Source organism: Cibotium barometz, chromosome 17 (assembly GCF_041138505.1).
Source record: "Cibotium barometz isolate CiBa-2024 chromosome 17, ASM4113850v1, whole genome shotgun sequence".
Taxonomy (NCBI): domain Eukaryota; kingdom Viridiplantae; phylum Streptophyta; class Polypodiopsida; order Cyatheales; family Cibotiaceae; genus Cibotium; species Cibotium barometz.
In genome coordinates, this window is record NC_141062.1 from 52397586 (window position 1) to 52469674 (window position 72089).

The following is a 72089-nucleotide window of genomic DNA, read 5'->3' on the forward strand; positions in this document are numbered from 1 at the left end:
CGCACGAGGGGGAAGAAGGAAGAAATACAATGGTCATTGCACCTTTAGCCATTCAAGATTGAACAATCGTCTCTTGTGGAGAAGCTAGGGTCCTCAACGTTACCTCTAATGGTATCACCCAAATGTGCTATGGTCATTGCCGCCGTTGAGAAAAGCAATGTGTGAGGGTGCAACACGAGTAGATCAAGGGGAGGAGTATGCACATTAGAAAAGGAATAGACTAAGGGTACATTGGCAAAGGTTGATTTGTATGGTCATTTGTAAAAGATGAAGTCTAAAGGTAAAAAAGGTAGCACATGGAAAGTGCAAGGGAGTACATGTAGTGTGAGCTTTTATGGACACATGGTTGGCACAAGGGTATATACATCTTGTGAGTTGGGAGCTCCATGAGAGCTATAAAAGGATGTACTTAGATCAACTCTAATGCAATGAGATTATGTGGGTTTGTGATTAATCACTTGCCATTATCTTGTTATTAACTTAATCACATTTTGTATTATCTTAATCAATATGCTTAATCATATTTCTCATATGCTTTGATCCACCTTGAGCTCAATCAAGCTTGATTTCTCAACATGGTATCAAAGCCATGGCTCTTCACTCATCCTATCTCAAGCAAGTAGCTAAAATAGGATCCATTAATCTTGATTAAGCTCACTAATCCCACATTATCTCTCTTTCTCCTTTGTGCCAAATTTCAAGTGGCTTGTGCCTCCAATTCTCTCCATCATTGAGGGAGATCCTCTAGCCGCATCTTCATCATCACTAGGCGAATCCATGACATGGACAAATTGATCGAATTCGACATCGGCTACCCGATTTTTGCGCTGGTTCGCTGACTGGTTTTTAGCGTCGTTCTCTATGTACGCTCCAAATTGAGACAAGCCCTCGTGTGAGTGTCTTGCCCATACCCTAAGGACCCCACATCTCGAATCTCATCGTATTTCATCAAGAAATCGCTCCATAGCAAGTGGAAGAATAGTCGTTGATTTGCAGCCCATTAGTGCCGATTTTTGAAAACTTGAGGTATAATTACTTGATTGCCTAATCTCATCAAGCTCTTCCAATGTATGAAAAAACCCCCAAGAAGTGCTCCTACAACCTCCTCAATTGAAGCCTCAAAGCTCACTAGCTAACTAATCACAAGTTTTGGACACTAATCCTATCATTAAGATATAATTAACAGCAATTGGGAATAATTGAAGATAAAATTAGAAAATTGGAATTAATTCTTGCATCAAGAAGTGGTTACTTGCATTCAAATCTCTTTTGTATTGATATTAGACACTGACCTTGAGTAGTACTTAAGTGTTAAGACCTTCTCAAATCCTAAAATGACTACTTCATTTGTGCTTGAAAAGTTCAAAGGGGATTCCTTCCACATATGGCAAGTTAAAATAAAATTTATGCTAATGAAGGATGGGCTATGGGGCATTGTAAATGGGAGTGTCTTGGACATTAAGGATAGTGAATCGCTTTCAGCGCACCTTAACAAAATGAAGAGTATAACTCAACAATTGCCTGGCATTGGGGCACCAATAGAAGACGAGGATGCCATAGCCATATTGTTAAAAATCATGATACTTGAGGAGTATGGGCCCTTAGTGGCTACCTTGAAGAACCTCCCAGATCCAATCATTGCATGACTGGAAGCAGCACTCATAGAAGAAGAGAAGTGGATTTGAGGGAAGACAGTTCAAGCTACATCAACTGAGGAGAAAGCATTATTCTCAAGAGAGGACCAAAGAAGGACCTAAGACAAAGTCTTAACCTGTCCATCATTGTGGAAAAATTGGTCACATAGCAAAGGATTGCTGGCATAAAAAGAGAGCCGAAGAAGCCAATGTAACATCAAAGAAGGAAGATAATGATGAGGCCTCGCAGGATGGAGGTAACACCGATCATCTCTTCTAGATGATATGAGGAGCATGGCTCCTAACCCTTGGTTGTAACCCCACTCTCCCAGTGTGTAAAGTGTCAAGACAAAGCCAACATTGTACCTCATAGAGCAACCTAGATGGACCGCTCCAACCATATGAGTATGGAGTGTAGGTCAGATCAATACATATTAGGTGTTAGACCCTCATCACATTGAGGGGAGGCATTGAGAAAAGCAATGTGTGAGGGTGCAACATGAGTAGAGCAAGGGGAGGAGTATGCACATTAGAAAAGCAATAGACTAAGGGTACATTCACAAAGGTTGATTTGTATGGTCATTTGTAAAAGGTGAAGTCAAAGGTCGAAAAGGTAGCACATGGAAAGTTCAAGGGAGCACATGTACTGTGAGCATTTATGGACATATGATTGGCACAAGGGTGCACACATCTTGTGAGTTGGGAGCTCCATGAGAGCTATAAAAGGATGTACTTGGATCAACTCTAATGTAATGAGATTATGTGGCTTTGTGATTAATCACTTGTCATTATCTTGTTATTAGCTTAATCATAATTTGTATTATCTTAATTAATATGATTAATCATATTTCTTATATGCTTTGATCCACCTTGAGCTTAATCAAGGTGGATTTCTCAACAATTGCTAGTTTGCACCTCTAGCCCTTCTAGATTGAACAACCCTCTTGTGGAGAAGCTAGGGTCAAAAATAACTTATATACAATATTCTACCCAAGGAATCCTCTTGGGGCCTAAAAGCTAAGGTGAGCTAAAGTCTTATGCTATGTATCGACGATCACCAAAGTTATGCAAGTCATAAGCTCAATAATCAATGGCTAATTGGCGACATGCTAAAATCTATTACAATAAGTGCTTTGCACAATTATAAAGATGGAATAGATGATATGTGATCGCACATCCAAAGTCATGTTAACCAATGTGGTTAGTGCGCTCTCTCTCTCTCTCTCTCTCTCTCTCTCTCTCTCTCTCTCTCTCTCTCTCTCTCTCTCTCTCTCTCTCTCTCTCTCGTGCACTCACAAAATTTACACCTCTTCTTTTGGTCTTTTGGGAATGCAATTACAAGGCCACAACCTTCTTGCTATGCTTGCACTTAGTTATGTACATGTGCCTCCACATGTTATCTTTCATTAGGCCTAAGATTGCTCTTAAGCTTTATTGTTTAAGGCTCCAAACTTTGGTTGAAGCATGCCTCCTCCGGCTTTGTAGTTCACATAGTTCAATGCCAATAGTAACATGATCTTTCTATTGATGATGGAATGACATGGAAGAGGGATTTGCTCATGATTTCCCACCACAAAGACAATACTCCTTGATTCTCCTCACACACTATTATCTTCAATACGGTATTTTCCCTACAACAAGGGGACGAGGCACAATTCCAAATACCTACCGCTAACCATAAGCCTTTCACATTACAACTTTTACCATAGGTAGGCTTTCCATTGACTGGTCTCAACGTCCCCAATGGTTTGCATCCATCCACAAGAGCATAGGCATGCCACATAGCCATGCCCCATGGAGCTCATGGGCTAACACGGCACTATATATATTTTGTGATGCTTTTTTAAATTAACAAGCTAGGAGTGGACACCCTAATATGAACATTTAAGAAAGATATGAGACCCAAAGATAGTTCCATAAATAAACTAAAATCAAAATCAAAACTTGAAGAAAAAAGGAACCTACACCTACTTTTGAAATCTATATGTACGAAAAGGGAGCCGGAGTTGAAGATGAGCGACTGAACGTGTGAATGTATGGAAGCTATTAGCTAGGGTTTTCTCAATTTTTTCTCCTTCTTATCACATCTAATCTGGTCTGGTTACAAGCTTAGATGCGGGGAGGAGCCTTCTCATGCCGCCATGGCCGCACGGCCAGAGGGACCTCAGTCGCGGTTCTATTGGGAACCCCGAAACTGAGGTCTAGCTCGAAACCATCTTCCTTGAGAACCGTCCTCTTCGCTTTGCGACCGTCAACAAGCATAACCAGCCAGCTGCACCGTTGGAGCTCCAACGCAGCCATGGAGCATCACGATGGCCCCAGCCAAAGCCCCAAAAAGAAGAAATCTATGGAGAACACCACATGCTGCTCTTTGTATCTGATGGCGGAGAGATAGACCAGAGAGCTTTCATTGGTGTATGCTATGGTCCAAGACCTCCAGCAGAGGAGTCCGAGATTAGGAAGAACAACTAGTCCACCCGAGGCCTCATTGTCGATCACACACAATATTTGCCGAATAATTACTTCTGTTTTTTGTTTAGAGAGCAAGGGATAGCTCTTAATGCTCTAGGGGCCAGACAATGGGTCCTTAGAAATTCTCCTCTATCCCTCTTCCTATGATCTCCTGACTTTTCCCTTGTCGGCCCTAAACCAACACTTTGCCTTGTTTGGTTAGAGCTTCCCAACCTGCCAATGCACCTACATCCATTAATCAAATTGTTCCTTGAACCATGTGGTAGGCTCTTGGGGGCTAGGGCTAATGTAGAGCTAAACCCTAGATGGCACCCTCAAGCCTTGGTAGAGATTGACCTGAGTAAGGAGCTCTCTGACTCTATTGTCATGACATTGGCACAGACGGCGCCTTAGACCAACCTCTTGTTTTCAAAAATGTGCCTAATACTTGCTTTTACTGTGGTTCGAAGGACCATTTCATTAGAAATTGTTCGGTCAAATTTCCACCCACCACCTCAAGCCGCCCCATTCCATCAAGAGGACCCTAAAGAGGATAGCCAAGGGTTCCACCTTGTGGGTAGGAGCGGAAAAGGGCAGGGTCGCCCACAATCCTTCCAAAACCAACCAAGAAGGACTAACCTTAATCAAGTCAATATTAGATAATTTGGAAAAAATCCCATATTTTGGGAATCACTCACTCCATTTAATTTGGGAATCACTCACTCCATTTAATTTTGGATATATCTTAAACATGCCAATCCCAAATTTGTCGGAGAGTAGATGTAGAGTCTACTCTTTAAGATATTTCCAATGATATGTCACATGAGGAGGTTTCGACACAATTTTGGACAAGTTCACCATGATCCCATTTTTCAAGTGGAGATGGGATTTTTCCCAAATTATCTAATATGGTGTTAATTGGTTCTCCCCTCTTCAAGTTGATATTTCCGACCCCACGCAGATAACTAAAGATTCCTCAAGTGACGAGGAGGACAAGGAAGTCCCTACTAACACCCAGATCCAGGATAGCAATTTGAAAAAGGAGGTTGAGGAAATGGACTTCCAGGATGCATCCATAATTAATGTTGACCCAGGAACCTCCCAAGCTGAAGAAGAATCCCTTCCACTGGGAACCAAAAAATCATCATCTCTGGCTATGGTAAAACAGAACATGAGAAATGTTGGCCAAAATAAAGCGGACTCGATAGCCCTAAAAAGAAGACAATCCCAGGTTAGAGGGATGGCTTCCCTCCTCCCCACAAAAAAAAAGATCACAAGAGTCGACTAAGCCCCCTCCTAAAAATCAAAAGTTATCACAGATTTCAATATTATATGTTATAACACTAAAGGCTTAATAGATGGGACTAGAGCCAGAATAATAAAAAATTGGATGTAACAAACCAACATCCAAGCTGTCATAATCTATCTGCAAGAAGTTAAGGCTGCCGGACATCTCCTTCAAAAAAACCTGGAATTGTTGTCAAGTGGTTCAACTCTAACCACGAACATGGTGGTGGAGGTACTTCTGTAGGTATACACAATTCTTGGATACCTTTTTATAAACATCATGAAATAGATTCTCAAAATTGATGGGTTGCAATATGTCTGGAACATCATGAGCTAAAGTTTATCCTTGTCCCTGTCTATGCAACTAGACCGAGCTGCCTCCAAGCAGAACTATGGGAATCTCTAATGTATTTCATGGAACCCATCATCCTTGTAGGGGATTTCAATATGGTTGAATCCCCGCATGATAGACTCTTAAACTTGGGTCAAATAATTACAGGATCAGAAAGGACTAGTTGGTTGGATTTGAAAGGAATCCATACCCTACATGACATGGCATGTGACCATGAATTAACCTAGGGAAATGGGAGACAAGGCAATCAGCTGAGAAAAGAAAAACTGGGTCAGTGCTATTCATCGTCAACCAATCAGTAATAGCTATTTAAACACCAAAGTGAAAGTCCAACATAATATAGCTTTATCAGACCACTATCCAATTTTGTGCTTTTTCTCTCAAGGAACCCAAAAAGTCAGATTAGGTGGTTCCATACGGACCCCAAACTGTTCCAACTCCCGACTGCACGCACTAATCTTGAATTAATATGAACAACTCACTTCAAAACATTCACATCCCCTACCAAGGCCTGGGGACATGCTATGAAAGACTCTCAAAAAATGCTTGTAGGCATAAAAAAGGAAGTTACAAAAATTAGAGCTTAGAGAAGGGATCAGAAATGCCTCAAGGCCACCTTCAAGGAAGTTTGAACAAAGTAAGAGAGGGTTTAAGAAAGAAGATGAAATTCATTGCCAACACATCAAACTATTCTTTAGAGAGTGGTGGGCAGGTAAGATAGATAGACCCTCAAAGGAGATGTTCTCCACCCTCAAAAAGAAGGTAGCAGTGGTGGACCACATCCCTATGCTTAAAAATAGAATGGAATCTGTGTAGAGTTAGTAGGCTTAGAATTTGGATATTATAAAGTATCACTTTTCTGCTATCTTCAATGTCAAAAAAGTTCCCACAAAAGAAAGACAATCAGCTATGCAAGCCATAGCAGAATGCATGCAAAAACAATTTCTCACAGTCTTGCAAGAACTCTTGCAGGAACTCTTGAAACTGATCTTACTTGTGGAGAGCTAGTGGAAGCAATTATGGCCATGAAAAATGGTAAGAGCCCTGGCTTAGATGGCCTTCCGGAAGAGTTCTTCAAACTTATAAGTACTTCCTACTTAACCCCCTTCTTGAGGTGTGAAAAGAGTCAATAAGGTTTGGTGCCCTACCCTTGTCCATAAATGAAGGGGTTATCAAACTCATCCACAAGAGAGTTTTGAAAGAGGAGATCTCTAATCGGAAACCAATAAGTATGCTTTCCAACAGCCTACAAAATATATCAAACTCATCCATAAGAGAGTATCTAAAGAGGAGATCTCTAATCGAAAACCAATAAGTATGCTTTCCAACAGCCTACAAAATATATACCAAAGCTCTAGCCAGATGGCTTTCTGGTCACCTGAAGCACTGGACAAGACCTGAGTAAAAAGGTTTCTTCAAAGGAAGATATATTCTTGATGCCATTATAGCCCTATGGGATGGAGTGGAACATGCCCAACAGGATTTTATTTTCTTTTGCATCTATCGAGGGACATATGTGCTTTCCATTTTACAAGGAACTCGCGAAGAGTATGATTTTGCAATGGTCTTTCTTTTCATTCCAGAATCTATTCTGGTCCATGATCTTCTTAATCAAGTTCCTACAAAGCAATCATACCAACTAAATTATCATCGTCATGAAGAGAATGCTTTAATCGACTTACATAAAATACTCAGTGGACACGATAGTCTTGTGGTAAGTCTAACTTATAAGCCACATCTCTGACTTGTTTCAAAATCACCCATGGCCCACAATATCTAGGTGTGTCCCAAATATTCAACTTCCTCTTGACATAGAAAAGTCTTTTATTCAAAATAGACTTTGACAAAGCATATGATAGGTTAGAATGGGATTTTGTCTTACAATCCCTTAAGGACATGGGGATGGGTCCCAACTTCATAAAAATGGTGAAAGTACTTTTTGGGAACAGCATGGCCAAGGTTATAGTCAATGGTAACCTCACTGAACCTTTTGAGTTGAGCAAATCTATTAGACAGGGTTGTCCATTAGCTCCCCTGCTCTTTGTTATTGTTGCCGATGCACTTGGTTGGTTGGTCCACAATGCTACGAAAAAGAGGCACATGCAGGGCATTCATCTACTGAACAACAGCCAAACTTGTCTTCAACAGTTTGTAGATGATATTGATGGCCTTATACACAATGATTCTACATCAATCTGTACCTTCTTGGAATGCCTTCACCTATTTTGTCTGGCATCAGGATCTACCATCAATCACTCTAAAATTGGAATCAGAACAATGTTGTCTGAGTCGTTGCAGTGCCTGCTGGACCAAGGATGCAAAATCTTGAAAGAAGGTCAAATCTTCAGACTTCTAGGAATCCCAATGGGATTTGGGGTGTTTATGCATCAACGATGGCTATGGGTCCTTGATAAAGTGCACAGCAAATTTAGATGTTGGGCCGGCATGTAGCACAGTCTTGCTGGTAAAACTATGGTGCTACAACATATCCTCTTCCCGACTGCCATCTACCTTTTGTCATGCTAGCGCTCTTCAAATTCTGACCTAAAGTAGCTATCCTCTTCCCAACTGCCATCTACCTTTTGTCATGCTAGCGCTCTTCAAATTCTGACCTAAAGTAGCTAGAGAAAATATGCATGAATTTTCTATGGTCGGGAAACGTAGATGGATCGAAAATTCCCAAAGTGGCATGGAATATATGTGCAAGACCTAAAAAGCATGGTGGCATGGGAATACCAAACATAATTGACTTTGCAAATTGCATGGCTGCCAAATGGATAGTCAGAAGCTTCACAACGCCTCAAGAAGATTGGGCAATTCTTCTTAACCGCAACCTGGGAAACTACAATCTTCCAGACTTCCCTCAATGGAAAACTTCCAAGTGTTGACCCTTCAACTCGATAAAAATCAGACCACAGGACAATGCTCTGGTCAAAGCTATATGGCAAGCGTGGAACAGATGCAAGCCTGAAATCAGGTTGCATTGCAAAATAAGAAAACATGCACATATCTTACATCTAGACTGTCAATAATATCTCCGCAGAGATATATAAACATGCATTTAAACTCCATAAAAGGGTATTCAAACCTCGGATGATGTATGGTACAAGGAGAATTACAGGTGGAGATATGAAAAAGAGCTTTAGAACAATGTACACATTGTCTACTAATGACCTTCAACTCATCCGCAACAGGATGCAATCATTGTCTACTAATGACCTTCAACTCATCCGCAATAGCATTCTCATAGAAATCTAAACGTAACCCCTCGCCAATTCCTCCCCCCCTCTCTTCAAGACCCCCCCGCTACACTAAAAACTGAATAATAGGTGGAACCTGCTTTGGGACAAAAAACAGTGAGGATTTAAATCCTCAAAAATATGGTCGCACCCAAGGACTTGGAGCGCACACTCATTCCCACAGCTCGGAGCACACACTCATTCCCACAGCTCAAAGTTTTGAAAACTACTACTAAAGAACGAAGGATCCCCAGAGCATCTGGATAATTAGGGACTGCACCATCTAATGAATGTGTCTCAACTCATGTCTAGATGCATGTTCTTGTGTACATTGCGTGGGACTTTGAGAATTTTCTGAGTACAAGTTCACAACGAGACCAGCATGTACAAGTTCACAACGAGACCAGCATGTACATGTTTGCCTGGGCACAAGACATAACAAGAGCAATGGGGTGCAATAGCACCTAGATATTTATCATAAGCCCGGTCGTTACAATTCAAAATGCATTTTTTAAATAGTAATGTTTCACCCATAATAAGGTTTATACACCTTAAATGCTTAAGAGCTGATTCATATAGTGAAAAGAAGGCAAAGTTGGATTTCATGGCCTGTTGTTTTGGCAAAGGTTTAATTAGCAAAGCTTTGACAACGGTGGCCACCGAGGGAGTTGTAATCTTGAGAGGATGGCGACCAAGGTGCCAGCGTCAATTCGAGGAGAGTTGACAGAGATTTATGAAGTGTTGCGAAACCTTGGTATGCAGCACTTGAAGCAAAGACTAACGCCTTCAAATCCAAGGCAAAGCTGCAAGTCGACCAAAGCAACCAAAGAGTTACAATGGCAAGAACACGAAGTACAGAGATCTTGTGCAAGCCAGATTATGGTTTGTTGACATGGCAAGTGCTGAGTTTGCATAACCATGCTTTTTTAAGGGAGGAAGGGAGGGAGGCGGGGGTTTGGTAGAATTCCCTTGCTCTAGTGCAGCATTAAGTTGAAAGTGTTGACAGAACACCAAGTGCCACACCGTTACAAGAGGAACACCAATCACTCTGGTAGGCATGTTCAATCTTGTTGTATATGCAACCTTGCCAGTGATTATCAAGACTACACCCTAATATGCATACCTTGAAAACTAAACCTATTATATGAACAATAATTGTATGGATGGATGATGCATGGAAAATTTTACTTGTGTAGATGGCTGGTGCATGACAATCCTGGTTCTGTGGATGACTTATCTACAGTCTGACACAAATACCATAAAGAGAGTTTTAAAAATGGGAAATCAAGCTGAATTGGTCAAATAGGCAATCATGTCAAGTCCATACAGTTTTCCATAACATGGTCCTCTTCATGTAAGTCATCTCAAATGCTTGTTTTAAGGTATTCTTTCCGCAGGCCAAAAAATAAGAATTGTGTAACAGAGAGCACTATCCATCTGCTTAGCAGACCTGGACAAGTTCTTGATCATCAAGCCACACTGATAAACATGTCATTGCAAGTTGCCTCCAGAAGAGCGATCACTACTCTAACAAGATGACGCTCAGCATCTCTATGGGTGCCACCACTCGCCCATCTCCCCAAGATTTTGTGAAAAGCCTCACGAACTTGCAGCAGTACAGATCCACACCTCCTATCAATCAAAAACTTCAGCCAACCCTCCACCTCCAACAGCATCCAGTCACCACTTATCTCAGGCGGAGTAGGGTCCGGGCTGAGGTTCACATTCCACCCCATGAGGACAACTGGAAGAGGGGGCAACAACGTACACCCACGTACAAAAACCTGGCTTGTCAGCACCTTCTCTTGGAACACTAGGTAGTAGTGTGATTCCGGGTTTAGTTGCTTCTCCGATATAACAGAAGTCGGATGGATCAGAACTCGGCCGTTACGGACTTTGAACCCCAATCTCCACCGATATGCATGTTTTGTCGCGTTCTTCATACCTCTCGACTCACGGCAAAACTCCGAACTGGCAAGATTGGGATACAGACCAGCAACCAAAAGGGACCTGGCCACATGTATAGAAGCCTGGGTACTTGGCCTAATCCATTGCTCTTGAATCCCTGCTTCTGTCAATGTCCTCTTCAATTGCTGTCTCATCCCTGCTATAAGCCTCATGGTTATAGGTGCCAGAAAATTCTCCTCACAGAAGGTGTTACCCTCCCCACGTGAACAGGCTGCAAACCATTGCTCGAATGCATTAACCAGAGCCAACTGATCACTTCCATATGATGACCCAACGGAAAAACTTTCCCGCATCCGGTCTGCTTCAACCCGTTTGTTAACAGGAGCCACAAATGGATCCCTAAAACATGCCGCTGCTGCTATAGTCAAAAGAGGTTCCAAGCAGCCCAGTAAGGCCCCATAAACTAGCATCTTCCCAAACCTAGGAGGGACAGCCAGCTTGGCGAGAATCGCTCCCAAGGCTGTTAAATTCTCGTGCTGATCAATGGCGCCAAGGTCTTGAAGCACCTCAACAGCAGCATGGACTGCATGGATTTTGGGAGGTTGCAATGCTCTTGAAAGAAATAATCCAATATCCGAACGCCTTAAGGAATCCGCAGTCAATGTAGCCTCTGCAGCCTGAATACATGACAAAAAAAATTTAATAACAAGAATGGTTTTAAGTCAAGAGGTGATGGGAGACAAGGGCGTGGAGAACTGTAAACAGGTGCAAAACCATACTGCAGTTGGAGTTGCAATTGCTTTGATCTGAAGGCATAGCTCCTCAAGGGGGACACGCTGCATTTCAGGGACTTGATGCTCTCGCATAGAAGCAAATACCTATGACATCTCAAGAGAGTTATTGTTGGAGACAAACTTGACAAAAATGCCCTAGAAAATGGCCGAATGGATACACTATGATTGGACACACGTCAATCACGGGGAGCTAAGATGCTTTGAGGGTGAGTATGCACCTTATTTGTATACAACCTAAAGCAGAAGCCAGCTCTCACACGCCCAGCCCTTCCTTGGCGCTGACGTGCACTTGCTTGAGAAGTCCACTGCACATGAAATTACAAGATCAAGATAAAAGATCATAATATGGCTGACTAAGCTCAACAATACATTGACCCATGAAGCACCTGCACCCGGAGTGTATTCATGCTCCGAGAAGGATCAAACTGCTTTTCTTTGATCTTTCCACTGTCTACAACATAAACCACATCATCAATGGTAACACTCGTTTCTGCTATATTTGTTGCCAAGACCACCTGCTAGTTAGGAGAAACAAGGTCAGAGAGAACATGGCAGTTGTTTACTCATATAACAAAGAAACTGTCCACACTAGCCATGGGAATAAAAACTTAACACATCTCTAGCTTGCTCATTAGACAAGGGAGAAGAAAGAGGGAAGAGAGGCCACAGGAAGGAAGGTGTGTGCGTGTGTTGTGGGGGGGCGGGGGCAGGGGCGGTTTTTTTTTTTTTTTTGGGGGGGGGAGGGTGTTGTTAGACCTTGCGTAGGCCTGGTGGAGCTCGTGCAAATGCGGCTCTTTGCTCCCCAGCTGGAAGTTGTGAATGCAAGGGTAGAACCATCATACTCCTGCTAGAAGGCATTTTCTGGAGCCGATCCCTTACCATAATGATATGGTCCAAGCCCTACATTCCATGGCCTCATCAGCACATATCAAAAAGCATGAAGTGAATCAACATATGACTGCAATACACAAAGCATCCAGTCTTACAGGTAGAAAACATAGAATTGCACCATCAGTCTGTGCAAACACCTCAACAGTCCATGATATCACATTTGCCACAAGGTCCACATCAACCTCCTCATCATCTGAATTGCTTGGCTTTGGAAATCTTGGCACAATGAAGCTATACTGCCCCATCAAGTTTGGTAGATCCTCCAGATAATAAACATGTACAGGATGCATCATGCCTGGAACACTAATAGTAGGACAGTTGTTGAAATAGCTGCATGATACAGCAAAGATGATCAGAATATGCAGCAAATAAAGGGTGAAAAGTATGAAGTGGAGTGACTAATTTTTCTTTAGACAGAAAACCATGGGCAAAAATTGGAAGAGACAATCAGGAGCAAGACCAACACCAAGATCTCCTTGCCTCCAGCTACACACTTCCAAGTCTTTTGCAAAAGGGCTAAGACGGTGCTTTGCAATGAGGTCAAGCACGTGTTAGTAGATGGTGAGATCAATGTCAATATATTATAGAAGCATAAATTGATGACAAGGCTGACCCACATGTACTTCCAAAATGGGGCTTCATTAGTTGCCTTTAAAAAACATGCTAGCAATTGTTTAGGGCACCAAAAAAAGAAAATCAGAGTGAGAAATGCAAAGCTCAATGAATCTTTCTCTGGATGATACATGGGTTGTGAAAGATGTGTGATTAAGGCATGCAGTTAACTTTTTTGTTGTGTTAAATTTATTGCTGAGGAGAGAGGGAGAGCCCACCAGACACCTGATTGGGTCCCAATTGTCAGAATACGCAGCGGAGATGATGACCAGATCTGGGAACACGAGCAAAAAACGCATGCAGAAAAACAGCACAAGAGAGAGAGAGAGATGTAGGCGTGTAACTCTGCTCTGATATACACAAGAAGATCCCGATATGATACACTGAGTGGTATGGGGGTGGGGGCCTATTTATATGCCCCCACATGTGCAGTCGGCCTGCTGAAAAAGGCTCCACGACTGCATATGCAGTCGGCCAGCAGCATGCAGCCAGTCGGCCAGCTCTGAGGGTCCACGACTGCATCAGATACAGTCGGCCAGCTCCAATACACACATCTGATGTAGTCGGCCAGCAAATGGATCCTCCTGCCAACTCAGGGCTGCCTCCCAAGCCACAGAAAAATGGGAAAAATAGGGGAAAAATGCGGGGAGTGAGGAAAAATGATAAAACACCTGATAAGGGCGGGCACACCCACAACAAAGGCCCTGGTGTATAAATCTAGACAGGAGATGACTTCTAACACCCCCTCTCAGCTCCTGGCTGTGAAACCAACCACATGGAGCTGGGGTGCCGCCTGAGCAAATCCTGAGAGAGCGACTTCGTGAAGAGGTCCACCGTACTGTCCTCTGTCGAACAGAACTCTAGCAAGATGTCATCAGCAACGATCTGTTCACGAACAAAGTGCCTCTGGATGACCATGGGTTCCTCCAGTGGAAGCCCAAACCTGCAATGCAACCTCTGCATCCTCACCACCTCACAAGTAGCATCACAAACAGCCCGGTACTCTGCCTCTGTTTGCGACAAGGCAAAAGATGATTGTCTCCTACTGCTCCGTAAAACTGCTCCTGGGCCTGAAGTAGATCTCCTCGTGTCCGGATCTCCTCCCCAAACCGAGTCACTCCAACCGTGGAGTCGGACTCCATCCAACAATCCCCCTCCTGTGTACAAGAGTCCATGATCCTTCGCATGCCGCAGAAACCACAGGAAACGCAATCCTGCCTCCCAAAGAGATATCCGCAACCATGAGCTCAACTGCCTCATCAAGAAGCTCCCGTCCAATCTGGTGTCCATCAACCAGATCAATGAACCATACAGCTTCTGAGTCACAGAGACATCACACTGCTCACAAGGATCAGCACCTGTTACGGTGCACAAACAAGTCCTGGAAACCTGATGAAACCTGTCAACCACCCCCTCTGAATCCGGAACCACAAAGCCTGGAGAAACCACCTCCTTCTGCAAGTAAGCACCTGCCACCTGCCTGGCTTTCCGAAAGGTCCTCGTGGGGAAAGAACATCCACATCTACTGGAGGTTCTATGTCCCGAACACTACGAGACATCAGAGCATAAGTGACCTGTCAGCTTCCTCTGACTCACAAACATAAGAACTACCAACATCAGTACTAGAAAGTTCCTGCCAACTGCTGCCATCTACTGGCAAGCTATCCACCATCTGGTCCCGGAAAGCCCGCACCTGCAGCGTATCCACACTTGAGTGGCCATTACCAGACCGCCACTCATCACAAACCTGAGGACCTGGGAGAGAGAGTGCTGAAAGCCTGTAAACTCCATTCTCCACTCCGCCTTCCCACACCACTTGGCCTGTTGCTTTGTCCCGGAGAGCAACAAAATGCTCATCAAACTCCACCCGTACGCCAGTCTTGCAAACCTGATGCACTGACAACAGATGAAAACCAAGTGCCGGAACATACAACACCTGGGAGGAATGCTTCCCCCCTCTGCCATTGGGAACTATCTCCATCCTGCCCTCACTGTGAACTGGGATAGTGGACGTATCCCCAGTAAGAATGTGACCAGAACACTTGCAGAGATCCTGTAAACCGGAACGGGAAGGAGTCATGTGCCTGGAAGCACCACTATCGAGAATCCACTCCCGAGTATCCGTTGCGGAGAGTCCTCCAATCTCCTCCCTGCCTAAAGAAAATGAAGCATCGGTGTCCATCACCTCCAGGTGCACAAAAGCCGGAATCTTCATGATTGCTGCTGAGGAGTCTTCACCCTTCTCGGTCTTCCGCTTGGGACACTGCCTCCAATAGTGGCCTTTCTCGCCACAATCATTACAGGTCCTCTCTGCCTTCAGTTTCTCGCGGTCAGCGTTGGACTTCTTCTCAGAAGACTTCTCCGATGAAGCCTTCCCTTTGCCCGAGTTACGGCCTTTCGACCGTTGGCCAGTTAAGGCCTCCGAACCTCCACCCTGAGGAGGGTTCCTGAATCGTTCCTCCTGGTCCAGGACCATGGACACAAGCTCCTCCCACGTGATGGTGCTGAGCCTGCCACTGGTAATCAAAGACGAGTAAAATGCCGAGTACGAAGAGGGCAAATGTGACAGCAACGTTATGGCCATGTCCTCTGACGATATCTCCTTCCCAGCCTGAAGAACTTCCTGCTGAAGAGCCTACAGCTTGTTAATATGCTCCCGCATCGTCGTCGACTCTGCAGGGCTCATAACCCGCATCTGTACTTCCAAGGAAATCCTCTTCATGGGCGATACCCTGTTGTAAAGAGAGGCCAAATGCTGCCATATACCTCTGGCCAACGTCATATGCTTTACATGATTGATTACCTGTGGTGTGCAGTTGAGGAAAATAAACAAACGGACCCTGGCGTTGACACGATCTCACATCTGTGTCTGGGCCTCCCAGTCCTTTCGGGTTGACGGTAACTCCCCTTCCTCAACTTCCGGCCGTGGAACACCAACAACGACGAAATCAACGAGGTCGTAAGACTCCAGAACAGATTCCATCATAACCTTACAAATGCCGTAGTTGCTCCCGTCCAACTGACGGTCCACCGGGATTGTGGGGAGTGTCGGGATCTTCACATGCCTCTCGGCCATCTCATACAGATCTGCCATTGCGGGGATGTACTCTGAAAAGGGTGGGTGGGTGGGAACAAAGAAGAACTAATACCTGCAAGTGGCTGTCCAGCAAATCAGCCCGCCTTCCTCTTGCTTCTCCTCTTCCCGAACAGTCCAAAACAGTCCACCAATCAACCACAAAACAGTCCCCCTCTTGCTCACACAAATCCCAAGACCTATCTAGAGCCTAGGGCTCTGATACCATGTCAGAATACGCAGCGGAGATGATGACCAGATCTAGGAACACGAGAGCAAAAAACGCATGCAGAAAAACAGCACAAGAGAGAGAGAGATGTAGGCGTGTGACTCTGCTCTGATATACACAAGAAGATCCCGATATGATACACTGAGTGGTATGGGGGTGGGGGCCTATTTATATGCCCCCACATGTGCAGTCGGCCTGCTGAAAAAGGCTCCACGACTGCATATGCAGTCGGCCAGCTCTGAGGGTCCACGACTGCATCAGATACAGTCGGCCAGCTCCAATACACACATCTGATGTAGTCGGCCAGCAAATGGATCCTCCTGCCAACTCAGGGCTGCCTCCCAAGCCACAGAAAAATGGGAAAAATAGGGGAAAAATGCGGGAAGTGAGGAAAAATGATAAAACACTTGAGAAGGGCGGGCACACCCACAACAAAGGCCCTGGTATATAAATCTAGACAGGAGATGACTTCTAACACCAATAACCCACTTAAGTGCCCCCACCTTAAGGTGTGTCTGCTTTATTATGATGTTGAATTAAGTATAATGCAGATTTTGTCCTTGACCTGAAAATAGCCTCTTCCTTGCTGGGCTAAGCAATGGCCTAAAAATCCAGGCTAAACAACAGGTGGGGGCTTGAGAATCCAGGCATAAACTGTGCTGGAGTAGACTGCCTTCTGAGTGATAAATATCTGCGTGCCTGTTTTGCAAGGCTGAAGCAAATTTCTGATTTGCTTGGGCTCCACTGCGGAAGAAGATTGCTGATTTTGCTTGGAATTGTCCTGGATGATTGAGTGGGGAAGTACACAAAAAAAAGCACCTGCTTTATCATAGAAATGCAGCGATTCAAAGAGCACCCCCAAGCATACCTCCCCAGCCGCCTTCTCCGCTCACATATGACTCTCCGACTTAATACCAGCAGGTATACAAGTTAGCCCATTGGTTTTGTGGTGCCTTGCGGAAGGCATTGTATGGTCTCAAACAAGCTCCTCAAGCTTGGTATGAGAAAATCCATGCATACTTACTTGGTCAACCAAGGCTTTCAGCATAGTCCGATAGAGAGTACCCTCTATGTCAAGAATGACAAGGAGGTTTTGATTGTGATCATCCTTTATGTGGATGACATGTTTCTTACAGGGACAAGTAAAGACAAAATTGCAGCATTCATGGCTGATTTAGAGTCTCCATTTGAGATGTCAAATCTCCGTCAAGAGAGAATTATTAACCATCAGCTTTCTTTTGGGAAAGTTGATGGACCCAGTACCCCACCACATTATATTTTCCCAACACCACCTTAGCATATGGTGATCAAACAGAGAAGAACTGTTATGGGCAATCCACCTAGCTTTCTCCCCAATATATACCATGTCTAATCTAGATGAGATGTTGGTATATTGCATGCTAAAATAGGTATGACCCTTCTCTCAGCACCAGTCTCCCAAACCCCAACCATCAACCATATCCCTTTTGCTTTCATTAACAAGGGGTTTTTACAAAAGGGTACGAGAAGTACCTAAAAAGTTTGCACCATGACTCGGGATCTCTAGAGTCAATCGTATGATGCATTTGTAACTATTTGGCCCTCCTAGCTCTTTTTCACATGATGGAACACATGCCCGGACACATGGACAGATTGATGAAAGCATGGAAACAGGGTTCATGAAGTCGGCACAAGAAGAAGCACCAGTTTTGGTCAAAAGCTGGGAAAAGCAAAAAAGTCATACTGAGTTGACCACAAGCCAAGGGCACCATTGGAAACAAGAGACTTAGCCAAACCACAAAGCTAAAGGCCGCTTTCCCAAAAGCAGTCCCAAGGCCAAAAAGCATGGCCCTAAAGCTAAAAGCATAAATCAAGAACTTTGGCAAAAGATGAGCAATATTTTATTATTACTAAAATATTAAAGCAAAAGGAGAAAAGCAAAGCATAAAGTATTGCTTTTGGCAAAAAGCAAGGCCCTCCTTAAGTATAAAAGAAGCTAGCGTCCTCTTGTTTTGAGCATCAAGCTTGTGGAGAACAACGACACCCTCACCTTCATTCACTCGCTACGGCCACCACCCATCTTTGAGATTCGAGATTTGGATTTAGACTTGGAGCTTGGACTTGGAACTTGGACTTGGAGCTTGGACTTGGAACTTGGAGCTTGGACCTGGAACTTGGACTTGGATTTGGATATTGGATCTGGTACTAGCCTAGTGAGAGATGCTTGTGGTTCATCCCCGTGGTGTGCTCGGCATCACAGACTTGTGCCTCGACATCGACATTGACTTGGATATCCTACATCGGCATATCTGTATGTTTTGTATTCATTGACTGTATTGATCCTAGCCAGCGTGCTCGTGGATTGTTCCTTAATAAATTCCTGAAAGGGAGCGGAGCCTGTTCCCCACTCAGTGTGGTGTTTTATGCAAGATCCCTATTCCCTTCTCTTTCTCCCCTCTCTCTCTATATTATTATCTCTTGGACACGTGGTTGAGTCTGTCACTGCACACCCCGATGGACTTACACTGGTATCAAAGAAGGATTTCTCTTGAAGAAATTTTCTTGGGGTGACAGAGCCATGTCGAGAGAAGAGGGAGACCAAGGGCCTCATGAAGGGAACAACTATGAGGCCGATACTGAACTTCTAGACAAGAACCAAGGCCGTCGATCTATTTCTCATGAAACCACGGCCATAACATCAATAGAGTATCAAGATTTTCAACAGTTTAGACAGTTTCTCCAAGATGAAGAATTCCTTGCTTAGAGAGCCAAGTAGGAACAGGACCAAAGAAGAGCTTGAATGTTTGAAGATTTCATCAAGGACCAAGCCACCGAAGCTAGAGGGGTCGAAGCCACCAAAGCTTATCTTCAAGCCAAAGGAGTCACCATTTTGGAAGGATCAAAAGCCACCAGGTTTGCTCTTCATGGAGGAAACAAGGAGGCTATCCCTAGGCCCGTTCTCTTGAATGCAACTTCTTCGAGACAAGTAAAAGGAAGGCAAAGAAGCCTTCATCAACCGGCAAGATGGACTTCAAACCAAGAGAGAAGAGTGTCAAGTTTGATGCTTTTCATGGAAAGCAGGGTACACAAAAAGCATTATCTTTTGTTGAGCAGTTTGATGCCGCTTTTGGAGGAGATGACTGCTCCGAAAAGTCAAAACTTTGCATTGTTCGCATGCACTTGAAAGATGCCGCCTTGAATTTGTGGCTAAAAGTAGTACAAGAAGGGACCGAGCCGAAGACGTGGACCAACTTCAAGACTATATATATACCTAGATGAATCCAAGAACATGCCCAAATTCACCTTTTAGGAACGTGCATGTTATATACTCATGGTAGTCAACCCACAAGACTATATAACTATCAACTCCATTATGCATAGTATGGACTAGATACTACACACATAAGAGCATACATTCACACAAAGCCCTTCGTACTGAGTTTCTATCAAACCTCCGGAGATGCAGGGCAGACTCAGCCATGATGAAGCCTAGCACTAAGAGAAGTAGCAAATAGAAAGAATTAGTACAACAAATAAGTAGTTGATAAGGCAAATGCACCGCTAAAGATAGAAAGAATTAGCACAATATCAACTGGCCACAACTCGGACGAAAACTTCACAATGTTCAACAAGAAGTTTCTACCTGCAAACTTTGAAGCAAATGTGCAGAAGGAATGGGATAAGGTAAAGCAGAAAGTTGGTGAGAATGTGGCATCTTACCTTAACAATTTCTTTTAAGTTTACTTTATATACTCCCATTCCACCACTAACAGAGATGCGTAAGTTTGTGAATGGATTGCAACCTAAACTTATGCATGCAAGTTATATCGCTGGACCGAAAACGTTGGAAGAAGCCCAAGACAAGGCTTTACAAGCCGAGGCCTTGTGCATGCCTTGGATGGACGGCAAGACAGAACGACAACCGGAATCCACCTGAAAGGAAGAAGTTTAAGGATCGATCCCCATCAAGAGCCGAGTCTCAAGAGAAGAAGGAGCAGAGTGAGGACAAACCTCCACTCTTTCGAAGAAGATTGTCCCTCGAACAACGTGAAGAATATGCCAAAGAAGGGAAGTGTTTTCAATGTGGAAAGAAGGGACACTTGGCTACAAATTGGCCTGACAAGCCAAAGCAAGAAGCTAGACAAATCAAAAGATCAATAGAGACATTCTGCCAAGAAATTTGTCAAGAGGAGATTGCATTGGAGCAGTCTTGTACCATGAGAGCCATGTTGTGGCCTATGAAAGTCTTAGATGAGGATTTCCAGGATTGTATTGGAACAGATTTCAGAATAGAAATTTTGTGACTTTTCTTGCCATCAAGAAAGATTCTTTTATGAAGTAAACCCGTTTATGTGAAACAAAGTTTGAGGCCAAAAGTGAACAAAGAAAAGCCATGCTCCACCTTACGTAGGGCAAAGAAGCATATTGCTACAATTCAAGCTTTGGAAAGCTACTTTATTAGGCCTTGTATGAGAAAGAATATTGAGTAATATATTCAAGAATGTTTGGTTTTGTCAGACGATCAAGTTTCATCGACAAAAGCTGGCAAGATTACTGCACCCATTGAATGTTCTATGGGAGTTTTACGTGTATTGCTATGGATTTTATCTCTGGATTGCCAAAGTCAAGAAATGATGGTGTATGGACCTTTCTCAGGATACCAAGATGGTTGGACCATTCAGATCACTGGAGGATATATAATGCCTTCCATGACATTTATGGAAACCATGTACAGGTTACCCCAAGAGGAGCTGGTTTTGGAGGATCCACCAGGGGTGGAAGAGCCAGAATAGACTGTGCTCCATTCTTTGAGAAAAAGAGGAAAGATAGTGGTTAGAAAATTCCTCTTGGAAATGGATGCGAAATGGATGCCAGAGAAGTGATATGGACGTCATGCGATCAAGACAGGTTCAAGAGGGGGGGATCGTGCATCTAGCCCCCTTCATTGTAGATATATTGGACTGGAATTGATCATTATTATGCTTATACAATGATTATTTGGACATGCTCTAGTTTGGGTGGCAACGATGCCCGATAGCCCAAGGAGCGAGATTTGTATATGGGAGGCAACAATGCCAAATGACCCATTGGACGGCAATGATTCTAGAATGAGATTTGTATATGGGAGGCGACGATGCCAGATATCTTGGACTTCACAGTCGGGCAGTCATTGCGACCAGATGGCCTAGATGGCTGTATTGGATTTCATAGTCGGGCGGTCAATGCGACCAAATGGCTCAGGTGACTATTAATGAACTCTCGAACGGTCATAGCGACCAAATGACCTTGAGCGAATTCTTAGGCGGTCCTAGTGACCAGATGGCCTTGAACAAACTCTCAGGCGGTATTAATGACCAGATGGCCTTCAGTGATAGTCTGAGCGGTATCCCTCGGGAGCCAGATAGCTCAGCACGATTTCCGATGAAACCAGACAAGACAATCTATGAACAGGAGGATCATTACTTGTGCATTGCATACTGATGTATGTTTGAATTTCTTGGACTTTGTGTGCTGTTTTTGATGTGTGGACAATGCTTGGATTTACGGCATGTGATAGTCCATTGGGCTCTAGACTACCTGGCAGTACCTCGAGTAACTAATAGACACGAATGATGCATACTTGTTTGTTGACTAAATTTTGTCTAGTTTTTGCAGAAGGCATAGTTGTCATGGTACGAAAATACAATACCGGGGGGGGGGGGGGGGGGGGGGGTAGGAGTCTATAGTGCTTGAGGAACCAGAACATGGAGAATGTCACTCCTAATTGGATCTCCCAATTGTTTCCAAAAAAGAGCCTTCATGGATAAAAGGTCTCCCAGTGGAGCGTTTATGACTAAGGGACCGTCCTTGCACAAATATGAGGAGTGCATCTAGGGTGATAGGTTTAGGGACTCCTCTCTAGATCAAAATGACCCTGTCCAAATCTTCTCCCCTGTACATAACTTGAGGATCTGACTGTCTAGCCTACCTATACCAGGGATCTCCAAGTGATGTAGCAAGATTCTCTTCATCCTACTGATCAAGTGTACACTACCAGTCTACCTTGCCAGATTTTTTAGGTCTCTGAGCAACCCCATATGGAATATTGAGTGGACACAAAAGTTGCAAAGTATTGCGGGCATTTGGGATCTTCGTCGAGCAGGATTTTTTTTATTTTTTTTTTTAGCATTTGAAAATTTCTTTCTCAAGGTCGCGCGGGGGGGGGGGGGGGGGGATAATAATAATCGTACCGTACGAACCGTACGATACGAATAGGTTCGTAGCGGTACGAGAAACAACCATGGCATAAGGTAAGTATGTATTTATTATATCTTACACATGTGACAGACTCTGAAGAAGTATCATCAAGAACAAAGACATTGGTTAAAGATAAGGCGTGGAGATGATGTCACATGAGTAGATAACACCACAGATATAGGAAAGACCAGATGCACAAGCTCACCTGATAGGGCTAGTACTAGGAAATATTCCAAACATATGGTTGTACTTGATGTACTTGGGACACATGGATATACATGGAACATATGGATGTGCTTGGAACACTTGCAGTCCGCAGTTGAGGACAATTGTGATATAAGAGGGAGGGATGTAACTATTTGGCCCTCCTAGCTCTTTTTCACATGATGAAACACATGCCCGAACACATGGACAAATTGATGAAAGCATGGAAACACGGTTCATGAAGTTGGCGTAGGAAAAGGCACCAGTTTTGGTCAAAAGCAAAGAAAAGCAAAAAGTCAAACTGAGTTGACCGCAAGCCAAGGGCACCATTGGAAAGAGGAGCCTAAGCCGAACCAAAAAGCTAAAGGCCGCTTTTCCAAAAAGCAACTCCAAGGCCAAAAAGCAAGGCCTTGAAGCTAGAAAAGCATAAATCAAGAACTTTGGCAAGAGATGAGCAATATTTTATTATTACTAAACTATTAAAGCAAAGCATAAATTATTGCTTTTGGCAAAAAGCAAGGCCCTCCCCAAGTATAAAAGAAGCTAGAGACCTCTTGTTTTGGGCATCAAGCTTGTGGAGAGCAAGGACACCCTCATCTTCATCCACTCGCTACGGGCCGCCGCCCATCTTTGAGATTCGGGATTTGGATTTAGACTTGGAGCTTGGACTTGGAACTTGGACTTGGGATATGGACTTGGACTTGGACTTGGAACTTGGAACTTGGAGCTTGGACTTGGAGCTTGGACTTGGGATTTGGACTTGGACTTGGACTTGGATTTGGATATTGGATCTGGTACTAGCCCGGTGAGAGATACTTGTGGGTAATCCCCATGGTGTGCTCGGCATCAGAGATCTCGTGCCTCGACATCGACATCGACATCAACATCGACTTGGATATCCTACATCGGCATATCTGTTTGTTTTGTATTGATCCTAGCCAGCGTGCCCGTGGATTGTTCCTAAATAAATTCCTAAAAGGGGGTGGGACCTGTTCCCCACTCAGTGTGGTGTATTGTGCAAGATCCCTATTCCCTTCTCTCTCCCCCCTCTCTCCCCTATATCTTTATCTCTTGGACACGTGGTTGAGCCTGTCACCGCACACCCCGCTGGGCTTACACCATTGTTGGACCCACCAACAGGTGCGCAGATTCTTACTTGAATCCCACATCCTAAAAGCCTCCTGACACCACATGACAACTTGATGGTCATCGGTTGGTGAAGGCAGAGAGTATCCGTTAACCTCGGGTTCAACATGATCCTATGTGCTCCCAATCATCTACCAGCATTGCCACTCGTGCCAGGTAAAATCCAAACGTAGTGGCTTTTCGTGCTCAATGCCGTTATTGTCAATCGACATGTGCTCAATGTCGTTACTATCAACCAACCCCACAACATTGTTCCCTACCAACTCCATAATTTTCCACGGCACACTAGACTTGCATGCTTACTTGGAAAGGAGTGGTAGCAAAAAGGTTACGGGATGAGGGGAAGTGAAAGGTTAGAGAAAAGATTATAGGATAGATGAGAGTTGATGTCGAGGATACGGCATGCTGGCATGGGGAAAAGGTTACGGGATGAGGGGAAGTGAAAGGTTAGAGAAAAGATTATAGGATAGATGAGAGTTGATGTCGAGGATACGGCATGCTGGCATGGGGAAAAGTGTTGGAAGTTGGAGTCATCCTTGCACGGTGAGAGTCAAAAAGCTTGAGTAGTGAGGGGCATGAATCTTTTTATAAGAGGGGCTAGACTTGAAAAGCCAATCTTGCTTTTCCTTTTTTATAATAGGTACCTTAATAGGGTGTTTTGAATAAAACCAAAGCTAAAAATGTCCCAACCCATTGTTTTTTTTTAACTCTCTCGCGATGCTTTTTCTCTCTTCTGTCTCTGCCCGACTTGCAGAGATGTGTTTTTTCTCTCCCCTTTGTCCCTCCCCCCGACTTGCGGAGATCCACTTAGCTTTTAGCTATAACTAGCCTCTTGCTATTATTTATTGACCCGCAGCCAATCAAGACCTCATCTTGCTAGCGTTCCTTGCTTGTGCCCTTAGCCTACGTGTAAACCCTCCAAGTCCCACGCCCTCTTAATCCTTAACCCTAACCTGGGTTAACACATGCCCCTCACTTTGGGTAAACGTAACCCTAGGCTAATTGGGATGTATCACACTCCCTCCAGCTTACCAATCATTGCAAAGCGGTATAAGGCACCATATCCACCTCATCTCCTTGAAAGCCTTGATGCTCCCCAGACCGTCAGGGTTATTTTCCAAACTTAACAAAAACAAGTGCAATCTTGACTCCTTGAGAGTCTCCTCACAAAGCTTCAAACTGTCAACTCCATCATGCATAGCATAGACTACGTGCTATAACATCCCACTCATATCATCAATGCCAAGGAGTGGGTGCAGGTTTAAGCATAAATTCTTCATGGATAAAACACCTTACTGTATGATTTCGGTGAAGAGCAGACTCAGTCAGGATGAACGGTAGCAGTAAAGAGAACTCACGTGGTACATGGAACAATGGGGAGCAAGTTTACCTAGTGTAAATAGATGAATCGAGGGTTGCACTCATTATTATCACACGCAAAGATGTGTGACACTGAAGGAGCTCTCGAACGATGACAAGTAAGAAGTCAGTCTCCAGGTCCCGTTCATGAACTTCATCAATCACAATATGGGTAATTCCAGCCACACCATCGCTTCTCTGTTAGATAATTCATGCACACCAATCAGTTCGATTCCTCATCAAAGGGAATGATCATGAGATTTTATGGGACTTTTGTGAATCAAATTTCAACAGAGAAAATAAAATTGATTATATTGAGAGTATGTGCAGCATGCACATATTCATTTATGAAGTGTGTGCACACATACATTTGTGGAAATAAAAAAGCTAAATAGTATGTGCACACATACATTTACGACCCGTTGATTACACACCTGAAGCCTCCTTAATAAGATGCCAGTTGTGCAATATAGGATACTGCCTCGCGGTCTTGGTGCAACACTCTCTAACCTGATGGAATAGCCTACACTCTTTCCAACCAACTCACCTCGTTCCCATGCAACACGTTCAGCAACACTGCATACAAGAGTTAAAACACTGCTCTAAGAATCCCAAACAAGGATGAGAAAAATTATAGAAGGGTTCACTGAGAAAAACATTCTCACTTCCTTTGTACCTGCCAAAATCCCCACAACTTCCTAACAACCAACAGGAGGCTTGGACCACTTACATTTCAAAGCCAGGCCAAATAAATATGCGGTGAAATGACTTGGTCAGAAGCTTGTAGCTACATTTATACTCTTTAGAAGGGGAGGGGGACACAGCATTTGAAAGAAAAAGGTCTATACTAAGGTCAAGAGGTGCAAGGTATTATGAACACAATCAACTGAAGGAATTGTTTGACAGAATTAGGAAAACCTAATAGCTATGGTTATGTCCTTAAGAGACATAACTGATTTGGCTCTAAAGATGAGGCTAGGCAAATGCTAATTAGAGGCACTACCCATGGGTTTATAACACTAATTGACTGTTACTAAAACGTAATTTAATGATCCTGTGTATGAAGTGACAATAAATTAGGAACACCTCACTTAATACAATATTTGTGAGTAGAAGACTTATAAATGGGCATAATATTTGTGAGTAGCAGACTCATAAATGGGCACTTCTATCAATGCGGGGAACCCATGGGAGGTCAGGACCTGCAATATGTCATTGTCAGTATCAAGCCAAACACCTGCAGGGTATGGTTCCAGTGGTATGGGATACTGGGATGAGGGTGAGGAGTCGTGGCTAGGTGTTAAGCCTCAAGGGAGCCTCCCAGTGGAGCTGTGTAAAGTAGCCAATCCCTTCCTTGTGAGGTCTTGGATTTATCCACTTTATCTTGAGATGTCTACAGACTAAAGCTGGTTGAGAGATCACCTTTTATGCACATTAGGTACGGGTCAGAAACCCTAATTCCCAATGTGTATGTTTCATTAGAAAATATTTCCTTCCTCTGCTGGTCCTATTACAACAGGACCAACAGAGAAAGAGACTGTTTGACAGCCTATATAGAGCAGAGGAAGGAATTGTTTGATCCAAGCTTCACAGAAGCATATGGAACATTCAAGAAAAAAGTGGAAAACCCAACCTTGTGGCCACCTTCTGTTCTGACTCCTCCTAACAGTCTCAGGCAACAAGAACATGAGTTCGAAGAATTCTAGCAAGTCAAATACCCTGCAAGGTGGACCGTTTAGCAAAAGTCACGACAACAGACAGCTGAAATATAAGGATTTTAAAAAGTCACATACAGAGAATACATCAGACGGTAATAACAACGAAACTTTCAACACTCAAGTCTGTCAATGCATGGGGTGGCTCAGCTAGAATAGGTCACAAAACAATGTGCAGCAGTTTTTATTGTTTGACTTGGTCGTTATTAACTGGTAAAGCACATGAACCAGCTTTGCTTGTTGTTTCTAACATGAGTGTGAGTGTTCATTGGTTCCAGATGCATCATCATCAGTAGGACCCGTTGTGAAGAAGTGTTTCTTATTCCCAGTAAAAATCACACAATGATATCACTGAAGGTGTGCAGATTGGAATAACCTAGCATATGCCTTGCCCACTAGAAACCCCCATAATTCTATCACTAGAGGTGTACACATTGGCATAGCCACACACTTCTTGATAGACAAGACCTAATGGTGACAATGCATCCACAAAAAAACAAGATGTGAAAAGCATAGCAGTGTACATCAAGCAACAGACACCCACACTCATGCCAGATGCAATAAGCATAGTCAGTTCACATGCTTCAATTGCTAATGACCAAATCAAAACCCACACAGCTAAACTTTAAATGGTATTTTTAAAAGAAAGTGCATACATACACAACACAACAAACAGCACACAGCTGCATTTGGGAAAGGCGCATGTCCTCAAAAAACCTTCAGCTTAGAAGCAAAACAGCTGGAAATGAGGGAACAGGTATGTATGACCTGATTGCAGCAATCCTCCTTGGTTGTGTGACGACAATGTGAACGTCGGCACCAGCACCATTCAGCTCATAATCCTCTAGCACAAACTGTGGGACCTGCAATTAAGAAACATGTTGGTATCCCAAACAAAAACTATTTTCACATGAGCTTTAGATGACAGGGTATTGTCAAACAGAGGACTGACTGAAAGCATACATGTACCCACTAAAACACTAACCTGAGTTGCTTCCCCACATCCTGAGTTGTTTTCTGACTATAACACTAACCTGAGTTGTTTTCCCACATCCTGTTTCTCCTGTCAGGACGACGACTTGATTATTGGCTATTGTCTCCACAATTTTATGTCTTTGCCTCCATAAGGGTAATGATTGGCGTGCTTGCCATTGCTCCTCAAGCTTCGGAGAAGATAACCTGTTTCTTGCTTCCGAGCACAATGTAGCACTCTCTGAAGCTAGGTGCTCTCTACCAGCATAGCTTGAAGACAATCCAAACGCTTCATTGTGCATCGTTAATTCCTGTGCTTCTTCAAAAGGCAAAGGTTTACAGATCCTTTGTGCAAAACTGTCTTCCATCTCCAAATGAAGCCTGTGAAGAGCATCCTCCATCATGGCAAGTTCCTGATCTCGAAGACCTACAATGGCAGGCCGCTCACTTTGCTGAAAATCATCAACCACATGAACATACTCAGCAATCTGCTTCCTGGTGAAAGAAGGCATGTATGAAAATGCAGTCAAAATGTGGTGTGGATGTCGACACATCACTCAAGGGTAGAGGTGTGGGTGGGTGGATGGGTGGATGTGGATGGGTGTATGCGCGTACGTCCGTGCATGGGGGTGGGTGGTGGTGGAGGCAGAGGGTGGGTGTGGGGATAAAAAAACCATAAGATGTCTGGAGCCATTGAGGCTATACTGATCTTAACTAGATCCTGTGGCTTTGAGACAGGCATGCCATCATTAAGTTGTTCACCTGCTGGATGTGCAAAGCCTTGCTAAAGCTGGAAACCGACACCCCGCCAGCATCACCAGGTTTATTCAAAATTCCTTCATGGTAAAGCTTTTCACAGGCAGCATAGCAACACACACGCTCAGCCTCTCCTTTATTGCGACCCTCTCCGACAGCAATGAAGACTTCTTGTTTGCCCGGTAAAGGAACAGCCAACTCAGCAACAAACACCTGCAGAGACCTTCCATATTTTAGCTGAAAGGTAGTGCATGATAAGTCTTAGGTAAAATACTGCACAAACCTTTGAGTGATCTGGTCCTGAAGAACGGAGACTGATCGGCAATGGCCTTGCATTCGCTCCACAACAAATGCTTCGGAATGCAGCACTTCTGACCAGAACGTTTTTGGGATTTTCCCCCCATCCAGCATCAGAGCTAGCAGTTGAGTTGCTCTTGTATGCGCCCACCAGGAAACCTAGTTCCTGAAAAATCAAAGGTCACGTTGTATCAAAAGAACAAACAGTCATGAAGTTCATGCTCATGAAACTAAATGGAATATCTTCATCCAAACACGAATGCTGGCTCACATTGAGCTTTTTGCATGCATCGATTGCAGCAAGTCTCTCTGCTTCTTTCTTCGTCCTTGCTGATCCAGAACCCCATGCCTCTCTTCCATCCTGTCACAGTTAGAACCTCTTAAGATCAGCAAATAAAACTTTAAATGCATCAAAAGTATCTTATGGAGTGAACATATTGCTTCCAACCCAAAATAGAGAGAAAATACTCTCACTAACATGGCAAAGGTGAAAGAAGCTGAGAGAGCAAGCCCAAAACCATAAAGCCGAAAAGAGAAGAAAATATCTCCAATGAAACCCCCTCTAGCTTGATAAGCCTTAAGAAAGGCTTATTATTAGGTTGGTTCAGATGGCACAATGAGTAGACAGAAACATTAGCAGAAAGTCAGCAGCATTAAGATAAGACAGTGGAATCATGGTACTCCACTCTAGTCGACAGAAGCAGGCATTAAGAGTCACCCTCTGCTCTTCGTGCCCATTTATGGAGGCAATTCCATCAATGTTTCACAGACGATGCAGTTTTTAGTCGAATTATGCCTACACCCCCTTCACATTTGTTCGGTTTGTTTGCAGGTTTCGAGTCTTGTACCATGAGCGTTCTGCGAGGTGATCCTATGGGGATTTAAGCAAACATGAAGAGGGTGCAGGCTTGACTTACCTCCCAACCTTGACAGCCGTGGGCAAGCCCACAAGTCTTGGTTGTCCCACCGAGCCACGAGCTGAGCTAACTAGATCAACGTACCGACCAATCTCTACCTCGTGACGTCCCATACCGCCACGAAGCTACCCTCGCGGGCCTCGAGACTGCTGCCGGCCTCGGCTGCATGAAGCAGGTGCACGTCTGCACTAGATCCCCAAGCTCTTGACAATAGAGCTCTCACAAAGACACGCGAGACTCTATAAACTAATGACTAACCTTGGCCACCCTTTTATAGGATCTTGGTCGGTCATCATGCGTCCACACTTGGGCGCCGGCCCGTCTATACTAGGGTGCCAGCTCGTTAGTCTATCCCAAACTCAGCTCGTCAATCAGCCTACCTAGCTCCAAGCTTTCCCAAACCTCAAAGCTAGTCTTGTGTGCATGTAGCACAATGTAGATACGCACAATGTGAACGACAAAGTATTCACCTCTCTAATTCGACTAAGCGCATCTGCGACACTATTCATGGACCCTTTTCTATAAGGAATCTCAAAATCAAAATCTTGCATTAATTCAGCCCATCGAGCTTTCCTTCCTCTCAAATCATCGGCATCACACACATACTTGATTGACTGATGATCAGTCGATACCACAAACTTGGAACCATATAAATAATGTCTCCAAACCTTGAGAGCGTGAATCACAGCATAAAGCTCTTCTCAAGGGTTGGCCAACGAAATTGAGTGTCGTCTTGCTTTTTACTTTCGAAAGCAACAAGTCTACCATCTTAAAATAGAGTAGCCCCGATTGCATAGTCACTGGCATCAGTTTCAAGAACATAAGGCCGATTAGGATCGGGTAATGCTAAGATAAGTGCTTCCTTGACTTTATCTTTTAAAAGTCTGAAGGCCATATCCAAATCGTTATTCCAAGTGATAGGCTGATTCGACTTACGTCCACGACCTTTCAACAAGTCGGTCATCGATAGTGTGAGCTAAGAGTATTCTCGTACAGATTTCCAAAGAAAAACAACAAAACCGAGAAAAAACGAAGTTGTTTCACTGTCTGCGGTATAGGCCAGGCCAGAACCTTCTGAACTCGGTCATAGTCAATGCTCAATCCATCTCTAGTGATCTTGTGTCCCAAGTAAATGATGTCTGTCATGAAAAACTCAAATTTACTTAATGTAGCATACAATCGATTTTGTCTTAAAACAGTTAGGACAATCATGAGGTGTCTAACGTGATCTTCAAGAGTACGACTATATATCAAAATATCGTCAAGGAACACAACCACAAATTTTTCCAAATGTTCACAAAAAAGATCGTTCATCATTTGCTAGAAAGTGGTTGGAGCATTGGTTAATCCAAAAGGTAATACGAGAAACTCGTAATGGCCATACCTAGTCCGAAAGGCGGTTCTTTCGACATGCCTTTCATGAATACGTATCTAGTGATAGCCAGTACGTAAATCTATCTTGGTGAAATATTTCGCTCCGGCTAACCGGTCAATCAGGTCATCTGATCTAGGGAGAGGATAACGGTTCTTAATTGTCAGCTTGTTCAATTTCTTGTAATCTATACACATTGTCCAGGTGTTGTCCTTCTTTCTCTTGAGTAACACAGGCGCACCCCAAGGTGATTTACTTGGACGGATCTATAGAGCCCATCCTCAAATAATCTTCGAGTTGTTTGGCCAACTCATCTTCCTTAGCTTGGCTCATCCTGGAAGGTGGAATACTAACAGGGTGAGCACCAGGGACCAGGTCAATACGATGATCTACTGCCCTTTCGGGTGGTAAGCCCGATGGCAGTTCCTTAGGAAATACATCTTAGCCCGATGTCATGTGCACAGTGTGTATCTACCGTGTGCTACACGCACACAAGACTAGCTTCGAGGTTTGGGAAAGCTTGGAGCTAGGCAAGCTGATTGGCGAGCTGAGTTAGGGATAGACTAACGGGCGGGCACCCTAGTATGGACGGACGAGTGTCCAAGTGTGGACGCTCGATGACCAGCCAAGAGCCTATAAAAGGGTGGCCAAGGTTAGTCATTAGTTCATAGAGTCTCGCATGTCTTTGTGAGAGCTCTATGGTCAGGAGCCTGGATCTAGTGCAGACGTGCACATGCTTCATGCAACCGAGGCCGGCGGCAGCCTCGAGACCCACGAGGGTAGCTTCGTGGCGGTATGGGACGTCACGAGATAGAGATTGGTCGATACGTCCATCTAGTTAGCTTAGCTCGTGGCTCGGTGGGGACAGCCAAGACTTGTGGGCTTACCCACGCCTGTCAAGGTTGGGAGGTGAGTCAGGTCTGCACCCCCTTCACGTTGTTTGGTTTGTTTGCAGGTTTCAAGTCTTGTACCAGGAGCGTTCTACGAGGTGATCCTATGGAGATTTGACAGTGAAGATCAAGCTCCATTGTAAAATTATAAAGAACTTTCTACCCCTTTGTGAAAATGTCATGTGGATCCTTTCTGTAAAGTCCTTCCCAAAGTCTGTCCTAAACACAGCTGAAAACATGCTTAGTACATAACCAAATCATGGTTATGTTATGTACTTGGACACTAATCTATGGATTAGCGATCTAATTCAGTGGGGTTAGTGTTAGCACATTCATCCCCAGATTCTGCTCTTTTATGGTGCCCATTTGGTCCCTTTTGCATGGCCCTTGCTTGTGGGCTGGCCACCCCTTTTTCTACTATTTTTTTGGGATTTTTTCCAGCCTTTCTGGCATTTACCAGTCGGCCATGTCCAGTAGCTCCAATCGGCCTGTTTTGCAGCTCCAGTCGGCCAGCATTCCCTTACTATAAATAGTGGGTGATGGCCTCTCTTTTCTCATTCAGTCTTGTACATATTTTGCTCCCTCATTTATGAGACTATCTGTGTCTCTTGCTTGGAACTGTTTTGCTTCAGTATATTCAGCATAGTTCTCTGCATCTCTCTCTCTCTCTCTTGCACTCTCTGTTCAGCACATTCTAGTGCCACTTTGCTTCCGCTCTGTGCACTCTTTCATGGTATCATCGCTCCCGGTCTAGCAACCTCTTTGCTGCCCCAGATTCAGCCCTGTTTTCAGCACCTTCTTCTCTGCGTTTTTTCCCTCCAGATCCACAGCCCTTGCTGCTGCGTTTGTGGACAGCAACGTCTGGTCACTTCTCCTCCAGTTTTGGCTTCTCCAACTGCAGCCATCTGGCGTTTTCTGATCAGCGTTTTTCCCACTTGGAGATTGGACAATAGGCGGCCTGTTTTCTACAGGACAGCAGCCTTCTATGCTGCATTTTCCTCTCCAGTGGCCCTTTCCCCTTTGCAGAGGGGGCTTGTGGTGTTGCAAGCTTTGGTGGCACTCTTGGTACCTGTGGAGGACACTTCTTCTTCAGAGTTTGTGCATTTTTTGAGATTGAGCCCAAGCTTTTGTGATGGCTGCACCGACTTCTCTTCATATGTTTGCTGAGTCTGCCAAGTTGGATGGTTCCAACTACACCCTATGGAAGGTGAAGGTGAAATCGGCCTTGCGTGGCGTGGATCTCTGGGATTGGCTTGTTACACCAGCCAATGCCACCCCTCCCACCCTTGCTTCCGGTGGTGCGACTCAGGCGGCACAGATTGATATTTGGCAGTCAAATGATTGACGCATTTTCTCCTTTCTGATGTTGAACTGTCAGGATGTTGTTCTCTCTCATGTGCATACAACAGATGCTACACATGAAGTTTGGAAGGCTTTTGCAGATCTCTATGAGATTAAGTCTCCGGGTCGGATTTTGGCATTGGAAAAGCAACTTATGAACTTATCAGTTTCTGCCTTTCCATCTTTATCTGCTTTCATCTCGAAGATGAAAGATCTCCGGGAAGAGCTTGCTGTTTGTGGCAAGGACATCTCCACTGAGGATAAGGCTATTCGGCTGCTCTCCAAACTTCCAGAGAGGTTTGATGCATACTTTCAATCTCTGGTTTCTTCTCCTCGTCCTGTTCCAGTTACTTGGGAGGAAGTTCTCCCCTCCGTTACGCAAATTGAGTCTCGCTTTGAGGAGCGGACTGGCACCTCTGGTGGCCCTGATGGAGCTTTGGTAGCACGAGATAAAGGGATGAATCAACAAAAGAAAGGAAAAGGGGGTTCTGACAAGAACTCCAAGGATAAAGACAACAAATCTTCAAAGAATAAGGACATTGAATGTCATTATTGTGGCAAGAAGGGTCACAAGTCACCCCAATGTCACAAGACGAAGCGTGATGAAGCAGCAAAGAACTCTTCCTCAATGGCGGTGTCTCAACCCAAGAAGGATGATGGCATTCTTCTCTTAGCAGGTACTCGGCGTATACTTGCTCTTGTGACTTCTCAGTCACGGTCTTGGGTTGTTGATAGCAGTGCTACTGCTCATATGACACCCAATCGAGATTGGTTCGAGGACTTCATTGCCAGATCAAGCGAGATCACTCTGGGTGATTCTTCTTCTGTGCCAGTGCATGGTCATGGCACTATCCCCATCTTCCGTTTTGACGAGGACAAGAGGTACTTCTCTGACGTTCTGTATATTCCAGATTTGGCTTTTAACCTTTTGTCAGTGATGAGTGCTCTTACGGCTCAGGGTGCGGAGGTGATCTTTTCTCGTTATGAGATTACCATTCGTGATAAGGCGACTCGTAGCATCTTGGCTCAAGGAATCCAAGATAGTGGTCTCTACAAGTTGACCGCTCTGCTTTCTTCTGGTGCTTCTTCTGCTCTTTGGCATGCTCGGTTTGGCCATTTGAGCTATCAGCTTCTACAGCGAGCTTCGAAGGATGGGTTGGTTGTGGGATTACCGACCATCAAGGCTCCGTCTTCTGCTTGTTCCTCTTGTTTACAGGGGAAGCAACACCGAGCCACCTTTCCGAAGGAGGCGACACACAGATCTTCGATATCACTTGCTCTCATTCATGCAAACTTATGTGGTCCTATGAGTACCGCGTCTTTGAGTAAGGCGTTGTACATGCTTATGCTGGTCGATGATTTTACCAGATATACTTGGGTTTTCTTTCTGAAGACCAAGGATGATACTTTTCCGCACTTCTGTGATTGGAAAGTTGAGGTGGAAAAAGAGACCAGTCACTCAGTCAAGGCTCTCAGGACCGACGGAGGGGGTGAGTTCACATCCCAGGAGTTTCAGCAATATTGCAAGACACATGGCATTCAGAGACAGCTTACTACATCATATACTCCATCACAGAATGGAGTTGCCGAGAGGAAGAATAGGACCATTATGGAGATGGCCCGTGCTATGCTTGAGCATTCTTCATTACCTCGACGTTTCTGGACTGAGGCGGCTTCCACTGCTGTCTACATTCAGAATAGGTCTCCTATTGCTGCTCTTCCCGACAAAACTCCATATGAGGCTTTCCATGGTGAGAAGCCCTCCATTGTTCATTTCCGGATATTTGGGTGTACGGCGTATGTTCATGTGCCTAAGGAGCACCGCTCCAAGTTGGACTCAAAGTCTCAGCGCATGACTTTTCTCGGATACAGCACTATGTCCAAGGCATATCGTCTTTATGATCCTCAAGCCGGTAAAGTTGTTGTGAGCCGTGATGTGGTGTTAGACGAGACTCTTACAACTTCAGAGGGGGGTGGTGAGCTTCTTCTTCCTTCACCTCCATCTCCGCCTCCTCCTCCTCCTCCTCCTCTCGCTGCTTCTGTTACACCTCTAGCTGAGGATACTCAGTCAGATGATGATGACCCTACTCCTCCTCCGGCGAGTTCGAGCAGATCTATACCTGGTTGGTATTATCAGACAGTTCGTGATTCTGGGTTACGTGAGCTTCCTTCTACTCCTCCACCTGGTTCTCTTCGACGTTCTTCCAGAGTTACAGGGAAACAAATTCATGAGGGCAACATGTTTGTTAATTATGCTCTTATGTCTACAATCATTAATAGTCCTTCCCCACTTCTGTAGACGAGGCTCTTTCACATGAGCCTTGGCGTCGTGCTATGCAGGCAGAGCTGGATGCTATCGAACGGAATGGCACTTGGATTTTGGTGCCTCGGCCTCTGCAGCGTCAGGTGATTAGTGTGCGTTGGATTTTCAAATCAAAGTTCCGAGCTAATGGCAGCTTGGACAAGCACAAGGCGAGGTTGGTTGCCAAGGGTTATGCTCAGCGCCCTGGTGTCGACTTCGATGAGACCTTCGCTCCAACGGCCCGGATGACTACCATTCGCACCGTTCTTGCACTTGCAGGACATCATAGATGGCCCATTTTCCAGATGGACGTCAAGGCCGCTTTCCTGAATGGAGAGCTTACACAAAAGTTTATATTGATCAACCGCCAGGATTTGTTGTTCCGAGCAAACAGGATTATGTGTACCGGCTGAAGAAGGCTTTATACGGTCTAAAGCAAGCTCCGCGGGCTTGGTACCAGCGGATTGATGAGTTCTTTCGGAAAGCTCGGCCTGCGCCGTTCTCATGCAGATTCGAATCTTTATATCCTCCTTGAGAGGGGGTTGATTGTTATCATTGTGGTCTATGTTGATAACCTCATCTTTACAGGTTCTTATTCTGTGCGGATTCATTCTGTTATGGATGCTTTGGAGACAAAGTTTGAGATGACGGATCTTGGCCTCTTGCATTACTTTCTTGGCTTTGAGATTTGGCAGACCTCGAAGGGCATTTTCTTCTCTCAACAGAAGTACACTCGGGAGATTCTCGAGACAGATTTCAAATGACTGGGTGCAAACCAGTATCTTCTCCTATGGATATTGGTGAGAAGCTTTCTTCACTTGATGCTTCTCCAGGGACTGATTAGGGACAGTATCGGGTTCTCGTCGGTTGTTTGGTATGGTTGACCTACTCCCGATTGGACATATGCTTCGCAGTCAGCTTATTGAGTTCCTTTCTTCAGTACTTGCATGGCACTCTGGATTTTGGCATCTTTTATGGCCAACGACGCACTCTTGTTGGATGGTCTGACTCAAACTGGGCTGGAGATCCAGATACACGGCGTTCGATCACTGGTTGTGTTTTTTCACTTGGGTTTGGAGCCATTTCTTGGAGCAGTAAAAAGCAGCCTACTGTGGCGCTTTTCTCTATCGAGGTGGAGTACCGTGCACTTTGTTATTGTAAGATTCCTCCCCAACCCCTCAAGATGTCCAGTTTCTTCCCCTGTAATCAATCCCCTTTCCAAAATAATAAAAGATCTTGTTTCTACCTGTTTTGGTCTAGAGAGAGAAAATATTCTAGAGAGAGATAACTCAGTTTTTAGATATCTTTGGATGGAAAAATATCATTTCTTATTAAAATAAATTTCCCTGAAACAGAAGTTAAAAAGAATTTCCTAAGGTGCATTAGAAATAAATTATAATCTGCTCAAAAGACAAGCCTAAGGGTCCAGATTTTCTGAAAATTTTGGATTAAGATTCTTAGGGGCCAATAAGATTAATCCACATGTAGGGAGAAGATAAATTGAAGAAATAAAGAAAAACCCTCCAAAAATAAGTAAATACTCACATAAGATGAAGAGTGAACTAAGGACCAAAAGAAACATTTAAAAAATGAATTTTTGACACCTCTGAGTGAGGATTCTCCCTCATGAAGAAGGTGCCTTTTTCCTCGTCATTGCTTCCTAATTTTAAATCAATTAAGTGAGATATTTCATCTCTCCTCTCTCCTATTTCAAGTCTAGTTCCAAAAAGTAAGCTGAACTGACCCAAAAATGATCAAAAATTGACCAAACTTATCTGAAAAATTCTAGAATTAGTTTGCTTGGTTTGAGGCTCACTTTTTCCTATAAATAGAAGTCTCCCCTTTTGTAAAAGCTTAATAGTGTTTATGCACTGTTACTCTACTCCTACCCAAGGCCAATTACATTAAATTTACTTGATAATTCAATTGTTTTTTACTAAATCCTCCACAAAGAAATTGGTGGCCACTCTTGATCCAAACAAGAGGAACCCTCAATCCCTCAAGCCAAAGGAAAGCTCACAAAACTCTGTAAGCGAAAAATTCTACTTTTTAATTTCAAATCTATGGTTTTCTAATTTCTTTGCTTTTTTTTTTTAGTTGATTAAAGTGAATCTTGAAGTTATGCCTTGATGAAAAGATTACCCCCTTCTCTTCCTTAAGAATTCAGCCTTTCTTTATTCTAGAATGAGTAACAAATAAATTGATTAAACTTTTCTTATTGTTTACTCTCTAGAAAGTGAAAATTAAGTAGATTAGAGTACTTTACTTCAAATTAGAATTAATTTTAAATTGATATTAGAATGTTAAAAATTAAAAAATGGTCAGCCATACAAAGGAGGTTATGGCAAAATTTTCTTGAATTTTATGAAAAATAAAGTTTATTTTTATGTTATTCTAAAAGAGTAATCCCCACCGTTTGTGCATTCTAAAAGAAATATTTTTATTTACTCCATGTACATATTCACCTATGAATATGCATGAATATCATTGATATTAATTATTGAAATTAATTTCTATGCATAGAAAGATACATATTGGAAATCTTTTTACTATAAAAGTGTTGTTTTTATTGAATTCAATTTCTATGCATGGAAAGATGCATAATAGAAATATTTTTTATTATAAAAGTGTTAATTTCATTGAATTCAATTTCTATGCATGAAAAGATGCATAATAGAAATTTTTTATTATAAAAGTGTTATTTTCATTAAATTCAGTTTCTATGCACAGAAAGATGCATAATAGAAATTTTTTTATTATAAAAGTGTTATTTTCATTGAATTCAGTTTCTATGCATAGAAAGATGCATAATAGAAATTTTTTTATTATAAAAGTGTTATTTTCATTGAATTCAATTTCTATGCATAGAAAGATGCATAATGGAAAAAAAAAATAATTATAAAAGTGTTATTTTCATTGAATTCAATTTCTATACATGGAAAGATGCATAATAGAAATTTTTTTTATTATAAAAGTGTTATTTTCATTGAATTTAATTTCTATGCATGGAAAAATGCATAATAGAAATTTTTTTATTATAAAAGTGTTATTTTTATTTAATTTAATTTCTATGTATAAAAAGATGCATAAAGAAATTCTTTTTATTTTAAAAGTGTTATTTCTATTAAATTGATTTTATGTATAAATAGATGCATAAAAGGATTTTCTTTTATATAAAAGTGTTATTTCCATTGAAGTTAGATTTTATGCATAAATAGATGCATAAAGAAATTTTTATATCAAAATTAGATTCTCTTTACTTCTATGTTTAATTTCCTTGAATATTTGATAAATGAATAAGTAAATACTTTGAGAGAGAAATTTCTATCGTTTCATATTCACTCGGATTGTAAAGAAAAAAAATTCAGAAAATCTATCCAATGCCACCACATTCAACCGCATGATGATGCGTGTATTCATGGACTTAATAGGAAAGTGTGTGTTCATTTTTCGGAACGACATACTAGTATTTTCAGCTTCCATTGAGCAACATGACATTGAGTGGAGAAAGTCCTGAAGTTGCTGGAAAGCAACGAGCTCTATGTTAACGAGCTCTATGTCAATGAGAAGAAGTCAGAATTTTATTTGTTCAACGTTCACTACCTTGGATACATTATCAGTGCCGAGGACATCCCACTTGATCCGGCCAAGGTGACAGAGATTGTCAAGTGGAAAGTTTCACAAACTGCGTTTGACATCAGATCCTTTGTGGGTATATGCCAGACATACTCCACCCACATAGACAAGTTTTCTGACCTCTCGGCGGATCTCAACAATCTGCTATCTCCACACGCGTTGAAGACGTTCAAGAACCTCAAGGTTGCTTTGTCAGAAGCGCCTTGTCTAACGCTTGCCTCGTGGGGCAAGCCGTTCCAAGTGATCAACGATGCAAGTAAAATCGCAATTGGAGGTGTTTACAATAGAATGGCCATCCAGTAGCTTACATGTCTCGTACGTTACTGCCCGCAAAAAAGAATTACTCGATCTACGATCAGGAACTCCTAGCGGACTGTAAGCCCAACGGAGCGTGCAGTAACAGATGCAACCACGTGTTCGAGAGATTGAGAGAGAGAAGAGAGCAAGATGGGAATAGGAGATTTACACGGTACACCACACTCAGCAAGGAACAGACCCTGCCCCCTCTTTAGGAACTTATTTCAAGAACAATCCAGGGGCTTTCCCAAGCCAGGACCAATACAACAGATGAATACAATATCAAACAAAGGTGTCGATGACGAGATTGGACCGTTGTCGATGACGAGGTACGATATCTGATGCTGAGCTTACCTTGAGGATGACCCACAAGAAACTTACACCGAGCTAGTACCAAAATCCAAAGAATCCGACTGATGTCCTCAAGTATCCACAAAAAGCTCTTTCTTCCCAATCCAATCCTTTCACTAATAGAGGTGGCGGTTCTTCAAACGGAGGCTACCAACAGGTGACAGAAAGTCCAGCAAACAGAAGACAAACTCCGGTTTTGGAGCGGCGGAGATGCCAGCGGCAGGCGGCAAAAGTAGGCTCTGGGGCGGCGGCAACGCCGACGGCGCTGACGAAGATGGCCGGCCCTAGGTGGCGGCGACACCGGTGGCAAGCAGAGGCGGAGGCGGCTCTAGGCGGTGGCGACGACAGGCGGCAAAAGTTGGCTCTGGGCGGTGGCGGCAGGCGGCTCTGGGCAACGGCACTTCTTCACAAGGGGAAGAAAAGATAGTTGGGGCTGCCTAGAGGCTGTAGAAGTACACAAGAAGCTTGCTTATCCCAAGGAGTACTCCACGCGCTTCCTCTATGAGTCTTCAAGATTTCTTCAATGCTCCACCAAGCGGGTGCTTGGTTCTTTAAATACTTGAGGGGAGGCTTGCTTTTACCATGCTTTGCTTTTGCTTTTACCACTTGGCTTTTGCTTTTATTTTAATAATAAGCAAAGTTCTTGATTTTAACTTCAGGGCCTTGCTTTTTGGCCCTAGAGCTGCTTTTTGAAAAAGCGGCTTATAGCTTTTTGACTCAATTCAACGAGCTCTTTCCAACGGTGTCCTTAGCTTTTTTGGTCAACAAAGTTTGACTTTTGCTTTTTCTTGCTTTTTGACCCAGACAAGTGCTTTTTTCCATTCCAACTTTAAGAACCCTATTTCCATGTGTTCATCATCCTGTCCATGTGTCCGAGCATGAGTTTTATTATGTGAAAAGAGCATGGAGAACCAAATAGTTACACAGTCATTCAGGCCTTGAAACATTGGAAACATTTCCTTTATGGCCGTGAATTTGAGGTTCGCACTAACCATCACGCATTGCGCTAGATTCAGACAATGCCAAGTGCACAGTGGAATGACCGACAGCACCGTTGGAGTCAAATCTTCTAGCAATTTGGTGGTATGATCGTGTACCTTCCAGCAGGAAAGAAAAACCCAGTGGCCAATGCTTTGGGCAGAAAAGGACAAGTGACTTTGACTCAGACCACTAGACTCGACCTCGCTAGTACGGGACTAGATGACATGAAGCACACGTATGCGAATTCCGAGGAATTCGGTACACAATGGGAACATGCATTGGATGCCATAGGACCGTGCTACTTTTTGATACGTGATGGTTGGCTTTTCTACAAAGGCCCACTTTGTGTCATGAAGTCGTTCAGAGCAGCTCTTCTCCATGATGCCCATGATGCCATCACTGGTGGTCATCGGGGCATGAATTCGACTTTGGAGAAGTTAGAAAGGCAGTATTATTGGCCAAGAATGAGGCGAGATGTGTTTACACATGTGCAACAGTGTGACATTTGTCAGAAAGTGAAACCTTCTCGTGGGAAGAAGATAGAGTTGTTATAGCCTTTACCGATTCCCAAAGGACCTTTCCAAGATATATCCATGGGTTTTGTCACGAATCTTCCTCCCGATCCGGTTAAGTGCTTGACTATAGTTGATAGATTTAGCAAATTTGTTATGTGTATCCCATGCAAGGTCAATGTGACCGCCACCGAGGATGTTGCCCATTTGTTCATTCAGCGTTGGTACTCGATTGGCAAGATCCCTAGGACCATAGTGTCAGACCGAGATGCCAAGTTTACCAATCATTTTTGGAGGACATTGTTTAATAACTTTGGTACTAAATTGAATTTTTCCAATGCATTTCATCCATAGACTGATGGCCAAATAGAAATTTGCAACTAGTTGGCCTTTGATGTGCTGAAGTGTTATGTCCACAATCAGAGGTAAGTGGAAGTCGTATTTGCCTTTAGTTCAAGCTGTTTTGAATGATTCCTTTTCTTCAGCTATTGGAAGGATTCCATATGAAGCAGCGTTTTGACCATAACCTCGTCTTCAGCACCTGAAGTGAACAGAATGATAGAGTCTTACCAGGAGATTTTGGAGTCAGTAAAAGACAGGTTGGCTAAAGCACAGGAGGCCTACACTAGACAAGCCAACAAAGACCAAAGGGATATTAAGTTTTCAAAAGGCGATTGGGTTTATCTTCGGATCATGAAGCAAAGATTGAAACAGGTGAGCAAGAGATGCCCAAAGTTGTCATTCAGGAGTTTCCGACCCTTTCCCATCCAAAAGAAAGAATTAACGAGGTTTCAATGAAGTTGAAGTTACCTCCGAGCTGGACTATGCATGATGTGTTCCATGTCAGTTGGCTAAAACCGTATGCAAGTCCAATCCCTTCACAAGTGAAAGACAAAGCGGAACTAGATATCATTGATGAAGTTGACCAGAACAGATCCTTTTGCACCGCTTCAAGCATGGCTCTGGCCGAAGACAACGACAGTTCCTCACAAAGTTTCAGGACCGAGGGACCCACCATGTGTGAAAACAGCTTTCTCTCTAGACCTAAAAAGAGAATTTTCTAGACATTTATTGGTTTTATTTAGTTATTTTGTGTCTTTTCTACTGGCCGACAGCCTTTAGGCTAGCTAACTAGCAGTCCCACACAGTATATATAGGTTAGCCTCATCATTCACCACAGTGCACCACTTCTTGACCATATCGGGTACCATCTGCTGATGATGATGATGCTAGGCTCTACACCACATTGCTTCATCATCATTGCCTGACAAGACAGCACCTCAGCGCTTTATCATCTAGCCACGTCTCGAGACAAAAGCCCAGTCTTTGCTACAAGCCACACCATGGGACATCAACCCTCTCTGCTACATTCTTTACATCAACGTCTACATCAGCGCTTACATCAGCATATCATCAGCGCTTATATCAGCACATCATCAGCGTTTACATCAACGCTTACATTACCACATCATCAACGTTTACATCAGCATATCATCAACATTTTACCACAGCTTATGGGACAACAGTCCTCTCTGCTACATAGAGCACTTTAGCGTTTTTCCTCAGCCTCACATGGTATCAGAGCTATCGTGAGCAAAGGAATTGAAGACCTCGAGAGCACACAGCATGGATCGTCTACCCGCACTCCCGGAGGACCAATTCTTCTCACCAAAAGTTGATTCTCCAAACTCTAATCTAGACCACATAGGGAATGGGACTTCTTACTCAGTGGTGAGTCCTGTTCAAGTTCTTACTTTGGGAGACCATCAACCCATTTACATCACCTCGCCTTCACCACCTTTGCCATCACGATCGCCCTCTCTGACTTTATCAGTTTTTGTTTCCAAAGGGCGATACATTCCTTTTGCCAGTGTGTGGGACCCTGGCATCCATCATCTTCTCTCATGGTTCTCTTTTTGGCTTGAGAGGGGGTGTGTGAAAACAGCTTTTTGTCCAGCCCTAAAAAGGGAATTTTCTGGACATTTATTGGTTTTATTTAGTATTATTGTGTCTTTTCTGCTGGCCGACAGCCTTTAGGCTGGCCGACCAACAGTCCCGCATAGTATATATATAGGTTAGCCTCATCATTCACCACAGTGTACCACTTCTTGACCATATCCAGTACCATCTGCTGCTGTTGTTGCTTCTATTGGGCTCTACACCACATTGCTTCATCATCATTGCCTGACAGGACAGCACCTCAGCGTTTTATCATCTCGCCACATCTCAGGACAACAGCCCACTCTCTGCTACAGGCCACACCGTGGGACAGCAGCCCTCTCTGCTTCATTCTTTACATCAGCATTTACATCAGCATATCATCAGCGCTTACATCAACGCTTACATCACCACATCATCAGCATATCATCAGCCTTTTACCACAGCTTATGGGACAGCATCCCTCTTTGCTACATAGAGCACTTCAGCGTTTTTCCTCAACCTCACACACGAAGCAGTATGGCTTGACAAAGAGTTCTTCGACGACTATCCGACTTTATTGACGGACTATTTAGAGGCTATGCAGCTTCCGTCAAGTTACGCAGAAGGGGATGTCACATGCATCCCGCACTTCGATGCTACATAGACATATCTGAACAATGAGGTGCAGGACCTGGAGTGGAAACTGGTCCCATGTGAGCCCAGTCCGGGACGAGTCAGCCAAAGTTCCACTCTATGCGTCCAAGGTCAGGTGTGCATTGTCCTGCACATGAAGCAGTGCTAGTCCGCGCTGTGAGTCTCGCTCTGGAATGACGTCAGATGTTTTGTGTATCTGGTTTGCAACTGGATGCCAAACCTCTGTGTAGGCATGTAGGTTTGCGTGTAAAGATGGGGTCAGCCCATAGGGCTACCCCAAGACTAGTAGTGTGGGCATGGGGGAAGTGTAGAACCACCCCCAAGGGACAGGGAGGGCCCCAGCTGTGCCCACCTGTCACCATTTGGCCACCCAATTGGTTCACCCGTGATTTCTTATCATATATGTACATTGGACTGGTGTCCATGGTAGTTGTATATGCCGGGGATTGATGCCACTCGTGTTACTGTGGACTTGGCTTTCCGTTGGGACTTGTGCCTCCGTGTACGTGCCCGGAACTGCTTGGTGGATTGGTGTTCCATTGGGTCTGGTACCTCGTGTACTTGTTGTACTTGCCTGGAGCACGTCTATGTTGGTATAGTCTCATGAACGGGGATTGTCCATGCCAAAGCTGCATTGCATAGCATCTTTATGTGCTTGCTTGCAATTGAAATTGCATGCTGTTTTCATGCTTGCTTGACCAATGTGTAGTTCCGAGTAAGGGGACACCCGCCTGCGAAACGTGCGTGTGAAACTATCTGCTAACATGGTTATGTGGCATGTGACAGGTGGTAAGTATTGGTCATAAACCTAGCCTTAGGAGTTGGCACTAATTTATAAGTGAGTGTGTACACACTTCATTAAATTTTGGGCGACCAAAACTCACTTATAAATTATGACCAGCCCGGTGTTCACACACACCGATGTCCCGAGGTGGACATAACCCAATGTCCACCGCCCAGACCTTATCCCCTTTGTACAAAGGGAATAACCAACCATGTGTCCACTCTAGCTTGCTCCACAAAGCACCTGCCTGCCACCTACACTGGACAACTCACCACCTCTCTCCTCCTCCTCTCTCTAGAGATTGGAAGTTGGGCTGCATTTTCTGCACATTCTCCTTCCCAACTCCATTTCCAAGCTTGCTAAGGTGATTTTCAAGCTTCCAAGAGTGATTCCGGATGCTAATCACTCTCCTACACACTCCCAATGACTGAAATTCAGCAAAACAGATCTCTTTATTACTGTAACTTCTAGTCTTTTTGCTGAAAACCCTAATTTCAGCCCTCCTTTCTCAAGCTGAACCATAGGGGAAGCTTTCCTAAGGTTCCCTTCATCCTCTTGAAGACTTTTGTCACGAAGAATTGCGACAAATCGAAGATCTCTTCACTCCAAGGACTTCCATCGTGAAGACTTCCGCTGTCATCGACTCTACTTGCAATTGGTAAGCTTTAATGCTTAAATATGGAAGCAAGTAGCAGGAGGGAGGAACCGGATTACAAGATCACATACCCTGTGTAATGTTCTCTTGTCCTACGTGCTCTCTTGCAGATTGTTGCTACCATGTGTTGGTGGAACAATAGAGAGTAGATGGTAGGGAACATGGACACTTGAGAGGGTAGTGTGGATTGCAAGTCTACAACGACAACCACTTGTTTGCAATACTGTATTCATATGTATTATGCATTGGTATGGAAATCTGGTCAGAAATGCCCATGACACTATGTACTTGATTCTCCCAAGATCAATATACTTTATTTGAGGGAGGGGTCGGCTGTTCGGCTCATTGTATGTCTCTTGTCAATTCAGCAATTTACTTCTTGTATTTGAACAAGTGTCCATCAAATCTCAGTGTATTTAAGTGTATTAATTAGCATTGTGTTCAACCAAGTTACATTGGTATCAGAGCATACGGTTCTCTTTCACTTCTATCGTGAGAGACGATCACCGTGAACACTAGCTATCTCTACACTTAGAACATTATGGACAGCCATACAATGAATGTTGGAGATGCTAACACAAGAGGCAGGGACAATGAAATGCATGCTTCCAATGCTTTACAGGATGAGCAAACTCATATGGTGCACAATAGGGAACATGAATACGTGGGACAGCCGTCCCGTAGCAAAGAGAAGATGCAAGAAGAAGAGTCCATAGTCTTGAGGGCTGAACTTACTCGTATGCAGGCTCTTCTACATGCACAACAAGAAGAATTGAATCGCTACCGCCGCGAGGATCCATTGGTACATGACCGTTTAAAGGCCAAGAAAGTTGAATCTTATATGGATCATGCAATGGCAATGATCGCTCAAGAGTTGCACATGCAACCGAGGGATGCAGCACGTGCATACTTGGCTCGTACCGAGGATGCCTCTGCAAAAAAGGCAACCATCCCACATGTCTTGGAATCCCCACAGGTGCCCGAACAAGAACTTATGTCTAAGAGGATGAATCTCCATGCTATGGGAGAGGAACAATCAGTGACTTCACGCCATGCAGGAATACCTCATGTAGCCCGTAAAGGATACAATGTTTATGGCAGTGGTCAAAATGTATGTCAAATGCCATTGCCGGCTGAAAATGTGCATGCACAACACATGCATCATGGGCTGCAATTTTCTGTTGGTGCAGGTATTCCGCGTATCTCTCATGCCACTCATGCCTTCGAGTGTGCTCGTGAGAGAGAAGCTCTGGCTGAAAATGTATCGATGCATGTTGAGGGGCCAGCCATGCTTTATGCTTACAGGGCACATGTATCTGTGCCTTATGCATCACCTTTTGGTCCTAAAATGATGCCAATCATAGGGGCTGTCCCAATGGACAAACATGGGGGAAAGCATGTTGAGATGCAGGCACATGCATCAAAGTCTCGTGACTTCAAAGCCGGAGACAAATCTGTGAAGTCTTCTTGGGAGAAGTACTAACCGCTTGTGGAATTTGCATACAACACGACGGTGCATGCATCTATGGGAAAGGCCCCGTTTGAGATTGTTTATGGTAAGGTGGTTTTGCCACCCACCCTTTGCACAAAGGATGAGATATTTGCAGCTAATGAGTATGTAAGAGACTTGGATATTGCTTTTGCTCAGGTGCGGACAGCCATTGCAAGGTCACAAGACAAGCATAAAAGGGCTGCCGACAAGCATAGAAGACAACTGGATGTTAAAGAGAATGATTGGGTATTGCTGAAATTTGACAAAGCAAGACTTGCAAAGAGGCCTGGCAAAGAGTGTGCATATCCTAAGCTTGCAACCAAGTACTATGGGCCTTTTCAAGTGATCGAGAAGATCAATGAAGTGGCTTTCAGATTGGCATTACCTAGTCATCGGCACATACACAATGCTTTTCATGTGAGTCTCCTTCGCAAGTATGTAGGGCTGGAGCCCAATGAAACGGTCATTGAGAATCCACCATAAGTGGATGAGCTTGAGGAGATCTTGCAGCCAAAGCAGATTGTGTATCACAAGGAACGCAAGCGTGCTGTAGGCAAAGTTGTGAGCGTTACCTTGTGAAGTTTAAGAACTATCTTCCCATTGATGCTAAATGGGTAGATGAAGAGTTCTTCAGAGACAGCCCGCATGTGCTTCAGACATATTTGGATGCTTTTCAGTTGCCGACAACTGTTTAGAAGCCGGGAGGGATGTCACCATTTGGCCACCCAATTGGTCCACCCGTGCTTTCTTATCATGTATGTACATTGGACTGGTGTCCATGGCAGTTGTATATGCCAGGGATTGATGCCACTCGTGTGTTACTGTGGACTTGGCTTTCCGTTGGGACTTGTGCCTCCGTGTACATGCCCGGAAATGCTTGGTGGATTGGTGTTCCATTGGGTCTGGTACCTCGTGTACTTGTTGTACTTGCCTGGAGCACATCTATGTTGGTATAGTCTCATGAACGGGGATTGTCCATGCCAATGCTGCATTGCATAGCATCTTTATGTGCTTGCTTGCAATTGAAATTGCATGTTGTTTTCATGCTTGCTTGACCAATGTGTAGTTCCGGGTAAGGGGACGCCCGCCCGCGAAACGTGCGTGTGAAACTATCTGCTAACATGGTTCTGTGGCATGTGACAGGTGGTAAGTATTGGTCATAAACCTAGCCTTAGGAGTTGGCACTAATTTATAAGTGAGTGTGTACACACTTCATTAAGTTTTGATGACCAACCCGGTGTTCACACACACTGATGTCCCGAGGTGGACATAACCCAATGTCCACCGCCCAGACCTTATCCCCTTTGTACAAAGGGAGTAACCAACCATGTGTCCACTCTAGCTTGCTCCACAAAGCACCTGCCTGCCACCTACACTGGACAACTCACCACCTCTCTCCTCCTCCTCTCTCTAGAGATTGGAAGTTGGGCTGCATTTTCTGCACATTCTCCTTCCCAACTCCATTTCCAAGCTTGCTAAGGTGATTTTCAAGCTTCCAAGAGTGATTCCGGATGCTAATCACTCTCCTACACACTCCCAATGACTGAAATTCAGCAAAACAGATCTCTTTATTACTGTAACTTCTAGTCTTTTTGCTGAAAACCCTAATTTCAGCCCTCCTTTCTCAAGCTGAACCATAGGGGAAGCTTTCCCAAGGTTCCCTTCATCCTCTTGAAGACTTTTGTCACGAAGAATTGCGACAAATCGAAGATCTCTTCACTCCAAGGACTTCCATCGTGAAGACTTCCGCTGTCATCGACTCTACTTGCAATTGGTAAGCTTTAATGCTTAAATATGGAAGCAAGTAGCAGGAGGGAGGAACCGGATTACAAGATCACATACCCTGTGTAATGTTCTCTTGTCCTACGTGTTCTCTTGCAGATTGTTGCTACCATGTGTTGGTGGAACAATAGAGAGCAGGTGGTAGGGAACATGGGCACTTGAGAGGGTAGTGTGGATTGCAAGTCTACAACGACAACCACTTGTTTGCAATACTGTATTCATATGTATTATGCATTGGTATGGAAATCTGGTCAGAAATGCCCATGACACTATGTACTTGATTCTCCCAAGATCAATATACTTTATTTGAGGGAGGGGTCGGCCGTTCCGACTCATTGTGTGTCTCTTGTCAATTCAGCAATTTACTTCTTGTATTTGAGCAAGTGTCCATCAAATATTAGTGTATTGAAGTGTATTGATTAGCATTGTGTTCAACCAAGTTACACCAACAGCCATGACCTGGGCTGGAAGGGGCTGTCGGCCAGCCCTATGTGGCTGGTAGACAGCCAGCCGACTGGGCCCCAGGCCCTACAAGGGCTGTCGGCCAAGTATGGGACAGTCCACACAGGCTGCCCAGCAACCCAGCAGGGTGCGTGGATGGCCAGCCTAGAAAAAGGTGTGAAGACACGATTTAATAGGCATTAAATGCCTTTTCATTCAGGTCGTGGGGATTTTGTTGCCACACCCGACCTCTGTTTGCTGGCCAACCGACTGGGTACATGAGAGAGTATAAAAAGCCAGCCACGTTTTCAGTCATACATCTCATCGTTCACAAAGTGCTTGAGCATCTCAAGGGCCCGGATAGCCAAGGGAGAAGCTAACGCAAGGGTGAAAGTTGAAGATCAAGGGCAAAGGTTTACCTCGGCCAAGGTGGTCAAGTTTTAGTCTTTATTTTTTGATTTGCATCATTCTAATAAAGCAAATACACCATTCGTGGTGGGGGCCCTACAGAGGGTATTCGGGACCCAATATTATGTCCTCTCTCTCTCTCTCTCTCTCTCTCTCTCTCTCTCTCTCTCTCTCTCTCTCTCTCTCTATATATATATATATATATATATATATATATATATATATTGCACATCTACTGAAACTGGCCTGACGGGCGGTGAAACAAACACTTGCACATAAAACACTTCAACGCCATTGAGGACCTAGAAAAGGAAAACAAATAGAGGGAGCTAGAGTGCTCCTGCAAACAGTACACGGACACTGATTGGCCCCAAAACGCAGTGGCGCCCCTTGCGGTATTTCTTTAATTGATTATAAGAGCTTTGATTACAATAAGGCTGGGAACTCAGCCGTCATAGTAGAACTCCTGAAGCCTGCAAAGAACCTGCATCATGGCTTCTTGTCCACTCGGCATCCACAAATAAATCCAGCCATTGTTCACATCGAAAGACTCTCTCACATTGAGTCTGCATACAGAAGCTTTCTCCCATGATCAGGACTGCCACAACCATCCATAGCCTCTCACACTATGAACAGCCTCACACCCTGACATATCCAGTGCTCCTGCATCACAACACAGACTCCCAAACTGTCTCTCAGAAGAGAACTCGTATCACAGCACAGCATACCATACAATCGACACACCTGTACCAACCTTCTCTACCTTCCAAGGGTACTATCCATCTCTGTCATGGAATTCCCTGTCCCCTGTCCAATCAGTGGCAAGGCTGTACCATACATGTGTCCATTCTTGTACCTTCTGCCTGCATGTGACCTATCTCCTTGAGAAACCCAAAAAAAAAAAACATGTTTCCTCGAGAAACCTACGACCTGTTTCCACATGAAACCCTTAGGCCTGTTTCCCTTTGAAACTTCTGTCCTGATTCCATACAGAACCATTCATGGCACCATTCAACCACAGTGCCAACAACAGCATGCATCTAGTTACCTGTTCCCTCATGAAACATCTAGCAACATAGAGATGCCCATAGCTCTAGGTCCCTCTGTTCCTTTCTAGCAGGAAGAAAACAATCTGCTCCATGAGCACGCAGCCATGCGAGCTTGCATCACTCCCATGCCAAGAAACATAACCAAATGACCTGTACTTGCAGCCAAAAACCCAAGCACATAGCTGAATTTGCAGCCAAACAAAAACAGCCCATAAACAGTCTCAAAATATTCCTGTTGCAAGGAGGATCAGCACCATGTGCACCTCTGTCCCAATAGCCACCTATGGGTGAGAGAAGCTGTACACTACAATCCAAGATTGCCTTCAAAGAGCTGTGTGTACCTCTGTAATCCTGGCCACCTGAGAATCCAGGAAACCACCCCTTTCTGCAAAAACACGCGGTCCTCCAAAAAGCACACGCCTGGGCGCCTGTGAGATGCACTGCCGCCTATACAATGCGCTGCCTGCACAGTACTCCACCTGTACGATGAACCTGCACCATCTATCCATACAGGTCAACACCTGCAGCCACCCGTACCAAATAGTGTGCAGCCGCCGCCTGTGACAGCTGTCGTACAGCAGCTGCTGCCTGTACCAGCTGTACGGGACTGCACCGTACTTGACTGTACCTGCTGTCCGTACAGGCCTACAGTTACTGCCTGAACCAGCCAAGCCTAACTAGAACAAAAGCATCGGAGGTGATGCATGTCATAATCGAGATCATCACTAGTGTAGAAAAGGCTTGGGAGAAGGGACATGTGCCTAATAACAAGGCTCCCACCAATTGACATGAGAGGTTGAGAAAACTGCTCATATTAAATAGTTGCTTCATAGACAAATTGGCGAGCTATTATGACAAAGGCACCTTCTCTACTTGTCTTCAAGGTATTGCAAATCAAATGACACATGAAAAATCCATGGGAGGACTTTCTAATAGACAAAGCTATCCCACTGGGCTGCCTTCTGGTTAAGACCCTATAGTCTACTAAGAGAATTTAGGCTGCCTGAGCAAAGCTTGCTAATTTGCATGACAAAAGTCATTAGACAGTATGGTTGATCTTAGCATATTGAATCCAGCATTCATTACCCCTACCTGCAGATTACCATTATCATGATTACAGTAGGATCCATGAGACTTGGACTGAAATTCAGGAAACGGAAACACCCTCATTCCTTTGTTTGACTACACAGAACAGCTGGATAGGAACATCATTCTGAAGGTGAAAGTGACGTTCTGATCATAAGTATTTCTAGCAGCGATCATGTCCCATGCAGTTGCTGTAGAAAAATCATAAGATTTCTCATAGCTTTGGGTAGTTGTAGGGGGCAGCTGCAATCTAGCTCCTTACTGTTTAGCAAGACGCATCTTTAGTTTCCATACCTTACCCATAACTTTGTTATCTTCTCCCTCTTATCTCTCTTGCCCTGCTATCATCTTAGACATGTATGTGTAATGCGTATGTCTTCCTTGATAGATGCAAGGCTGTTTTCCCTTGTACCCCATCAAATCCGTCCAGGTCTTTAGGTTATGATGATCTCATCTACATCATGCCAGACCCATGTGGAGATTAGCAATGTCCCCATCATGTGGGGGTGTCCATGGGATGACATGGATTGTGACAACGTAGCATGGGATTGTCTATGTAATCTATTGCATTGCAATGAAGCATATTATGATTATATACCAATGGTAAAAACACAGATTAAAGAAAAGATTAAGGAGTAGTAGTACCGGAAGGGGCAGTTTGATGCAAGCCTGGTAGATGGGGTCGGAGACGGAGGCTGTGATAGTAACGGAGAAGGGAAGCTGGTGCTGAGTGAGGCCTTCGAAGAGGGGGGACTCCGCGAGCAGCATCTTGGGGTTTCCCTGCATCATGGAGGCGATGTACTGCCCCTTCACATCGCGTTTCCTCTTGTTCTTGTCCGGCGTCGACGATGCCGCGGGCCGAGCTCCCAGCAAGCCCTTCTCCATGGCGCTTCTCTGTGCCCTGCATGCATCCTTTGCATGCGTAAAAAGCATACACCTCTTTCGTCCGGACGGTATGAAATGAAATGACTTGAATTTCTAAGCTTATGTACTGTGTATTGGTTTATCCTGCTGGGAGTGGTTGGGGTCATGGGTTTGACCCTCACTCGTTGCAAACTGAAGGGTCGAAGTCCCAACACAAGAGGTCATGGGCACTTCAATTGTATTTAGTGCATATGAACTTTAAAAACTCTTTTTAAATAAAGAGATGTATAGGTTTGTGAGATTGGTTACGGATGGAAAAGGGGGGTTGGGAGTTGTTTTGGTGGGGTAATGGTGTAGGAGAAGTGTTACGGCCCATTTCGGTTTCTCCTAGAAACACATTCACAAGAGAAAACAAGAACATAACTTAATTTGTCGCAACAATGAATGCAACCTCTCTTCTTTCAGAGAGTTTTGCGTCAACGAACTCCTCCCGATATGTTGTGAGTAGAGAAGCAAGAGCAAGCCTCAATTGCATAATGGGAGAGTGTGTTGTATTATGAGAGAAAACTAACTTATATACAAGGCCATAGGTGTTTACATACACTTAAATTGTGGTTCGCAAACTCCCAAGGCTCATAAGTGGCCTATTTCTTATACAATGCTTAATCTCATAATGCATACATGAAGTACATTCACCAAAGATTCATCCTAGCTTGCTAACAACATGCTCTTGAAGCAAGATTGCCATAAGTATCCCTTTAAACCATTACGGGTGTGTTTGTCCAAGTTGTAAATTTGGACACAGTTGCTTCATAGCTTAATCATACAAACTTTTGGTGTGTTCTTTATTAATGTAGAATATAATTGGAGCAACATCTATGAATCCCAAAATGGGTTAACATTCCCCCCCTTCTTGATGTCAATCGTGTTCTTATGATCAAGTACAAGACTTTGTTGTCAATCGTGTTCTTATGATCAAGTACAAGACTTTGTTGTGGAGAGAATTGAGAAGCTTGATGTTATTGTTCTTGATACACTGAGAGAATTCTTAGAGCCGTTGTTCCTCCGGAAGGAATGGGGAAGGCTTATCAATATCAGTACATGAAGAAGTTAGTGATTGGTAGGAATACTTAAACGGGGTGGGGGCATCTGCAAGTGATTGCTTATTTTTTGTGGGCTCTTTTTAATTTAAAAAAAAAACTTTTGCTCACTTTCTTTTTTGGCAATCACAAGTAGGGTTGAATGTTGAATTGCTGAGGTTAGTAAGGTTATTAGGAGTGGAATGTGGGGTTTTATGGTGAAGATATTTTATTGAGGGTGCCTCATTGTTGGTGAGGTTTGGGTTGTCTCAAATATAGTAGGCAGTAGTGTTAACTTTAAAGACAACTTGTTATGCTTTAGAAAATCCAAGCGATGGGTTGATCCATGGACTAGGCTTCCACCCCCACCATGGGCCTCCATGCAAAGATGTACCTAGAAGGATGTCAATGGTGAGAGACTATGGTGCTTATGAACTTTGCAGTTCTTCTACCAATGAGCAATAAATAATTATGTTTTACTCACAGAGCATATACTACTATAGTTAGTTAGTTAAAATGAAGAATGACAAGCTAATTAGCTCACCTATCGATATGGCTTGTTATTCATAATATCGGAGCTTGGTAGATTATCGATGAGGATTTGATCTTTTACTGATTATGGCCTTGTGGTCTAACTGACTTTTTCATATGCATAAAAATCAATAGATTTTCATGGTGATATCATGTGGTCAATTTTTTTATATCTTTTATGGCTTGTGGAGGTCCCTTACCGCCGATGTTAGTATTGGTCAACATGTTGATTTTGTGGAAGACATTTTCACGGTGTCTAAGTTAAGCCTATTTAGGCTTCTTGGCACACATGATGAAGTTAGATAGCCTCCTCGTCACACACCATAGCTTTGCTGCTCCGAGCTTCCATAGCTTCCCAGACTTGAGAGAGAGAGAGAGAGAGAGAGAGAGAAAGACTAATTGGCCACCCCGTTCACCACCCATCCAAAGAGATAAGGTGTGTGTACACACCACACCCCCTAGTCATGTGTAGGCCTACCCATACACACTGGTTGGCCCTCCGGCCGCCCGGTCACCCAACCATCTCACTCTACAACAGCTTTGGATCTCTGACTGCTAGGCATCTCACCCTTGAACCCCAAACCATGTAGTGAATCAAAGAACTTGTTCTTGAATATAGTGAAGCTTAACTGATTCACCATTGGCATATGCGACTCAATGCATCCGCTATTATGTTAAATTTACCTCTTTGGTAACGAAGTTGATATCAAACTCTTGTAGGATCTTCACCCACCAATTTACCTCTTTGGTAACGAAGTTGAAGGTCAAACTCTTGTAGGATCTTCACCCACCTTGTTTTGCTACCTTCCAACTCATTTTGAGTAGAAAGCCATTTCATACTTTCATGGTCCGTACAAACCTCAAAAGTAGCACCATTTTGAGTAGAAAGCCATTTCAGACTTTCATGGTCTGTACAAACCTCAAAAGTAGCAACATATAAATAATGTCGCCACTTTTTTAAGAGCATGAACTACTGCAAGTAACTCTCACTTATAGGCCGAGTAGTTATGCTGGGCACGGTCAAGCTTCTTGCTTTCAAATGTAACAAGGCATCCCCCTTGCATCAATACTGCCCCAATAGCCTCCCCACTTACATCTTTTTCTATGACAAACAGCTCATTAGCGTCGATTATTCTTTACATAGGTGGGATTTCAATCGCAATCTTAAGCTCTTTCATTGGAGTTCTTTCCAATGAATTGATTTACCTTTTGTTTTTAACTAGTCAGTCCATGGGATTGTGATCTTCGCGTAGTCCTTTACATACTGTCGGTTCCTTTACATACTATCGGTAAAATCTTGACAAACTAAGAATAAATTGTAATTCTTCTAGGTTAGAATGGATTCGACCTTCTTTGGGTCCATCTGAATTCCCTCGACACACACAATATGCCCTAGATAGTGAATCTCCTTAGTAAAAAATTCACATTTGCTTTTCTTCACAAATAGTAAATTTTTTCCAAGTATTTCAAACACTAGACGCAAATGTTGTAAGTGTTCTTTATGTGACTTACTATAAACAAGTATGTCATCTAGGAAAACTACTACTAATTTTTCCACATATGGACGTAAAACATTGTCCATCGACATCATAAAGATCGTTGGTGCATTCATTAGGCCAAACGGCATAACGAGGAACTCATAATGCCCAAAGCGCATCCTAAACATAGTCTTGGGAACATCGTGCTCTCGTATATGGACTTGATGGAACCCGACCTAAGATCTATCTTAGTAAAATATTGGGCTCCAATGAGTTGATCAAATAACTCATCAATTCTAGACATTGGATATTTATTCTTAATCGTTATTTGATTAAGAGCACCGTAGTCTATGCACATCCGCATAGATCCATCTTTCTTCTTTACTAAAAGAATGGGCAATGCCCAAGGCATAGAACTAGGTTTAATGAAACCCTTCTTCCAAATAGTCAGTCAATTGACGCTCCACCTCTTGTGCTTTAGAGTGGCTAAGCCTATAAGCAGGCTTACTTATTGGTTTTGAACCAGGCAATACCTCAATGGTATGATCAACAGTCCTCGATGGTGGAACACCATCTGGTAGGTCTTTGGGAAAAACATCCCTACATTCTTGTATTAACAAGTTTAAAGTATTTACATACTTTTGATTTTTTAAATTTTTGTTTCTGACTACTAACACATAGTTAAGAAAATTATGTGTGGCACTATCATCGATCATTATGATGACTCTATGGTCATTGATGGAACTGTGCAGTCAGATCAAATCATGTGGCCCAAACAACGGTTGCCACATTGCCTGCGTAACACTATAGCTGTGGGTGCTATCAGTGTGACAGACTGTTGCCTCCCTAAACTTTGCAGTATAGAGAGGCAACACCTGTACTATGTGTACTTGCCTAGAAGGCTTAGCATCCTTCTTAGCTTCATTGGAATTCTGTCCAGCACCCAATTTAGGACAAGTTACCTTACTATGTCTAGGTTCGAAGTAGTGAAAGCATAGATTATCCTTTTTTGCTTTCTCATGTTGCTCTTTATTTTGCATGTGTGTGGGGTTCCTTTCCATGTGAGATTTTTTATGTCTCTTGGTCCAATGGCCACCTTGTCCCCCTTTGCTCTCTTGCCCTCCATGACCCCCTTGTCCCCCCCTTTGCTCTCTTGCCCTCCATGACCCCCTTGCCCCTTGTCACTCCAAAAAAATTTCTTTTAAACTTTGATGCCTCACTCTCCCTAGATTGTTGTTTGAAAACTGACTCCGATCTATAAGATATATCATCGTATATCTGAGCATACTTGATCACTTCATCGAGGTCTTTAGGTTCTTTGGGTTGCACATAGCTTTCGTACTTGGGTTCTAAACCACGCATAAATCTGTGAAAAATTTGGAATGCATCGATTCCCTTTAATTTCAAAACTATCTCACGATAGTTTGAAATATATTGCGTGAGTGTTATGTCCCTTATAGAGCATCTATCCCACTCACGCCATGACCTCTGAAGGTCGTTCACAAGTAAAAATTCCTTGTGGAATGCGCTCGCAAGCTTGACACACGTGTGAGGCTATCTAGCAATATCGGCTAGGCTCATCCATCATTTGTATGCCTTGCCCAACAACGTCAGGTTGGTCTCAACTGCTCTATATTCCTTAGGTGTACGCCTAAGGTTATGTAGGTCAAACCATTTTTGCATAAATATATTGACTACATTCTTGTTGCATTCTTTTTTCTCCCCCCCAAAGATTGGTCCTTTCAAATTTTTAAGATGTTCGCGTAGTTGGGGATGGTCATCGAGGGAGCTTTTCTTGGTTGCCCTCTCTCTCTACTATTCCCACCACCATCTCCGTCCACCACGCACCCCTCCACCACTAACCTTGCTTCTCCCTTTCTCTCTCTATCTATTACCATCTTTCCTTCCTCTCCTCTCCTCTCTTCAACCATCTCACATATTTTTATTGCTTTTCTCTCTCTCTCTCTCTCTCTCTCTCTCTCTCTCTCTCTCTATATATATATATATATATATATATATATATATATATATATATATATATATATATATATATGTCTCTTTGCTCACTCTCTATATACCATCCCTCTCTCTATCCTCCCTCTTTCTGTATCCTTCTCTTTCCTCTTATCCTCCTTCTGTCTCTATATATATCCTCCTCTCTCTCTCTCTCTCTCTCTCTCTCTCTCTCTCTCCATCCATCATCCTCTCTCTCTCTCTCTCTCTCTCTCTCTCTCTCTCTCTCTCTCTCTCTCTCTCTCTCTCTCCATCTCTTTGCTCACTCTATTTCCTCCTCCTTTCCCTTTCTCTATCCATCTTTCTGCTCACTCTCTATATCCTCCTCTCTCTTTTTGTCCTTCTCTTTACTCTCTCTCTCTCTCTTTGCTCAGTCTCTTTATCCTCCCTCTCTCTCCATATCCATCTCTTCGCTCACTCTCTCTCTATCCATCTCTTCGCTCACTCTCTCTATCCTCCCCTCTCTCTTTTTGTCCTTCTCTTTGCTCATTCTCTCTATCCTCCCTATCTCACTCTCTTTATCCTTCTCGTTAATCACTCTCTCTATCCTCCCCCCCCCCTCTCTCTCTCTCTCTCTCTCTCTCTCTCTCTCTCTCTCTCTCATTTCTCAACACAATACACTTAACTCATGTTTTGCATACAGATCCTCGAGTCTACAAATTTAACACTACCTTATTCATCCACACAAATACAGAAAATGTCAATTCTTTATTGCTTTGTAAGACATGTTGCGCATAAACATTGTTGAAACTGTCAATAAATTCTTATTGGGAAACCCCAACATGCATTGCTCTTGCCCTCTTTCTCTTTTTTTTCATATGAAAAATAAGATCCCACTCATGCCATGACCTCTGAAGCTCGATCATGGTAAAAATTCCTTGTGGAATGCGCTCTCAAACTTGACCCAAGTGTGAGGCTATCGAGCACTATCGCGACTAGGATCATCCACCATTCGTATGCCTTGCCCAACAACGTCAGGCTGGTCTCAATTGCTCTATATTTCTTAGGTGTATGCCTAAGGTTATGTAGGTCAAACCATTTTTGCAAAATATATTGATTGCATCCTTGTTGCGTTCTTCTTTCTCCCCCCCAAAGATTGGTGTTTTCAGATTTTTAAGATATTCGCAATCGGCGATGGTCATCGAGGGAGCTCGGTGGAGGGAGTTTTTCTTGGTTGTCCTCTCTCTACTTGAACACTGTCTCTCTAACTATTCCCACCACCATCTCCGCCCACCACCTCCTAGCCGAGCCTAGCCCCCTCCACCACCAACCTTGCTCCTTCCCTTCCTCTCCTCTCCTCTCTCCAACCATCTCACATCTTTTTATTACTCTTCTCTCTCTCTTCTCTCTCTCTCTCTCTCTCTCTCCCCCTTGTCTCACTCTCCCCTCTCTCTCTCTTTCTCTCTCTTTCTCTCTCTCTCTCTCTCTCTCTCTATATATATATATATATATATATATATATATGTCTCTTTGCTCACTCTCTTTATATACCATCCCTCTCTCTATCCTCCCTCTTTCTGTATCCTTCTATTTCCTCTTATCCTCCTTCTCTATCTCTATATATCCTCCTCTCTCTCTTTATCCATCTCTTTGCTCACTCTTTATTTCCTCCTCCTCGCCCTCTCTTTATCCATCTTTTTGCTCACTCTCTATAGCCTCCTCTCTCTCTCTCTCTCTCTCTCTCTCTCTCTCTCTCTTTGCTCACTCTGTCTATCCTCTCCCCCCCTCTCTCTCTCTTTATTTATCCTTCTCTTTGCCCACTCTCTCTATCCTCCCCCCCTCTCTCTCTCTCTCTCTCTATATATATATATATATATATATATCCTTCTCTTTACTCACTCTCGTTATCCTCCCTCTCTCTCTCTCTCTCTATATCCATCTCTTCGCTCACTCTCTCTCTATCCATCTCTTTGCTCACTCTACCACCACAGGACAGATTGTCATACAGAGCTTTTGAGGCATCTAGACAGCTGGCTGAGGCAGGAGACAGAGGATCATGGTATGCACAGGTCACACATTGGTTCTCACAGCATGGCCTAGACATGGATCGTCTACCACCATTCCAGTATGACAGGGATGCACCACATATCCGTCTCTCTCATAGTGAGAGGAACAGAGTATTGAGACAAGACCTATGGTGGCAGCTCTATACACGAGAGACATGGATATCACCTACACAGCCTCTTCCACCGAAGATGCTATACTACAGAGATCAATTCATGAGTATCACTGATGATGGATTTATAGAGAGGCCTAGATACATGGATGGCTTTTTACCACACAGCTCACGAGTGGCTATTGGTCAGCTTAGAGTTTCATCACATCGATTGGAGATTAAGACTGGCAGAGCAGCACGGATCCCCCGAGAGGAGGCGGAGAGTGAGGGTATGGAGATTGTGCAGAGAGGAGAGGGTATGCAGATTGTGCAGAGAGGAGGTGGAGAGTGAGGAGCATTATGTATGTAGATGCAGAGCATATACAGCCATCAAAGAGAGATATCCCATTTTATTCAGAGAGCCACATTCCCTACGCCAGATCTTTGAGGCAGCAGACCAGCGCATACTGGGGAGATTCATTCTAGACATACAACGTCACAGAGAGACATCATTATTACAGGCTCAGACAGCTCTAGAGGGGGGACGACAGACACAGATTACTATATTTTTTCAGAGATCCATCCCACTCCCAGCCCCTACACGGCACATCTATTTGTTCGCTCACTCTTTATAGCTGCCTCTCTCTCTATCCTTCTCTTTGCTCACTCTATCTATCTTCCCTCTTTATCTCTCTATTTCCTTCTCATTTCTCAACACAATACACTTAGCTCATGTTTTGCATACAGATCCTCGAGTCTACAAACTTAACACTACCTTATTCATCCACACAAATACAGAAAATGTAAATTCTTTATTGCTTTGTATGACATGTTGTGCATAAACATCATTGAAACTGTAAATGATATCTTATTGCAAAACCCCAACATGCATTGCTCTTGTCCTCTTTCTCTCTTTTTTTATATGGAAAATAAGATCATGACATAATCAAATAAATGCTAAACCTAGTCACTTGAATATTCACAAACAAATATGTTTATTGCACTACTACAATGAAATCTTCATTAAGACACCCTCCACAACGTCCTCTTTGGGATCAATACAAACAATGTTCATGCCTAGTTTGCACACTACCATAGCACAATCTCCACATCCTACATAAAGCTCTACTATCACTTGCCCTTTTTTCGCATGACACTTCAACAAGCTATCCCAAAAGTCATATTCGCATTGACATTCACCTGCAAAGAAAACAACTCTCCTAATTCCATAAAAAAATGTAACACCCTTGATTTGGAGCACTTATATGTTTGTACCATACCTCGCTATGTTGTACCATCTAGGTGTCTTCCCCACCCGTGCATCATGGTGCAAGGATAAATGATATAATCTTGTGAGAAAGGTTGTGTATGGTTTACTCCAACTATGCTTGTAAAGGTAGCAGCGACGAGGGTATATGTGTGCACAAGAGCATGAGATGATTTATTGTAAAAAAAAAGTAACGTTCAATGGCAACCTCTATGGTTTTAGTGTTGCTTAGCTCTTGTCAAAACGCCTTTCCAATCTGTGATGTACACTGCACATTCACCAGGGTGTCTAAGGAGAAACTAGATTGCTTAGCCCATGTGCTATAATGGTTGCCACTTCTTGAGACATAGTACCAATGACAATAATCGAGCAGTTGTCATCTAGGATGGTCTCATAAATCTGAATCAATAAAGGCTCCTCTCCATCTACATGGCATAGACATAAAACGTGAGAATTTGCACCCAATGTATATAAGACAACACTTAAGGTCTTAATGATGGAAAAATCATCTCATCACTCACATGTACAGAGATTCCATGGTGGGATAATGTCATCGGGGTAGCCATAAATGGAACCTATGGTGGGCAACCTCACTACAATACAATCACACGTTAAGCGTATATTGACACCTTTAACATTGAAGGTCCGGTTTCCCTCTTTCACCATCTGCAACATATCAAAAAGACAAACTAGCTCCTGTGGACACTCCTGGTTCCGAATTGCATGGTCTATCTTCAAAGGATCCCCAACAAATGCCCTTATCTTTGGAGAATCATGTCTTGCTACACCATGTTGAGAAGAGTTACATATTAAATATCATTATAGGATATAAAAGATACACCTTCACAATCCTTACACATGTGTTCATGTCAGGATCTTTGCCACACAAAGAATCAAAGTACCACAAGTGCTCACATAAATCAAGAATTAGTAATCAACTCCATACAAATAAAAGATTCAAACATATTAAGCATGGATATGAAAATAAAAATGAGATAAAACCATAGACTTGAAAACAGAACTTAGACGACATCATCATCAACAAAGGATTGGGTTAAATCTCCCTCTCATGCGTGCTGGCTCCTTGCACGACATGAGTATTTAATCATGTATTACCAAAATGGCCCTTGAGCCAACGTGAAGCTTTTACAAAAAATAGGGCTCTTTACTTTTTACAAAAATGACCAATCCTTCTAGAGGATGTTCACACACATCCAGTGTGTACCAAAAATAATCGTGAAGCTCTAGTTCACACGCAATACACCCGTGCACATCGGTGTACATAAATATTCGAGTACAAATAAATGGCATGCGGCCAACCAAAAATAATGAAGTATAACTCATAAATGTTGAGGCGATGTAAACGCCCATGCACACGACAAAATCCACGCGACACCTCGTTTGGTGACCCTTGCGCGTGCAACACCTCGTTCGGTGACCCTTGCACACTCATGCCTATGCAACACTCATGCCTATGCAACACCTCATTTGGTGACCCTTGCACACTCATGCCTATGCAACACCTCATTTGGTGACCTTCGCACAAGTACGACGCCTCATTCGACATCCTCGTACTCATCACCTATACTCAACAAGTCAACATGTTAGGTGAGGCAATCAAACACCAATATCAACAACACTAGCATGCGTACACATGGCATCACCCAATAATAGCATACATAGCATAGACCCGCAAAGCATATGCCAATCGCACTTACAATGTAGTATTTAATATGACATCACTCACGATACTAATTGCAAGCATGGCACAATGGTTGGACGGACGTCCCCAATAGACCATAGAGGGCCAATAATGTAACATCCCTCTTGCTCAGGTTAGCAACAAAACTGACCTCAGCTACAGCTGCGTGTTTGATAGGAGTGGATTAAGTCAGGACGTGTGGAAAAACCGCTCGGGCATCCAACGAGCATCTTCTCTGGGATGGTTCTCGAAGGTCAAAAGATATCTGTTATAAACATTGCCAGTTCTTGTAGTAGTCTGCTTATGCTCAATAATTGCATCAAGTACTAATAGCTCTTCATCATCAACTAGCTCTGGAGGTTCTTCATAATAAACATGATGAGTAAGGATTGGTCCTTTAAAGGGTCTCAATAGACTAATATGAAAAGGAGTTATGAATCCTCCAATGGGATGGAAGATCTAGTCTATAAGTCGGGTTATTGATTTTGTCTACTATCTTGAAAGGACCGTAGAATCTAGGTGCTAGTTTGACAACAGGATTCTTTTCTACACTCTTAAGCCTCCTATTTTCTATCCTCAAAAGTAAATGGTCTCCTTTTTCAAAAGTCATGGGTTTCCTTTTCTTATTAGCTTGCTTTACATACTTTTCATGAGCCTTCCTAATAGCCTCTTAACTTGGTCATAAATAGAGCTAAAGTCTTTGGTAAATTCATCAGAGCAGCTTTTATAGTGCGAGAAAGATGAGTCATCGGAGTGGGAAGGGCCTTTCCATACACTATCTCAAACGGTGCCTTTCTAGTGGCAGAGTGAGGAGTGTTATTGTAGGCAAATTGGAGAATATATAAATATTTATCCCATTTCCTAGGCTGCGAGGATGAAAAATAGGTTCTAAGAAGGTCTAGGATAGTACTATTGGTCACTTCAGCCTGGCCATTGGATTCAGGATGAAAAGCAGTAGAGAAATCTAATTTTGTACCTAAATTATCAAACAATGTTCTCCAAAAATTGCTACAAAATTTAGAATCTCTATTTGACACAATGAATTTAGGCAAACCATGATGCACAGTAATATGCTTTAAAAATAAATGAGCAGCTTGATGAGTAGTCATTTTCTTTTTACATGCAATGAAATGAGCCTATTTGCTAAATCTATCAACTACTGTCCAAATCATGTCATTTTGATTAGCAGTAAGCGAAAAACCAGTGATAAAACTCCCATGGTTCATTGGGAATTGGGAGTGGCATAAGTAATCCCTGAGTTTTCCCCTTATAGCTTTTCATCTTCTGGCAAGGAATGCATTCAGCCACACTTGGCTATATCTTTCTTCATAGATGGCCAATGAAAGTCTCGAGAAATGGTCTGTAAAGTAGAGGATACTCCTCTATTCCCTGCATATGGGGGTTGGTGCAACTCCTCCATAACAGACTGTCTACTAAAAGGTCTCGTAATGCATAATCTCCTCTGAAAGAAGAGATACCCATCATGATAAGAGTAATTTGAGTGGGGAATCCACCCATTATCTCTCATTTTGGTCCAAGTGTCTGAAAAGTCTGGGTCTTGGTCATAAGAGTCTTTCATAGCATCGAAAGTCGAGCTATCTATAGCCGTGATGTGATGAACACTAGGCCGTTGACTAAGGGCATCAACGACTACATTCTCTTTTCCAGGCTGGTAGAGAATAGTAGGCTGGAAACTTTGAATAATAGCAGCCAATTTGATGTGTCGATCAAATATCAAAGGAGGCTGGGTAAGTAGGTGCCTGATACTCTGCTGGTCTGTTTTAATGATGAATTCTGATCCCATCAAATAATGTTTCCAAATCTTTAGGGCATGGACTATCAATTCTTTGTCCTAAGTACTATACTTACACTCGGGGGGTCTGAGTTTCCTACTCTTAAATGCTATGGGGTGACCATCTTGCATTAATAATGCCCCTATGCCTGTACCACTAGCATCAGTTACAACAATAAAGAAAGGTCGCCCGGTTTCCCTCTTTCACCATCTGCAACATATCAAAAAGACAAACTAGCTCCTGTGGACACTCCTGGTTCCGAATTGCATGGTCTATCTTCAAAGGATCCCCAACAAATGCCCTTATCTTTGGAGAATCATGTCTTGCTACACCATGTTGAGAAGAGTTACATATTAAATATCATTACAGGATATAAAAGATACACCTTCACAATCCTTACACATGTGTTCATGTCAGGATCTTTGCCACACAAAGAATCAAAGTACCACAAGTGCTCACATAAATCAAGAATCAGTAATCAACTCCATACAAATAAAAGATTCAAACATATTAAGCATGGATATGAAAATAAAAATGAGATTAAACCATAGACTTGAAAACAGAACTTAGACGACATCACCATCAACAAAGGATTGGGTTAAATCTCCCCCTCATGCGTGCTGGCTCCTTGCACGACATGAGTATTTAATCATGTATTACCAAAATAGCCCTTGAGCCAACGTGAAGCTTTTACAAAAAATAGGACTCTTTACTTTTTACAAAAATGACCAATCCTTCTAGAGGATGTTCACACACATCCAGTGTGTACCAAAAATAATAGTGAAGCTCTAGTTCACACGCAATACACCCGTGCACATCGGTGTACATAAATATTCGAGTACAAATAAATGAGCAGTCATTTTCTTTTTACATGCAATGAAATGAGCCTATTTGCTAAATCTATCAACTACTGTCCAAATCATGTCATTTTGATTAGCAGTAAGCGAAAAACCAGTGAGATAAAATCTATTAAAATATACTCCCATGGTTCATTGGGAATTGGGAGTGGCATAAGTAATCCCTGAGTTTTCCCCTTATAGCTTTTAATCTTCTGGGCAAGGAATGCATTCAGCCACAAACTTGGCTATATCTTTCTAAGGAATGCGTATCATAATCAATATATGGATTGTACTGGTGTCGCCATGGCATGCCAAGTATTACATCTACGCCTTGCAATGGTGCAACCAAAAAAAGTTTGTTTTTCCTCATAAGGTGAAAGTGATATTGTTAAATTCCTTACTTCTTTGGTGCAGTTATATTTCTGGTTTGAAAAGCAGACTTAACCTTAACAAGCTGGAGTGATTTCAAGATGAAGTGCCTTTACCATCTTTTCAGAAATAAAATCGTATGTGCTCCCGTCATCATGCAAGACTGTGAGACAGATTCATTCTTAATCTTTCCTTTCAGTTTCAACAACATATGTGGTTTGGATTTGGACTTAGGCCGTGAAGATTTAGGCTTACCTCCTGGGTTTGAGAGATCTTCATCTTCGAAGTTGCCCTCTTGGGAAGATATTCGTCGTCGTCCTCTTGGGAAGATAGTCGTCTTCGAAGTTGCCCTCTTGGGAAGATAGTCGCCCTCTTGGGAAGATAGTCACCCTCCTCCTCGATCATGTTGACACTAGCTTTCGGTGTATTCTTCTTCTTCTCTGGGCACTCAAATGCCACATGGCCTTCCTTGTTGCATTTGAAACACCAGATTCGACGCTTAGGCTCCTCTTTGTTTGTCTTCAGAAGATTGTTAGTCTTCTTGTTTTTCGATTCGTTGCTTTCTTTGTTTTTGAGCCGACCAAAGTTGCGACGCCATCCATGAGTCCTGTCAAAAGGTTTAGATGAAGAAACATGCTTTTGAGATTTAAATGGACGAGACTCCTGGGTAACACGATTCTCCTTCAGAACATTATTCTTCTTCTGACAGCAGTTAATGGCTAAAGAGATTATTGAACTAAGAGAATGCGGATGGAACATGTTCACTTCGGCCCTAATGTGAGGTTTCAGACCCACTATAAACTTCCTCTTCTGGTCCTTCTCATGCACTTTCTCAATGGCTTTGAGTTGTACGAGAACTTGCCAAAACTTGTCTACATACATTTGAACGGTCTCTTTCTCCAACTGACGCAAGCCATCCCACTGTTGTCTACTCTTGGCCTTGTATTGTGGTGGCAAAAAGTTTTTCTTAATTGCCTTCTGGAACTCTTTCCAAGTATGAGGCTTATGATGGCATGTATTGGTAGCATTCCACCACAACGCAGCTCCTTTAATAAGATGATTAGCAGCACATTTGACTTTATCTTTTTCAGAGAAGTCTTCCCCGAAAGAGTAGTCATCTAATTGACTGAACCAAGAGAGAACTAGCTTAGCATCCTTCTTCCCGTCATAGTTTTGGAAGGAAAAGGCCTTCCGACTAATCTTCTTTCCCTTTCTAGACTCCTGGGCTCTAAGGGTACCCTCCACCGTACGCCGGATTTCATCACCCGAATCAGACTCCACCCCTCTACTTCTCTTCCTTAACTTCCTTTCCAACTTCTCCCTCTTTCCCCTCTCCTCTAAAATCTGAGCTTGAAGAGCTAGCAACTGCTCCTCCACAGTTGGGGGTTGCGGATTCATTGTAACAGAGGTAATGAAGTCCATAGATAGAGAGATTGATTAATTAATGATAGAAATAATTCAGCAAAGATGATAAATGATGATAATACTTATCATTGAACCCGAAATTTGCAAAGACTCAAGTTGATTGAGATTCAAGTGCACCAATGATACTCGTATTCTCCCGGACAATACCATCGAGAGATATCAAAAACCACACACACTTGCTCGGCCGTTCGCAGAGAATTTGTTGAAGCCTTTTATTTGTTCAAAATTGCAAAATGAATTTTTGGGAGCTTTGACAATTAAAAATTTTCCCCTTAAGGCGTTGAGGAGAGCCTTGGCAAGAAAAATTTAATTTCAGAAAATCTAAAATTTTCTGCAGGCCTTCAAAAATTAGCCTGGGGCCTCCATGTGCATGTGCATGTGCATGTGCTCCCTTGGTTTGGCTTGGAAACTTTGAAAGATTTGAAATTTGAAAGCTTTAAAAGGTTTGAGATTTGAAATCTTGAAAAGACTTTATATGGTTAAGCCTTAAACATGATTAAGATTTTTAAGCCCCACTTCTTCACGTAATCGATGCAGAGCGGCAGCCCATGAGGAAGCAAAAGCCAGCCCTTGATTATACAATCATCTGATGCTCAAGATCTTCAAAAATTGAGAAGAGGAAGTGAGGTTTTGCCCTATGTTGCTTCAATCTGTGTACGGTTGGATCGGGAGGAGATGCTCTATTATAGAAAACCGCCTTCTCCACACCTAGCCGTGGTTTTAGACCTCTTGCAGGTGGTTTTTGATCTTCATGATTGTTTTGCCAAACCATACAAGCTTTAGACCTTTGGATATTGCCTTTGTCTTTGGATTTTTGCCTTTGCCCTTCATGGAAACCTCTTGCCCAATTTCTCCATCAATTTTTGAGCTTTTTGCCTTCTCTTTAAGTGTGGTTGGCTCTGATACCACTGTTAGGATCTTTGCCAAACAAGAGAATCAAAGTACCACAAGTGCTCGCATAGTAATCAACTCCACACAAATAAAAGATTCAAATGTATTAAGCATGGATATGAAAATAAAAATGAGAAAACCATAGACTTGAAAACAGAACTTAGACGACATCACCATCAACAAAGGATTGGGTTAAATATCCCCCTCATGCATGCTGGCTCATGTTACATTATTGGCCCTCTATGGTTTATTGGGGATGCCCGTCCGACCATTGTGCTATGCTTGCAATTAGTATCATGAGTAATGTCATATTAAATACTACATTGTAGGTGCAATTGGCATATGCTTTGCGGGCCTATGCTATGTATTCTATGATTGGGTGATGCCATGTGTACGCATGCTAGTGTTGTTGATATTGGTGTTTGATTGCCTCACCTAACATGTTGACTTGTTGATATTGGTGTTTGATTACCTCACCTAACATGTTGACTTGTTGATATTGGTGTTTGATTACCTCACCTAACATGTTGACTTGTTGAGTATAGGTGATGAGTACGAGGATGCCAAATGAGGCGTCATTCTTGTGCGAGGGTCACCGAACGAGGTGTCGCACACAGGCATGAGTGTGCAAGGGTCACCGAACGAGGTGTCACGCGGATTTTGTCATGTGCATGGGCGTTTACATCGGCTCGACATTTATGAGTTATACTTCATTATTTTTGGTTGGCTGCGTGCCATTTATTTGTACTCGAATATTTATGTACACTGATGTGCATAGGTGTATTGTGTGTGAACTAGAGCTTCACTGGATGTGTGTGAACATCCTCTAGAAGGATTGGTCATTTTTGTAAAAAGTAAAGAGCCCTATTTATGGAAAAAGCTTCACATTGGCTCAAGGGCTATTTTGGTAATACATGATTAAAATACTCATGTCGTGCAAGGAGCTAGCACGCATGAGGGGGAGATTAAACCCAATCCTTTATTGATGGTGATGTCATCTAAGTTCTATTTTCAAGTTTATGGTTTTATCTCATTTTTATTTTCATATCCATGCTTATACGTTTGAATCTTTTATTTGTATGGAGTTGATTACTAATTCTTGATTTATGCGAGCACTTGTGGTACTTTGATTCTCTTGTGTGGCAAAGATCCTGACAATTCAAAATTGATTATTACACCTGTCACCACCGAGGCTTCTATAACAATAGAGGAACTAGCACTTTGATGTTCGCTTAGAACATTGAGGACTACTGTCGAGGCCGTATGATAAGACACTCCTACAAAGGGTACATTTTGTAAGTGCATGCACCACACATATACATTACATTATCATTACCAATGAGTAAAATCATACCTGGGAAATTCATTTGGATTGGGGTCAGAACACCTAGGCTAGGTGGATTATTATGTCGCAATGGTGCATTTGGCGCTTCACCTCTTGCCAAGCTTATATGGATCCATAACTTATTCATATATGTTAGTATCCGAACTATGTAACAATAAAACCAATAAAAGAGTGCCCTCTTTACAATGAAGGGGGCTTGGAATTAGACATAAAGGGAGCCCATGGGCATGGATATGGCTGGGCAAGTATGGAGACCAACATTAATGAGTGTGAAAATATGGGCAAGTATATAAGTGAAAATTGTAACTAGGGGCATCTAATCACTTTTCACTAATCAAATCATATTTTCTTGGAGCTCTATGCTTTTATGGCTATGGTGGTACTCCCTTGAGTGCATGTGGTACTCTATCATGAGTGCACTTTCTTTCTTTCTCTCTCCATCATTACAGTGGTATTAGAGCCTTGTCTTTGATCCAAAATTTCTAAATTCTTTTAAAAATTTTACTTTTTTTTTTGATTTTCTTAATCTTCTTGGAGTTTCTTGGAAAGTTTCTTGATTTTGATTGATTTCTTGATCAAGAAATGGGGCGTGGGGAGTGTGGAATGCTAGAAATCTCCTTGAAATTTTGAATTGATTAAAGTTTTGGGGTCATGGGTTGGTTGAGAACCAAATTCTGAGGCGGTCGCTCCAAAATTTGAAAGAAGAGACTAAATTTAGGGGAAAATTCTACTAATCATGATTAACTTTACTTAATATAAACATTTAGGCTTTTCCTTCTTCCTCATGTTTGATCTTGGAGAGAATAGATGTAAGATCCCTGTTCCCACCGAGCAACAGATTCGGGATACTAGCAGCGGAAGTAGCACTTCTCGCGCGGGACAGGGGTCCCACATTCGGGGCCTCACCCACGGATATCCGGATAAGAGACTAATCCGTCGATTGTTCCAAAACCGAACCCGGAAAACTTCCTTTACCGGAAAGCACGGGTGATTCCACCAGGATAACTTTTTACTCTAACGTAGTCAAGATCATTTCTGATCGAGCTGATCCAATTGCATCTATAAGATACATGGTCAGATTAAGGAAGAAACTTGCACTTGGATCATTGGGATCAAAGCTTTTTTCCCCATTCAAGAGGCACAGCCGTTGATTCCTATCCATATAACAGTTACTGTCCGGGATTTATTTTATCTATTGTAAAAACAAAAGTTTGAGTCTCGATTTACGGATCCATCAGTCCAGCCTAACCCCATCCAGTCCCATGGGTTAGCCAACCGCCCAACCACTGTAGTGATGGGATCCAATTAAGAATTTGGTTAGGTTTTGTCCTGGGTACCAAGGAAAAGAGTTCCAAGGCCCCCTAGCCGGATGTTCATGCAAAAATAAAACTAGTCACACCACTCACACACCCAATATGAAATTGCCTTTTCACAGATTCAACCAGTTTAAAACAATCCTTTAATAAAACCATAGTATCACTGATCACCATCTTCCAATTTATCCAGTTGATTCTTAATTTTCCCATCATTCCTTCATCAGAGTATCTATGGCATCATTGGCAACTAGGACACTCACCACCTGTCCACACAGGGGCCGTTTCCTAATACTCGGCAATATAATCACTTATCAAGATGGACTCTCGTTGAAGATCAGCAAGATCAACCAACAGATCCATATAAAGAGCCATGGACTCATCCATTGAAGACCAGCAAGGTCAATCAACCAGATCCATGCTCGATTTCAGAAAATAACTCCTACTCTTGTTCCAATATCTTCCTCGACGCACGCGTGGGTATCCTAGGTGACCCAGAGCCCGAGCACCGTATGGTCAGCACCCTCTAGGATCCTTCGCAGGTGACCTAGCGCTTCACTCATAGGCCGCTTCCTTGGCCCCTCATCCACCGTACCGGAAGCTCACCATTTTAATCGCACCGAGGCTGGTCAAGACCTCGGTCGACCTTGCTACGCGAGACGTCCTTCATTGACTCTCCGTCAGCAGTTGCAACTTTATCATCACGACATTAATCACAAGACGGCCAAAATGCTCCCCCCAGCATTCTTGACATAAAACAATCATTTACAAACAGCATTTACAAACAGTTTACAAATACAATTTCTATATTAACTCTCATTTTTCCACATTATCCCTCATCAACCCACCTTACTTATTCCACATTCCATATCCACATTCACATCCATACATCCACATCTACATGCAAACATTCATATCTACACGCATACATTCAAATCTACACGCATACATCCACAACTCCATGCATACATCCACATCCACATTCACATTCACATCCATACATTTATATCTACATGCATACATACACCTCCACATTCACATCCACATCTATACATCTACATCTATACATCTATACATCTA

General features: G+C 43.1%; 1 protein-coding gene across 2 annotated transcripts; it reads right to left on the bottom strand.

Annotated features, from left to right (window-relative positions):
* Window positions 1-10231: 10231 nt before the first annotated feature.
* Window positions 10232-52968, bottom strand: LOC147630163 (uncharacterized). Of its 2 annotated transcripts, XM_086811807.1 has the most exons (14): window positions 52651-52957; window positions 29407-29496; window positions 29122-29301; window positions 28845-29051; window positions 28145-28534; window positions 27879-27973; window positions 25830-25971; window positions 25427-25593; window positions 12652-12886; window positions 12422-12565; window positions 12052-12180; window positions 11884-11970; window positions 11651-11749; window positions 10232-11548 (listed from the first exon to the last, which is right to left on the bottom strand). In XM_086811807.1, the coding sequence occupies exons 1-14, from the start codon at window positions 52936-52938 to the stop codon at window positions 10433-10435; spliced, it is 3369 nt and encodes a 1122-aa protein (XP_086667933.1). In that variant the 5' UTR covers window positions 52939-52957; the 3' UTR covers window positions 10232-10432. The 2 variants fall into 2 exon arrangements, with proteins under 2 accessions (XP_086667933.1, XP_086667934.1); XM_086811808.1 differs by lacking the exons at window positions 25427-25593; window positions 25830-25971 and having other exon boundaries at window positions 52651-52968.
* Between the last annotated feature and the right edge of the window lie 19121 nt (window positions 52969-72089).

Excerpts from the sequence above, each read along its gene's own strand:
- LOC147630163 (XM_086811807.1), bottom strand. The coding sequence starts at position 52,938 with ATGCTTTTTACGCATGCAAAGGATGCATGCAGGGCACAGAGAAGCGCC. Across the intron at positions 25,594-25,829 it reads TCTTATTAAGGAGGCTTCAG|AGAAGCGATGGTGTGGCTGG; the intron begins GTGTGTAATCAA and ends ATTATCTAACAG. Across the intron at positions 12,887-25,426 it reads GATTCATCTATTTACACTAG|CTATTTCAACAACTGTCCTA; the intron begins GTAAACTTGCTC and ends TGTATCATGCAG.